This window comes from Hevea brasiliensis, unplaced genomic scaffold (genome assembly GCF_030052815.1).
Source record: "Hevea brasiliensis isolate MT/VB/25A 57/8 unplaced genomic scaffold, ASM3005281v1 Scaf1, whole genome shotgun sequence".
Classification (NCBI taxonomy): Eukaryota; Viridiplantae; Streptophyta; class Magnoliopsida; order Malpighiales; family Euphorbiaceae; genus Hevea; species Hevea brasiliensis.
The window spans coordinates 7,292,982-7,365,070 of NW_026614585.1; the positions used below are offsets into that span (position 1 = coordinate 7,292,982).

Here is a 72,089-nt window from a genome sequence, read left to right on the forward strand (position 1 = left end):
GCCTACTAGTACGTTTTTTTTTTTCTCAAAGATATCAGACTTCATTAGCCTCAAACGGGCAAAGAATGCAATACAAAGGTCATCTGGCAGTGATAATTACATCCAAAGGATAAATCATGTAAAAATTTGGAAGCAAGAACATGAGCCGCTTGGTTACCTGTTCTTTTAATTGCAGAAAACTAAACATTATCAAAATTACGAATAAGGTCTAAAACATCAAGAAGAATCCCTTAAATAGGAATGGGCAAGGTCTGATTATGGAGAGCATGGACAACAATAGCAGAGTCTCCTTCTATGATAATTTTCTGAAAACCCAATAAAACAGCAAGTCGAGCAACCTCTCTACAAGCAATGCTTTCTAATAAGAGAGGATCAATAGTAGAAGGCCACAGGCTACATCTCCAATCAATGATTCTTCTTGTCTGATCTTGAGCTATCACAACTATTGCTCCTTTGTTGTTCTGTTTATCCACTGTAGCATCAAAGTTAAATTTTACCGCATCTTCCATTGGAGGAATCCAATCCAAGGTCTACTGTTGTTGATGATAAGTGTTACTAAGACCATCTATTGTTGCTAAAATAAAGTTTTCTTGATATTTTAAGGCATTTGAAATGACATCTTGCCAAGTCTGTGTTTGCTGATGGAAGATGAGAGCATTCCTGCTCTTCCAAGTATGCCAAAGGATGAAAGCCATTGATTGAATAAGATATGAGCCATCAGGATGCTTCGCCAAATAAGAACAAACTTCAGTCCAACAATTCAAAAGGTTTGAGTTGGTCAACATTGATGAGCGAAGTCTTAGTGGCGAATTGATCCAAATAGCTGAAGCTTGGGGACAAGAGAAAAACAAATGGTACAAGGTTTCTCTCTCACCACAAAAATTGCATTCTGGATTCATATGAGGGATTCGCCTATGAAGGAGGTCATTACAAGGAAGTCGTTCCCTTAAAAGGCAACATAGAAACACTTTTAATTTGTTAGGCAATTGAATTTTCCAGAAGCTCTTCCAAAAGAAATTATTTCGAACCTAAGAACTAGGGCCAAGACCCCTAAAATTCAAGCAATTATCAGATAGCTTTAATTGCCTGGCTATCTTATATCCCGATCTAACAGAATAGAACCCATGGAAATCATAATGCCATATTCTTTGATCCTCCCTTTGAAACAAGCTGATAGGAACTCCCAAAATTTGCTTGATATTTTCTTCACAGAAATTTGCACAAAGAGTTTGAATGTCCCAACTCTTCAAAGATGGATGAATAAGTTGAGAAACCCAAATTACCTTTGGTTGGTGATTTTGAATAACCTGCAGGGGGTGGGAAACATGCTTGGAACCCAACAATGTTCTTTACAAAAAATTGACCTTCCATCCGCCACATTCCATCTAAGACCTTTACTGAGCACAGAGCTTCCTCAAATAATTCTTTGCCAGCCCCAAGAGGCCCAGCTACCTTGAGTAGCCTGCAAAAAAGAGCAATAAGGGAAATATTTCCCTTTCAAGAGGCAGGAAAGAAGGGCATTAATTTGGTTGAGAGAGTATCCTCCAACCCTACCTAGCCAATAAGGCCCTACTAAAACTCTCCACATCTCTAAAGCCCAACCCACCGCTGCCTTTAGCCTCACAAAGATGATCCCATCCAATCCAATGGAACTTCTTTTCCTCCTTTTGCTATTCCCAGTAAAAATTGGCTACTAAATTGTTCAACTTAGGACAAAGAGATGCTGGAAAGCGGAAACAAGACATGGCATACATAGGAATAGCTGAAGTCATAGCTTTAATGAGAACTTCTTTACCACCCCTAGATAAAAGCTTCTCTTTCCATCCCGCAGTTTTTTGAGCCACCCTGTCCTTAATAAACTCAAATGCTTGTTTTTTTTATCTAGGAATTTCTGTAGAGAGACCTAGAAATTTGTCCTGTACATCAACATTTGAGATTTGAAGAAATGAAGCAATGCTATTTAACACTTTGGGGCATGTTGGCACTAAAGACGATGGCGGACTTCCTTAAATTAATGCATTGACCACTAGCAACTAAATAATCTCCAAGGACATCCTTAATGATTGAAGCTTCCGCAATAGATGCCTTAGAAAACAAGATAGAATCATCAGCAAACAACAAGTGAGTAATGCTTAGGCTATGTCTTGATATTGATATCCCTTGTAAAGTAAAGCTCTTGATAGCATGAGAAAGACCTTCAGCACACAACAAAAAAAGGGAGGGAGAGAGTGGATCCCCTTGTCTAAGCCCTTGAGAAGGGGAGATAAAGCTCGTTCGATGACTATTAATTTGTAAGGAATAGGTGACAGTTGATACTCATTGCATAATCAAAGAGATCCATTTGTCATGGAATCCAAAACACTGCATCATGTGGCGAAGGAAAGGCCATTCTACACATTCATATGCCTTACTTATATCCAATTTGAGTGCCATGCCATAATTCTGACCCTTCCTTCTCATTTTCAAAGAATGAATGATTTCATGGCTAATTAATATGTTGTCTGAAATTAGCCTCCTTATAGTGAATGCACTCTGTTCTTCATCAATGATTCCATTCATAAATAGCGGTAGTCTATTTTTCAATACCTTAGTAATGATTTTATACAAAACATTGCATAACCCAATGGGCCAAAGATCTTTCATAGATTGGACATGCTTTACTTTGGAATAAGGGTGATAACCGTATGATTAACATTTCGTAGCATTCTTCCTTCATCAAAAAAACTCCACTGCTGTACAAATGTCCTCCCCTACCATATGCCAGTACTTCTGGTAAAAAAGAGCAGTGAAACTATCCTCTCCTGGAGCTTTAAAAGGATTCATGGAAAAAATTGCCTTTTGAATTTCCTCAGAGGTAACAGGCTTAATAAGCTGTAGATTCATCCCATCTGTCACTCTACATCCATAGCCACGGGTAACATTGCTAAAATTGTGAGGCCTATGAGAAGAGTAAATGTTAGTGAAGTAAGCCACGACTATGTTTTGAATTTGTTGCAAGTCACTTTGCCAAGCAGCATTAGTATCAACCAAACCTGCTATATGATTCTTCCTTTGCCGGTGGATAACTTTAGCATGAAAGAACGAGGCGTTTTTATCACCCACCTTAAGCCAGTTGATCCTAGCCTTTTGTTCCCAAAATTTCTCCTCCTGCTTAATTTCTGAAATCAACTCTCTCTATTTCTCTAACCTTCTCAGCACCCCATCCTTGAGTATCCAGTTTAGCTACATCTAAAACATCTTGCAAATGCTTAATTCAGGTGTTTGAATTCACATGATTGCACCAGTTCCAATTCACTAAAGCATGCCGAGCTATTTTAAGTTTGGTGAAAGCAGAAAACAGATTTGAACCCTTTACCTCAGTAGCTCAAGCCAAACTAATAACCCCTTCCACCTCAGAGTTCAAAACCCAGCGTGCATCAAAGTGAAACACTCTTTTAGCTTTTCTCATGGTCGGTTGAAGGGAAATAAGCATAGGCTGATGATCAGAACCCCTATCTTCTAAGTGATCAACAATCACATTCGGATAAATGGAAACCCAAGCATGAGTGGCTAGCATGCGGTCAATACATTCCCAGATATTTTGGGAGCCATTTCATCTATTGTTCCATGAAAAGATAGGTCCCCTAAATCCCAAATCAATAAGATTAGAATCATTGATGAAGTTACGAAAATTTTCCCTTTGAGAATTGGAGCCCAAATCACCACCCAATTTTTCTCTTGATATAAGAAAGAATTGAAGTCACCAAGACTAAGACAAGCATCATTTACATGTTGCAAATAATTAGAGAGAAGATATAGCTACGCTAATTGAACATCATCCACATAGCGAATGTCAACACAGATGGCATCCCAGCATTTTCTTGTATTATCATCGGAGATTGATATATGGATGAAGAAAGAAGAGAATTTCACTACAGACACATCCATTCCACTTTTCCAAGCAAAACAAACACCACCAGCAGTACCTTCAGGTTCCACAAAAAATATATCAAAAAAGCCATATTTCTGCATCTTCCTCCTAACCACTCTAGAATTATTTTTATTCTCAATGAGAATGACAAAATCAAGGGAATGGGATATGCAAATCCCTTTTAGAGAGTGGATTATCAAGGGGTTCCCCACACCCTAACAATTCTAGCTGAGGAGTTTCATTGATTGGGGTGGGGCCATTTTTGGCTGGCTTCCTCCACCACTTCACTCTGGGATTGATCAACATTGGCCTATTTACTAGTCTGAGCAGTGTGTTCTTTATTACCCTTCCTTTTCTCCCTCCTATTTTCTGTTTCTATTTGCTGATCAGTTTTCTTATTCCCCTCCAGCTCCAAGGCTTGGTCATGTTGTATTTTAGACCTTCGTTCCACATTATCATTTGCTAATTCTTGAATTATTACTGATGTTGTAGGGTGTCCTCTGGCCCTACTTTTTCGTTTCCATTTATAAGCGGTTCTCATCTGCCGACTATACTCACTCTGATTTTAAGAAAAAGTAGTATCATCTTAGTGTGTTTTGGTTTGCTAGCAAGTGAAGTAGCAATATGTATCATTTCATCAAACGAAATCATGTTTTTTGGTCCCAAATATTGCCCCCGTATGTCTAGCTTCAGTTTTATTTCCATGAAATTCACCTTTCTATTCTGCCAGTTGTTTAAATCTGTATGGTTATTTCGATGCTGGGCTTGTTTGCGTTGAATTTGAGCTGACAGAAAAGTATCCAGGTTATCATAGGAGTTTGAGTCCAGATTTAGTGGGTTAGTCTCGTCCGCGGGTTCCTTAGAAGTTGGGCATGGGCCTCCAGAGGCCTCATCAATCAAAGTTTTTGATGGAGAGGAAAGCTTGGAAGGTTTTGGGTTGGGCTTGGAAATATGATGGTTTAGGATAGATGTGGCAGGTTGTTTCCCCTTGGGAAGAGGTAAAGAGTAAGCAGCTACCAGCACATTGAAGGCTTGAAGCTGAAAGTGCTCAACCAATAGGGAAATAGGCTAAAGAAATCCTCTATGTTGACATGGGGTTTCCCAATTGATGTTAGGTATTCATGGAACAGGTGGGGTATGGTGTTTGCAGGGAATCGGTTGGCTAGGTTGAGAAGTGTTTATGGCTCAGACGGCACTTGGCTTGAGGATACAAGATGGAGGTTTGTTTCTGCCAAGGTACGATTTATGATTATCAAATCAGCTTTACTCGGAACCATGGTATTGGAACAGTGGTCTTGGCAGGAATGGTGGTTTTGTTGGGATTTCTCAGTGCTAGTGGCACAAGAAGAAGAATCTATGTTGCTTTCCTTTGTATCAAGTATTCCTTTTTGTTGTTGCATGTTAAGATTGAGGTCTGGTTTGGTCTGATGTGAAGTGGTGGCCAAAAAAGTGGTGGTAGCAGGTGTAGGTTCAGTATTTTGATTGTCGAATGAGATTCCAGAATTTGTTTTAAAGATGAGCAGGGATGGGGAGGATGTTTTACGACAAGGTGATGTTGGTCGGAGCCAGGGACCAAAACCCATTCTTTTTCTCCCTTCCGATGGTAGTTGTTGCTCTTCTCGGGTGCACATTCTACTCATATGGCCCACTAAACCACAATTGAAACACAAATCTGGCATACGTTCATATTTAAAATTGACCCAATGAATTGTTCCATCTATTTTCTTGCTATGAAAACCTGGGATAAAGGGTTTCTCAACATTGATAAGGACTCTGATCTTGAGCATATTTGGGAAACCCAATAGTCCTTGAGAAAAATCAACATCAATAAAGCCTCCCAGAAATTCTCCTATAATTTTGGCGCTCTGCAAAGTCATTTTGTTTGGTGGGAGTCCAAAGACTTGAACCCAAAAGGGAGTTTGTTGGAACGAAAGTTCTTCAAAAGCCAAGTCAGAAGGCCAATCCCTGACTACCAGAAGATTATTATGCACGATCCATGGCCTATTTTGCAACACATTAGACGTATCCATATTATGATTAAAAGCAAAAATAAAAGTTTTACTCCCCTTAGCAGAAGTTGTAAAAGCCTCTCGTGTCTGCCAAGCGTTAGAGAGGATTGCTTTCATGGCTGAGGCACTATAATTCTTTCCAGAGATTAGTTTACCCACCAATACTTTATGCTAAGTACTCTGTACTTGAGTGTCATCCGCCTCTAATTGCAGTACTGGTTCTTGGCATTTGAGATTTTGGGCTAGAGTGGTAATTTCTGATGTTTCCTTGTTGAAATCATTGTCCGCCATGGTAATTAGCTTCGAATAAATGAGAATACTGATGACAAAAAATGAGTGAAAGGCAGTTGTGGTAAGAAGATGGAAGGATTAATTAGTTGGCACCACTGTGGAAAGCATTTAGGTGAGCAGAAAGGGAAGAAGCGGAGGAAGAAGGTATGGAGGGCATAGAAGAGAAGAGAAGCTTATAGCCAGAAAGATCCCAGATGGATCAAAAGAGGGTCAGACACCCAAAAGAAAGAGTCGGAGTACTCTTGTTAGGTATGGAGAACCTACTAGTACGTATTTTCACTCAAAATTTTCAATTGTAGTATGCGTATGACAAAACAATAGGACAACAGATTAAAAAAAACAAAAATCTTGTGCAGATTTTTTTTATATATAATGACCTCCACTTATATCGAAAGTCTCATTAAAATGCACGTGCTAGTTGTTTAATTTATATTGTATTATTGTTAAATTAAATTATTTTTAATTATTTTTAATTATACTAATAAATTAATTCTATTGCCTGCACTTTCATGTTAAAATTTTGTTAATATTAAAATTTTCAATTAATTATATTAAATATAAATTAAATTTTATTAAAATTTTGAACATCAATTTTATTGAGTTAAAAACATCATGATAACATCATCCACAATATTATATCAATGGCTATTTTTATCCACAATGTTAAGTTAACATTAATATTTTTTTTTAATAAATCATATATACCTCCTAAGTTGATAAATATCATTCACAATATTATATTTTTTATCCATCATATGTTTTATATAATAATTAATAATTAAAACAAAATATTTTTGCATGATGAGATAAACTAATTATCTAATATTTTTGTAAATAATTTTTTTTTAATTTTAAATTTTTTTATAATTAATAATTAAAAAAAATAAAAAATTAATTAAAATAAAATTTTAAATATTTTATACTATTTAAATTTTAAATATTTTATATTTTAAATAAAATTAATTTAAACAGATGACATTTTATGTCGAGTGGCATATATGCCGACAGATATTAATGACAATTGTGCTAAGAAAATGAAAAATGACAAAATTTTAAGTTATTTTTTAAAACACATGATATAATTTTGTACACTTATTTATATATTTACCTTTAATATATATATATATTAATTTTTTTTATTAATATTGCCAAACAGTATCAACTTATATCAAGTTTAGTGGATATTTCGTTTTCATATACTGTATTAAAATCATCTTTTTTAGAATGATAAAAAATTAAGAAAGTGGTCTAGTTATATAAATATAACAATGCAATATTAAAACATTATAATAAATTATATAAATAAAAAATTATTATCATGTATGATTTATATAATGAAAAATAAATGAATATAAAATTTGTATAATAAAAATAATGACTGCTAGTCTGGTCTGATCTATTATTAATTATATCTAACCGTGAACCGGAGCAAGTAAGTTTTAAATCGAAATAAACTTCCAACTTAGGGAGCACCTAAATCTAACAAAAATAAATTCAAATTTATAATATTTATCCATCAATAGAATTTTATGTTATTTAGAATATTTTTCTAATTAAGATATGCTTTTTTTTAGCTAAATAATTATATTTTAATAAAATTAAAATTTTCACTTTATTTTTTATTTTATATTTTATAATGTAAATTAAATTAAATTTTTTATTATTATAATACTAAATTATTATGAATATTTTTAGTAATCCTGTTATTTTATTTTCACTTTTTTATATATATATTATAAACAGAGTAAATTGGTTTTCTATGTGGTAATTGCAATTATATGCGTCATATCATATCTGGTTAATTACTTTAACTCTCAGGCAACCAATTAAATTGCAATGTGTAATTTTGATATAATAAAGGTGTAAAGAATATTTTAACAATTTTTTTAAAAAAAGTTTATATAATTTTTTATAATGATTATACATTCAACCTATAATGAAAATAAATCTTTAAGTTCAATTTTATATATATATATATATATATATATATATATATATACACTATTAACAAAAGTTTAACACTTGCATTACCTTAATGGACACCTGACACAATTAAAAAATAATAATTTTTATTAAAATTTCTCTTTAATTTATTTTGTTCTAATTATAAATTTAATTATTAGTATTAAATAATGTTTGAATGATAATTTTATTATAAATTATAAAATTATTTAAATTTGAAATATATATATATATATATATATATTATTAATTATAGGTATTACATATAAGGTATGATTAATATGAATAAAAATTATATTTATTTCACGAAATCCCACTTTAATTTATTTTTTTAAATTATAAATTTATTTATTACTATTAGGTAATATTTAATTCAATAATTTATTTTAAAATATAAAATATAATTAACTTTTCTTGTGCTTCTCCTCAATTCTCCTCCTCTCTTCTCTCTCTTTTTTCCTTTTTGTTTTAAATCTCTTTTTTTTTTTACAATTACCGTTGAGTTTTTTTACTGGTGACTACCCTAGATTCATTTATTTTTCTTTTTTTTTTATTATTTCTTATTGTTTTAATGTATTCTGTGGGCAACAAAATTAATAAATTCCCAAAAGTACAGTATTACAGAAATTTTTTTAATTATTCAAAATAAAAAAGGATCAGTTACAATCCAAAATGCTATTCTACTTTATCCAGATTATCTCTAAACAAAATATTTTAACTATTTTTATTTTTATTTTTTTTTCTCTTACGAGAACATTATACCTATACTCAACTTATACTCATCTTATTATTTTTATTAATGAAATACTAAATTTTCTCTAAAAAATAAATATAAAATATAATTAATATGAATAAAACTTATATCTATTTCATATCTCAAAAGTTTTTGAAATTTGACATTTTATACAAATACATATAAAACATGTTTTAATATAAAATAAAATAAATATTAATAAAAAAATTGATACAAGAACTTCATTAAAAATAAAATATGAGTGCTTCATGATTCTCAACACTTGAATATATGTGAATTTTTAAATTTAAATTTTAAAAAAAAATAAGTCAAAATTTAACATTTTTATCCACCATTAGTTCACTTGACATAATTAAAAATAATAACTTATTCAAAAAATTTCATTTCAACTTATCTTTTTCTAATTATAAATTTATTTATTAATATTAGATAATACTTAACTTAATAATTTTATCTTAATTAAATTTAATAATTCATTTTACTTATATTTTTTAATTACAAATTTATTTATTATAATTAGACAATGCTTAACTTTATAATTTATTTTATTTGAGTTTAATATTTCATTTTAATTTTTTTATTATAAATTCAATTTTTTATCAAGCCTATTATTATAATTGAGAATTAAAAAATTAATAAGTTTTGAGCCCTTTTAAAATATTAAACTTATGTAACATCTTTAATTTTATTTCCATATGATTATTAAAAAATAATTTATTAAGTATGTTAGTTAATTGTAATTTTTTATTTTACAGATATTCAATCTTTAATTATATTTTTTAATACATTTACATTATTTTAAAGAGAGAAAAGGTATGTTAAAAAAATTTTTTACTAATTATATTTTGAGCCAATAATTACAATTTATTTTTTAAAAATCTTTATTTACATAATTTCTTCTATCTTTATTTTAATTCGATGATTATTTTAATTTAAATCGAATACTACTAAATCAATATATTTTGGTATATAAATTAATATAATAAGTAAATATTTTGCCAACATATAAATAAAATAAATAATTTAATAGATCTAAATTCACTTAATTAAGTTAAGAAAAACAAAATTTTTAATTGTTACTGCACAATACACAAATGGATGACTAATTTAATAAAAATTAAAAAAATTTAAAATTATAAAAAGCACTAAACTAGATAATTTTTTATAATTAGAAAATTTTATTTTAAAATTTGAAAATTTATCTTTCTAAACGTCTAGGAAATACATGCATTAACTTTATGTAACTAACTTAGGGGGGTGTTTGGTTTACTTGTTGGGTGCAACTGATAGCTGATAGACACCCAAACAGATAAATTATAGTGTTTGGCAAGCTTAAAAAAATAGAGCTGATAGCTGATGGGCAACTGATATGATAACCATCAGCTCTATTTTTAGAGCTGTTCTCATCAGCTGATAGCTGATTTGGTTTTATTTTTTATTTTGACCATATTATCCTTTTTTATTTAACTTGAAAATTAATATTATTAATATTTTTATTTTTTTATTTTTAATTTTAACATTTCAATTAACATATTTCAACTTTGTTAAAATATTTTTTATTAATAACATAAAATATAAAATATTTATTTATATCTAAAAACTTAAAATTAATTATAAATTTTTCTATTAACAATAATAATTATTTTATTATTTTATCTATATTTTTAAAATTATTTAATTATCTTAAAAAATAATTATTTTCTTATTTCAATAATAAAATAAATGATATAATATAAAAGATTAATAATTATATATTTATTTAAATAATATAATATATTAATTTAATAATTATATATTTAATTTAATAATAAAATAAATTATATGATATATACCCTTATTAGTCATTTCATATATCAATAGCAACAGTTAAATATAATTTTACCAAACACTTAGCATAAAACAGCTATCATCAGCTATCAGTTATCAGCTATCAGCTAATAGTAACAGCTATCAACTAATAGCTATCAGTTGTATTCAACAGTTAAACCAAACAGGCCCTTAATCTTATTTTACTCCTATTCTCCTTCTCTCCTCGTTTCTCCTCTCTCTTTCTTCTTTTCTCTTTTTTGAGCGGCTACCGATGAGTTTCCAACCCATGGCTACCCCTAGTTCATTTTCCTTTTTCTTTTACTGTTTTTTGTTAGTTTTTCCTAATAAACTCTCATATTTGTATCCATTTGGAATATATCCGAGTTTTTCTTAGATTTATATCCTTTAGGAACAATCAAAGGTTCTCCCCAATATCGAGGCCTTGTTTCTCCCTATTCATTGGGGTATTATTTTCTCCGATAAAAAACAATGTGGATCGTTAATTTTTTTTTTGTTGGAGACTCGGGTATGGGTAATGATATTATCTTAATGGAATCTGGTAGTGAGGCTACTCCTCTATTGACATTTGGTAGTTTTATATCTTTTTTCAACCACGTAGGTAATAAGTTCTCGAAATGGTAGTATTGTAGAAGATTTTTTTGGTCATCCAAAATAAAAAAGGACCAGTTACCACTTATAACACTCTTCTACTCTATCCAGATTATTTTTTAATAGAATATTTTAATTATCTATGTTTATATATTTTTTCTTATGAGAATATTATGTTGTATTCGTCAAATTTTATCTAAAAAAAAATCTTTATGGAACTAACTTGATTTATTATGTGAACTTATTCGTTTTGTTTTTAATATTTTTTACCCATTGGTTTTACTTTATCTTCAATTCAAAAGTCTCCTGTTTTAGTCTTTCCATCTATAATCAATCGTGATAAGCCACTAAGTATTACTTAATCCGTAAAGCCTTTAAATATAAAAAAATAAATTTTAACAAAAATTTATTATTTTGAGTCCACATTAATTTAAATAACAAATTTTTTATGTAATATTTTGATAAATTAGTTTGAAATTTTCTTATAACATTTCTATAAATTAATTTGAATCTTAAAATTTTTTTTATTGGCTCAATTAATTTGAAAATTTAATACTCATATTTTTAAAATTTTTTTAAGTAATAGAAAATATTTTAAAAAGATTTAATTGGTGAGTGAAGCACTACAAAATTTTTAAGTTTATTTTTACATCCATTTCTAGTCCCTAAGTCTATATGTTGTTTCACTATATATATGATACATATTCCACTAGCCCACTAAATACATACTTTTTTTTTTTTTTGTAAAGGCCTAATCATATTAAAAAGTCAAAACCTTTTCCCTCGTTCGTGATTTAATTCAATCGTCTCAATTTTGGCACAAAAAATTCAAATTTTCAAAGATTAAAAAAATTTTATGGTATGCCATATGACATTTTTTATTATTAAATAATGGAGCCCACATGCTACATCACTTAAGGCTAAATGGTTGAATAAATTCAAACTTTTATGTGTATTGTTCATTTTATCCAAACTTCTAATTTTTTACAATTTAATTATAACTTTCAAATTGAATAAATTTTATCCAAAACTCATAATCTAATTTGAGGATTGACTTTTGCCGCATGGGATGCCAAGTGGCTCAACAATTTACAATTCTCTCCCCTCGTTCTCTCTCTCTCTCTCTCACACACTAAATAAAAATTCTGGAGTTTGTTTGTGAGACCTGAATACTCATCTTTGGTAGCTTATTGGCAGATTGAGCTGTAGAAAGCTTGCAGTCCAATAAAACAAATAATGTTAAATATGCATTTTCCTTCTAGGATAAGGAACTTAGTTGAGGGTATCATTTGATAATGGCACTCGAACTCAAAAGTTAACATGGATAAAAAGTTTTGTGTCCTCTGTTTTGGAAGAGCAATAAAACTAAATTTCCTAAACTTTCGAAAATTGCTGGCCATGTAATTGAGTTCATGTAATTACTACTTAAAAGTACCAAGTGCTCGATTATTATTTAATAATCCTAGATTTTTTCCCATGGTCTTGACATCTTTTATGAGCAGCATTGACCACCATAGAAGTCGATTCATTTAGTAAAAACTCCAAACAAGCACAGTTGATGAGAAAACATGTTCAAATATTCTTATATCACTTGCAAAACACTACTCGTTTATCATAAAAGTTTTCCTAACAATCTGTTTACTTGTTTTTAAGAGAATTTTACTACTCCAGAATTTTTATTTTGTGCATAAGAGAGAGAGAGAGAACAAGGGGGGAGATAGAGAGAGAGAGAGGTACTTATCAAGCTACTTGGCATCCCAGGCGGCAAAAGTCAAAATTTCCAAATTAGATTATGGTTTTGGTTAAAATTTCTTTCATTTTGAAAGTTATGAATAAATTGTCCAAAATTAGAAGTTTTGGATAAAAAGAGTAATATATATAAATGTTTGAATTTATTATGTCATTTGACCTTTAATTATGTGGATTCCACTATTTAGTAATAAAAAATGCCACATAGCATGCCACATCTCAGCTTCCCTCAATTTCACAATTTGATAAAATTTTTTCAATCTTTAAAGGTCTATATTTTTATTCAAAAATTGAAACAATTGGATTAAATCTTAAAGAATAAAAAATGTTTGGCTTTCTAGTATGATTAGGCCTTTGATAACGGTGATTATTAGGTATTTACATTTAAACAAAGGTTTTTATTTGAATAACAACATTTAGAATTTGTCATTAAATAATTTGAGTTTGAATTAGAAGTGTTTAATTTAATTCTCAAATTTTTTTATAAATTTAATAATTTTGATAGTTTTATAATGTCATGACCCAAATTATGGGTCGGGCTGATACTAGGACTTAAGTCAGCATAAGGTCCCCAAAGCCCATAGTAAGCCTAACTGATTTTAGCTCAATCATAAAGCCTATATCTAGAGCTCATTTTCAAGAAATCAACAGGATAGAGTACGGCCATAAACTGGACTACTCAATGGGAAGTTTTAGCTCACCGGACCTATGATCACAAAATATATAAATTTGAGGAGCTCTCCTCACCCTTACAGTCCTTAACATAACAATTATATCAAATGGGAGCTCAGCTCCCTCATCCAAGCATAAATATAGGTTTACAATTTTAAAACAAATAATCATTTACAGTCCCACGCCAAATATAATATTTCTAGCACATGCAGAGTCTAGATTTTTAATCAATACTATGAAATACTGATTTTTGCTGCTAGTAGACCTGCGAGAAAGAAAGCAAGTTAATCACAAAGAAAGAGAACCTCCTATAACCTGGAAAAAAATATAGTAAATAGGAGTGAGCGTTCAACTCATAGAGTAAAATATTGATTTTAAATAAATTCTATAACTATCTGGGCTAATATATTCCTAAGGATGAAATACAACATATACCAATACATTTAACCAAGTTCAAACTATATTCGCACAAAAAATAATTTAGAGTACTTACACACTCGTGTGTCACATCAATCAAATATATATATAGGAGCTGATCCCCTATACAGCTCTCTTAATTCAACACCTGCCAACAAGATCAACTTAAGCCGTACTTTCTCTTAATAATCTAAATGCGGGGGTCAACAAGATCAACTCAAAGCCGTATTCATCCCAACTTATCACAAAAAGGAGTGGGCCCCAAGCGAAACTAGCTCAAGCCAATCTACCTGTCCTACCCATATCGAGTATCACACTTCACGCACGCCGACACATGCACACAACTCCAAATTACTCTAAGGCAGTACCCACATCAATTTCATCGAATAATAATAATAATGCAATATAATGCGTGCCTGTAATAGCTATATACATATAATTACAAATGAATGCATGAGCATGCCTTGTATGTATAATAATATTGAGATTATAAATAAAATCAATATCTACTCACAGTACATCAGGAATCCTTGTGGCGGTTGAGTGGAGGATGATGGCTGACCCTGATCACCTAAACAATTATATTATAAAGTTATCAAAATTAACTCAAAATAAGACTTTAAATAGTCAAAAGATATCATAATTTATGCCGAAAATCCAGCAGAGTTTTCCCTGTACCTAGGACCTACATAACCTACAAGACAACTCAAACAACACTTCTAAATCTAATGGACTCAGGCCGACATCATAACAACATTATAATGCCTCTCCTAGGCCCGCTAAACTAGTAAAAAATCATATAACTACACATAAAATAATTATTTAAAAATTCGGAGTGTTACATAAAAATTTTAGTCATATATTTTAATTTTATTAATTTTAGCCTATCAACTTTAAAATGGCAGTGTCAATTATAATAATTTCCGCATAGTTGAATTCTAACTTTACCAAATTTATCATGCCACCTTTTCTCTTAGTTTAAGTTTATATGTTCAATATTATTATACATGAAGATTACTAGTAAACATTAAGTCTAAATATATGAGATGCATATCACTTTTGGGCATTGTCTGATGTTTTGTTGGGAAAATTACTATTAGTCCCTGTATTTTAACAAAATTAATTGGTCCATATATTTTAAAAAATACACTATATAGTTACTATATTTTGTTTCTCTTAAACTACTTAGAACATCCGCAAAATTTCCTATTAGTTAAAAGTTTAATGTTAGTCAAACTACTATTTAGTGTCTTTATTTTAATGAAACTAATTATTTGGTCTCTATATTTCGAAAAACACATTAGTTAGTTCATGTAATTTAGTTCCGTTAATTATTTAGTCTCTCTTATTTTCTTTTATACCCAAATTTCTCTGACTCTCTTCTTCTTATTTCTCTTTTATCCTCCCTTATTTCTCACCACCCATACCTTCTCCCCCTCATTCTCTATCTATATTTTTATCTTTTGATAGAAATTGGTACAAGTGATATGCATAAAAAGGTTAATTGATTCCCTAAGATCTCTAAGTAATCAAGGTAATAATTTAGGAAAATTGCTTACCATAGAGAAAATTTGAAAACCATGCTCAGAAAATTGAATGAAAATACTTGAACAACTATTAAAAAAAAGTAAATTCAGATTTAATCTCGATACAACAAAATTTTCATTTTTATCTAGAATATGTTTTTCAAAATATATGAACTAACTAATTAGTTTCAATACAATAAAAGGACTAAATAGCAATATTTTTCAAAATATAAGGATCAACTAATTGATTTCACTAAATTAAAGAGATTAAATAGTAGTTTGACATGTATTAACTAACATAACATTTGACAGTAGGATTAAATAGTTTAATAGAAGCAAAACACAAGGATTAAATAGTGTATTTTTAAAAATACAGAGACCAAGTAATTAGTTTTGTTAAAATGTAAAGACTTAAAAGTAATTTTCCCTAGTTTTTTTTTTTTTTTTGATTTTTTATCTTTTGAAAATGTTTCAATAGTTATTATAAAAGAAAAGAAAAAGTTTCAATATTAATTTATGCGGAGAATTACAAGTGGGATCATTAGATATCTTCATAAATATATAAAATATCAGCATAATTATCTTCGTAATTAGTAGAATGCACGTGCGAGTTTACATTATTAATAATTTAATTTAATTTATATTTTAAATATAAAAATAATTATATTGATATATATATATATATATATAGTTATTATTTTGGTATTATGTTGAATATAAAAAGTTTGGATATTGTTAAATGAGTGATAATAATATTTAGATTATGATTAAATATTTACTACTTTTTTTCAGATTGAATTGCAAATTATATTATATTACTTGCATGTATAATTAAGGATTTCATTCATATATATATATCAAATGTGTTGTGAAATTTTATATGCAAGTATTATTTGCATTTCTAAAGTAATATTGTAGAAATATGTAACCATATAAATACAAAGTGAAAAGTCAATGTTTTTTATTGAATAATTTCCTCTTTTCCCTTCTGGTGCTTAGTCCTTCCCATTCTGGCTTAGAAAGCTGTAAGCAATCGCAGTTTCTACTGTGTATTAGGTTAATTGCTTACATATTCTTCTTTGAAATAATAATTTTAAGAGTATTGCTTAATTTGAGTTTAACTGGTTTGAATTCATTTGTAACATGATTTAGATTAATTGTTCAAATATTAATAAATTCATTAAGATAAAATTATTTTCAATTCTAATTATTTATGTTTTCTCGATTGAAAGAATAAGCTATTTAACTTTTAGAATCTTTTAAAAAAAAATCATACTTTTGTGCATGTTTATAATTCTGTCCAATTTTTTAAATTTTTTAAATTTTAATTTAATTTGAGTAATTAATTATACTTGTATTTAATTAAATGTAATTAAGTCATTGTATGTTGAATAAATTAATTTTTAATTGTCCATTTCCTTAATTATTTAAATTAAATTTAAAATTAACCATGCAATAATCAATGAAACTTAAACCAAAATAAAATTTATGACTCCAAACAGTAAATTTCCTTATGTCTTAACAAATATATATTAATTGGTTCAATCAAAACATAAAACAATAGAGAAAAACTCTATAATTCCTAAAAAAAAATATTTCTTAACTTAAAATTCTTGGTAGTGATTGTTCTGATTGATGCATCAGGTCATTTGTTAATTGTAGTAAAATAAAATACAATAAATTTTATTTGCATCTTTTTAGATTACATATTGAGGTGAACCCAGAAAAAGAAGAAACTATAGAATGTATATATCAAGTAGATTAACCCCCTCAAAAAACTATCAAGTAAAATCTCAAAATTGAGTATAAGAGACATGTCTCAAACAATAATGGTATATAGAAGATAGGGTGAAGGAGAGTACTTAACAAAAAATGATTCAACTCAGTTCAATTCATTAGAGAGTAATGCATCATTGTCCAAAAACAAAACTCATAGCTTCAGAAAATTTGTTGCAATAAGTGCAACATTAAAGAATACTACTGTAGTTGTTGCAATTGAAGCATCAACTGGGGTATCATAAGAAGTAGCTATAGGAGTTTTTGCTGGGATGATCTTCTCAAGTTTGAAGGTGCGGATGTTGGCACTGCAACCGTTGCGAAAAGATCTAATGGAAGAAGATCCTGATCGACCTGATAAACATCTACTTGACCATTAGTTTAAATTATGTTTCTTATGAGAAATTCTAACAAGTGATTAAACTTAACTTGAATTCAATGATGAACATTCAAATTAATTAGCAGAAGAAATCCTATTAGATAATAGTATAATTATTAAAATAAAAGAAAATCAATTAAAAAGAGTAAGATATGGAACTTACAACATTAAAATTAGGACCATGATTTGAGCCATATAGCTGAGGAAACAAAAATTTTTCATCTTCTATGTATTGAAATTGGATGTACTTCAAAACATATCCATCACAAGAAATGAAAAGTTGAGAAATTTTAATGTGACCCTTCTCATTTCAAACTTTGCCTTCTCTATCACACCCAGCGCCCCTTATTTTGGTTATCTTTATGTTTGTTGTTACTTCAAAATAAGGATAGATTGCCTTTAAATATTGCCTTTAAATAAGTAGAGTTGAGTCTATCTTTAATACCAATAAAGCATTTTAATTGCTCCCTTAAATACTTTGGGAATTAAAAAGGGAAGACAAAAAATGTTACAAGCATTAAATTATAACTAAAATAAAGAGAATTTACTTTAAATGCATTTTCGGATATTGCAATGGAGGGATATCAAAAGCTATAATAGAAATGGAGGAGTAATAATAACTAAATCATTATTTATCTGAAATGCATTTTCAAGAAATGAAGAAGTAATTTAAGCAGTTGTCAAGTAATAAAAAAATCAATTTTAATTAGAAATTCAGTTATTTTTCCTAATTAAAAGTTACAAACTAAGAGTGAAAAAATTGCTATTATTCTTTGCTTTTATATGAAAATTGCTTTTTTTGAAACTAGAGAAAAATAATAAAAGGACGACATTTTTTATTAAACATACCTAAATTGAATCTCGTTAATTTGAAGAAAAAAATATAAATAGTAAGCTTTTTGCTGTGTAAAAGGATTTACAGGGAGGCAGTTTGGGGATTAAACAGTGAAAAGTGATGAGGAAAGAAAAAATAATAGTTTAAATAGAATTTATTTATTTGGAAATTACAAAAGAATAATGAAAGGACGAAAATTTTTCTTTAAACATACCTAAATTAAAGAAAAAATTATAAATAGTAAGCTTTTTCATTGGCCGGAGTTTGGAGATTAAACAACGCAAAGTGACGAGGAAAGAAAAAAATAATAGATTAAATAGAATTTTCTTACTTAGAAATTAAAGGAAAATAATGGAAGAACAAAAATAAAATATATATATATATATAAATTGTGAGCTTTTTCATTGGCAGAAGTTTGGAGATTAAACAATGAAAAGTAATGAGGAAAGAAAACAAAAAATCAAATAGAATTTTTTTAAAATTAGAGGAAAATAATGAAAAAACAAAATAAGCAAAATTTTTCTTTAAACATACCTAAATTCAATCTCACTAAGCAAAATGACTGGCAGTTTTGTAAAAGGATGGAAAGAAATGAGATCACATAGACAATACAAAGTAAAAAGTAATGGATAAAAAAAATCTATAATAAATTTGAGGAGTTAATAAATAAGTCAAATTTAATTTATAAAACTTGCAAAATAGGAGTGAGAAAATTAATCTTATTCCTTACTTTTTTTATGAAAAAAAAAAAAGAAAAATATATTTAAAATTTATGAAAAATATCAAATATAAAAGAGAAAATAACTCTTGTTCTCTACTTTTATGTACTAGTCATAAATCCATCGATAATTTGTGAATTCGAAGGTTAATTTTTTTTTTTTTTTTTAGTAATATTTCCTTCTCCTTTTCTCTTCTTTCACTCTTTGCCTTTTTTCCTATTCTCCTCAAAGAAGAGGGATTGAAATTAATTTCAATAACATATTTTCAATAAATTTAGAAGTACTGAAAAAAGGAAAATACCATCAAAATATTATATTATTAAAATTTTTATTTTTTAAAATCTTAACAAAAATCATTAAATTACAAGTAAAAACACAAATAATTGTTACTTGTTTTCTTTTATATATATATTGAGTGACGGATCTAGAAAAAAAATTTTGTAGGGTCAATATATAAGTAAATTGTATAATATATTTGATGCATTAAAAAATAGTATATTTAATATTCATATAAAAATAGTTAAGTTTTAAATTTAAGAATATAAAATTCATAATTTGGGGTCTATTGAATTATATTTTCTATTAAAAAAGAGAGTTCAATATTTAAATTTATAAAAGATTAATTTAAATAAATATATAAATATATAGTAGCAATTTAAAAAAAAAAAAAGGGTTAATTAACTTTTTTTTCTTGAATTGCATCCACACACATATAATTTTGTATAACGAAAATAAAAAAAATAAAAACTGACATCAATTCGTATAGACTCCGATTGTCATAAAAAAATAAAAATAAAAATTAAGAGGAATTTGAGATTCCATCTTTGAAATTCATATCCAACTACACTTGTATTTGTGTAAGAGGAATATTATAGCAGGCAAGACCTACAAATAAAAAAGAAGTAGAATTAAAAAAAAAAAAATTAAAAGTATAGAGCTACAAAATGCATGGTAAGAAACCCAAAAAAGAAAGTGTAATAGCAAAAATAGAATTATATTTCTTACCGTAATATAACAAAATGTTTTAAATAATAATATTTTCTGTATTTTTTTAATTAGCATAATATTTATGCTATGCATGTATAATTTATAATTTTTATTTTTTAATTTAATTTTTAATTACATTCTAAATAAGATAATTTTTATTATTAAATTAATTTTCAACTAAATTTTTTTTATTTAATTTAATTTAATAAATTTTTACTCTTTATAATAATAAAATTTTAATTAATTAATTAAAATACTTATTTAATTATATATATATATATATATATATATATATATATATTAATAGTAGTTCCATGATTACTTTATTTAAAATGTAATAGAATTACTTTATTCAAAATTAATTTAAATTTTATGAAATTTTTATATTTTATTTGCATAATTTATGTAAATTAATATTTATTTTTTTATAGATTATAGAAAATATATTAAATTAATGAGAAAATAATTTTATTTTAAAAATACATAAATATAATATTTTTTTTATTAATAAAATAAAAAATATATTAAATTACTAATTATGAATTAAATTATTTAATTTAAATAATAATGAAAATATATAACATTATTATTATTTAAAAATAACATTTTATTATATTATTTTTAAAAATACTATATCTTTAAAATTTTTTAAAGTGTAATTTTTTTATTAATATGATATATTTTTTATAAAATAATTCTTTCACAAAAATAGTTATCGTTTCACATAAATTTATAATATAAAATAAATACATTTCATAAAAATTAAAATTTTAAAATATCATCATTTTCTATTAATATAATAAACATTAAAAATAAATACTATTTTTCAAAATATCGATCCTATAATTTTGATATTATAATTTTAATTTTTTTAATAATCTTTACTTATAGTTAAATTTTTAATGTAATCATATTTATAATTTATTTTTAAAATTCTACTCTATATAAAAATATAAGTGAAAGATAATTTATGCATAAAAATTTAGATATTTAATCAAAAGTTGAAAATAATAAAAAAAAGAGCAAATAAAAAAAATTTGAGAGCACTTAGGTAAAAATACTTGATGAGAGAGAAAAAAGTTATTGATATATATCAAATGTCTTATATGACATACTATATACAAAAAAATAAATAGAAATTATTTAAATAAAAATTTAATTTTATAACTAAATATTATTTAATTGAAAAACAATAACAAAAGCATTCAAATTCAATTTTTTTAATATTAAAATATTTCTTATTTACTCGATCGTTTTAATTCAATAGCCATAATTATAATAATAATAATAATAATTAATTTTAAAAAAGTGAAATAAAAGAATATTAAATTATTAAAATAAAAAATATAAATAAAGAAAATCTTTATATTTTATCTTTATAGCTTTTATATAGGCTACACTATTTGTCTTTTAAATTTTAACAAAGATTTCATAATAAAATTAATAAAAAAATATAACAATATAATAAAAGTACTTATTAAAGAAATGAAATAATTTATGGTTGATTAAATTATATAATAGTTGATTATGAGATTACAAATTAATTGCTAATTTTCTTTAAATTAATGACCATCAATGACCTATTATTATTATTATTATTATTATTATTATTATGAAGGGTAACATGCGGTAAATAATGTTTTTATATAAATAAATTATAAAAAAATAATATAAAAAATTTCTAAATATTGCATTTAATCACAAAAGGACTTAATTTTTCAAAATCAAATTTTAAAGAAAATAATAATTTAAATTATAAATGTTAGGGTAGTATTGTAAATATTAATGATAATTAAAAAAGAAATAAAAAATTAATTAAATAATAACTAGTATAAAAGAGAGTTATTTATAGAAGATAACACGTGTTAAATTTTTCAATAAAAGTACCACATGGCATATAATTAATAAATTAATCTAATTAACTTTTAGGTAATGTTTGGTATAAATGAATTCTATAAAATTTTGTGGAAGTGTTTGGTTTAAATGAAAATTCATTTCGAATTTTTAATGATCAATTTCATGAAATTTATTATAACTAAACTAAATTCTATCAAAATTAATAGAATTTGTAAATGAATTTCAAACTTAAAATTATATATATTTCAAGTGACAAAATTATTCTCTTATTATATATCATTTTATTTTATTTTATTTATTTTAAACATAAAATTTATTTCATTTGAAATGAATTTCATATTAAATATAAAATATACCAAACAAATTGTAAATGAATTCTGACATTGAATTCATTTGCAAATCAATGAATTTTACCATGGAATTTAAACAAACAGAAAATTAGTTTTTTCTATTTGTAATTAAATTGAACTTTCTAAGCATTTGTAATAATAATAATAATAATAATAATAATAATAATAATAATAATAATAATAATAATAATAATAATAATAATAACTACTTATTATAATATTAAAGTGTAATAATTAAATAATTTATAACTTATATATACATAATTAGGAAATTAATAACTTAATTATAATTTAAAAAAATTATATAATTTATTAAAAAATAAAGGGAATTTAATAAAATTACTTAGCGCATATGTGTATATATATATAATTTAAATTTTTTTTTAAATAATAATAAAATAATTTAACATGAATAATATTAACTAGAGTAATAATATTATTTATTTATTAATTATACTAAAAAATATAAAAAAAAATAAAAATTGAACATTAATATAATTTTCTTGTTTACCATAACTATGAAAATAGTTTTTTTTTTTATTTTTTTCATAATTCCTTATATGTAGCGCATTTGATATATAATTTAAAATATGTTTTTATTAAATGCGTATCAAAATAAGATAAATAAAAATAAAATAATATTAAAGTAAATTAAAATTTATTAAATATATAAAAAGAAGAGAGAGAGCAAAGTATTTAACTTAATGTGACTTTTTTATAATATAATTTTAAATTATTTTATTAATTTTAAGATATATAATTCTTAAATTTTTATAATTAAATGAATTAATTAAAAATTTAAGAATTATTAAATAATAAAAATATACAATTATTAAAATATATTTAATATTTTTAAATAATTAGCCATCAAATTGTGGTAATAACGGTAAGAGTAACGATATTTAATGGTAATAATAATGGTAATAATTACTTATATTAATTACTATAATTATTAAATACAATAATTTCTATATTGTAAGTGTCACGTGACAACATAAAATTTTAGAATGCCATATGGCAAGTAGCAATGATAAATTTTCTTACTTTTTAATGTCACGTGGCAACAGTAATTAAAAAAACATTTCTGTTATATATAACACTAGCATAATACCCATGCTATGCATGGGTAATTGATAATTTTTATCTTTTTAATTTAATTTTTAATTACATTTTAAATAAAATAAATTATTATTATTAAATTAATTTTAAATTAAAATATTTTCTTTTATTTAAATTAATTTAAATAAATTTTTACTAATTATAATAATAAAATTTTAATTAATTTATGATATAACTAATTAAAATACCTATTTAATTTTTTTTACACATATATTAATAGTAGTTTCCATGATTACCTTGTTTAAAATGTAATAAAAATTCTATATTCAAAAAATAATTTAAATTTTATGAAATTTTTATATTTTATCTCATAATTTATGTAAATTAATATTTATTTTTTATAAATTACAGAAAATACATTAAATTAATGAGAAAATAAAATTATTTTAAAATATATAAATATAATATTTTTTTTGTTATCAATATAATAAAAAAATTAAATTACTAATAATGAATTGAATTATTTTATTTTGATAATAATATAAATGTATAACATTATTATTAATTAAAAATAACATTCTCTTATATTATTTTTTAAAAATATTATATCTAAGTGTAAATTCTTTTTTATTAATTTGATATATTTTTTATAAAATAATTCTTTGACAAAAATATTATCACTTTACATAAATTTGTAATATAAAATAAATGTATTTTATAAAAATTAAAATTTTAAAATATCGTCATTTTTTATTTACATAATAAATATTAAAAATACATACTATTTCTTAAAAAATACATTCCGTAATTGTAATATTGTAACTTTAATTGTTTTTAATTATTTTTATTTGTAGCTAAATTTTTGATACAATCGTATTTGTAATTTATCTTTAAAATTCTACTTATATATAAAAATATAATTAAGATATAATTTATACATAAAAATATAGATATTTAATTAAAATTTAAAAATAATTCTGTTGAAATTAATGATAATAAAATATGAATAATTAAAATATTAGTTATTATTGCATTCGATATATAATTATAATGAAATAAAATATTCAAAAGTTTAAGAAATATTAAATAAGAAATTTATAAAAAATTAATAATTAAATAAATATTAATTTGATATATTTAAATAAATAAATTTTAAGAATGATAACTAATAACTTTTGAAAGAATAATAAAAAAAATAGTACAAGTCAAAAAAAGATTTAAGAGTATTTAGATGAAATGAAAATATTTGGTGAGAGGAGAATGGTTGATGTGTATTAAATATCTCATATGATATACTATATGTAGACAAATAAATAAAAATTATTTAAATAAAAAATTAATTTATAATTAAATATTATTTAATTGAAAAATCGTAACAAACATTTAAATTCAATTTTTATAATAGTAAAATATTTTCTATTTACTCGACCGTTTCAATTAAATCGTCATAAATTGGCTATAATAATAATAATAATAATAATAATAATAATAATAATAATAATAAGCATTAATTAATCTTAGGAAGCTAAAATAAAAAAAAATATTAAATTATTAAAGTAAAAAATAATACATGTTAATTACAAATAAGTTAAATCTCTATATTTTATTTTATAACTTTTTATGTAAACTGCACTTTTTGTTTTTTAAATTTTTTAATAAAGATTTCATAATTAAAATAATAGAAAATATAATAATATAATAAAAATATTTATTAAAGATATAAAATAATTTAAGATTGATTAAATTATATGATAGTTAATTATGAGATTACAAATTAATAGTTAATTTTCTTTAAACTAATAGCCATCAATGACCTTTTATTATTATTATTATTATTATTATTATTATTATTATTATTATTATTATTATTATTATCTTTTAAATTATTTTTTATTTAAACTATTGTTATTGTTGTTGTTGTTGTTATAGAGGGTAACATGTGGTAAATAATTTTTTTTGCATAAATAAATTTATAAAAAAATAATATAAATAATTTATAATATTACATTTAATTATAAAAGGTCTTAATTTTTTAAAAATTAAAATTTAAAGAAAATGATAATTTAAATTTTAAATATTAAGGTATTATTATAAATAATAATAAAAATTAAAAGAGAAAAAAAATTAAATAATAATTAGAATTTATAAAATAATATAAATGATTTTTAAATATTATATTTAATTACAAAATGCCTTAGTTTTTAGAAATTAAATTTTAAAAAAAATAATAATTTAAATCATAAATGTTAAGGTAGTATTATAAATAACAATAATAATTAAAAGAGAAATAAAAAATTAAATTATAATCAGTATAAAGGAGAATATTTATGATTGATTATGAGATCACAAATTAATTATTAATTTTTTTCAAACTAATGGCCATCAATCAACAATTATTATTATTATTATTATTATGAAGAGTAACATGTGGCAAATAATATTTTTGTATAAATAAATTTATAAAAAAAATATAAATAATTTTTAAATATTATATTTAATCATAAAATATTTTATTTTTTTAATTAAATTTTAAAAAAAATAATAATTTAAATCATAAATGTTAATTTACTATTATAAATAATAATGACAATTAAAAGAGAAATTAAAAAAATTAAATAATAATTAGTATTTATAATAATGATAGAAATAATTTTTTAATTTTGCATTTACTTACTAAAGGTCTTAATTTTTAAAAATTAAATTTTAAAAAAATAATAATTTAAATTATAAATGTTAAGGTAGTATTGTAAATAATAATAATAATTAAAAAATAAATAAAAAAATAATAATTAGTATAAAAGAGAGTATTTCTAGAAGGTAACATGTGGTAAATTTTTCAAAAAAAAATATCACGTGTCATTTTCTTAAGAATATCTCTTTACTTTATATATATTAACATAATGTCTATACTATGCATGAATAATTTATAATTTTTATTTTTTATTTTGATTTTTAATTATATTTTAAATAAGATAAATTATTATTATTAAATTAATTTTAAATTAAAATTTATTTCTTATTTAATTTAATTTGAATAAATTTTTAATTAATTTACGATATAATTAATTAAAATATTTATTTAACTCTTTTTATACAAGTATTAATAGTAGTTTTCATGATTATTTTGTTTAAAATATGATCAAAATACTTTATTTAAAAAATAATTTAAATTTTATGAAATTTTTATATTTTAACCCATAATTTATGTAAATTAATATTTATTTTTTATAATTATAGAAAATATATTAAATTAATAATAAAATAATGTTATTTTAAAATTATATTTATATAATATTCTTTGTTATTAATATAATAAAAAAATTAAATTACTAATAATGAATTGAACTATTTAATTTTAATAATAATAAAAATATATAACATTATTAATAATTAAAAATAACATTCTATTACATTATTTTTAAAAAATACTATATTTAAGCATAAAATATTTTTTAATAATTTGATATATTTTTTTATAAAATAATTATTTGACAAAAATAGTTATCACTTTACATAAATTTGTAATATAAAATAAATTCATTTTCATAATAATTAAAATTTTAAAATATCCTCATTTTCCATTAATATAATAAATATTAAAAATGCATATTATTTTTAAATTAAAATTTCTTTTCTATTTAATTTAATTTAAATAAAATTTTATTTATTATAATAATAAATTTTTAATTAATTTAAGATATAATTAATAAAAATATTTATTTAATTCTTTTTATACATATATTAATAGTAGTTTCCATGATTATTTTGTTCAAAATGTAATCAAAATATTTTATTCAAAAAATAATTTAAATTTTATGAAATTTTTATATTTTATCTCATAATTTTTTAAATTTTATGAAATTTTTATATTTTATCTCATAATTTATGTAAATCAATATTTATTTTTAATAAATTATAAAAAAATATATTAAATTAATGATAAAATAATATTATTTTAAAAATATCTAAATATAATATTCTTTGTTATTAATATAATAAAAAATTAAATTACTAATAATGAACTGAATTATTTAATTTTAATAATAATGAAAATATATAATATTATTATTAATTAAAATAAAATTCTATTATATTATTTTTTAAAAATACTATATCTAAGTACAAATTATTATTTATTAATCTGATGTATTTTTTATGAAATAATTTTTTTGAAAAAAATAGTTATCACTTTACATAAATTTACAATATAAAATAAATATATTTTTCATAACAGTTAAAATTTTAAAATATTTTCATTTTCTATTAATATAATAAATATTAAAAATACATATTATTTTTCAAAATACAGATTCCATAATTTTAATATTGTTACTTTACTTATTTTTAATCATCTTTATTTATAGCTAAATTTTTGATGCAATTATATTTATAATTTATCTTTGAAATTCTACTTCTATATAAAAATATAATTGAGAGATAATTTATGCATAAAAATATAGATATTTAACTAAAATTTAAAAATAATTATGTTAAAAATTAATGATAATAAATATCGATAATCAAAATATTAGTTATCATTGCATTCGATATATAATTATAATGAAATAAAATATTCAAAAGTTTAACAAATATTAAATAAGATATTTATAAAAAAAATTAATAATTAAATAAATATTAATTAAATATATTTAAATAAATAAATCTTAAAGGAATTAAATTAAATAAATTATTTGTGGAGAAAATAATTTATATGAGAATGAGGTTTTAAAGGAAATGAGTTTATTTTTGAGTCAAATACTATATTGGTGCATACATATTATGTGAGATATGTTGGTGTAGAAATTAGAATTTTATAGATTTATTAAACTATTTATGAGAATTATATGTAATAAAAAAAAAGAAAGATGAGATATTCTATTAAATTTTTGTAAATGAGTATAAAAAAAATTGATATGAAAAGTTACAGATATTTTGGGAAATTTATATATATATATATATATATATAAAATTGGGAATGGCATCAGAGCATTCACTATTTTGTAATGACCCTAACTAATAAGCTTCGGTCAGTTTTGGCCCTCGTGCACAAGGTTGGCAGCGTCGGATCCAATCGTCATCTATTTCCAGTGATGAGCCCAGTTGAATTCCCTCATTCAAATTGAATCAAGATTAGGGATTTAACGTTTTAGATCTCCTTCGAAGTTAATAGCAAAGGTACAGTCACAACGCTTCCTCTTGAAATTGATGCATTGCTGTATCATTGTGATTAGTTTTAAATGAGTTGAGATCTGATCTGTTCTTTAGCTGTTGAAATTTTTTGGATGTGATGAATTGTCATTTGGCTGCGCTTTAATTTCAATTCTAATTAAATTTTACAAAAAATGGAAGATGTGACTTCAATTTGCCTAATTCAGCTACAGAGATAACTAGTGTGTAAGTAGATCTTGGATGGTTTTGGTCTGTTACTATTTATTTTATCTGTGATTATTAATAATCGGTTTTTATTGCTTTGATTTTTGTTACTGGGGTCCGAAGAGGCATCCAAAGAAGTGGCTAGTACTTTGCAAAGTTGTGGGTTTGGTTTATATTGGGTTTTAGATACTAAGGACTGAAGATTAACCTTTTTGTAAGCTTGAATTGAAACGAATTGATGTCATAGATTATCGTACTTTTTTTTTTAATTGGTTGACATCAATATTTCCTTGTCATATGTTGTTCCTAAATTCTTCTTTCTCATTCCTTTTGCCTCTTGATTTTATTGTTTATTAGATTGTTATAATTTGTTTGGATTGTAGGGAAGAATTTGGATGACAAGAGCATCAAGGATCCGGTCTTTAGTTTGGAAAGTTAGCGATAAGCATCCAGGTTTACCTTTGTCTATATAATAATTATTGTCGGTTGCTATCATTAACGTAATAATGATTGCCTTTGCTTTGCATTTCTTGATCGGTGTTTTTTTATCAGGTTATAATGCAAGTGATTCAGACTCAGATGAATTTGAAGGATGATTCTTGATAACACAAAATTGGTTTCATGACCAAAACAATTGCGATGTGAGATGGCATCCATCTTTTCTCTGTTTCCTTGTACTTATTTTACTTCTTTTTTATTATTAATAATTAGCATTCTGTTGGTTAATTATTTAGTGTAGCACCATATTTCTAAGCTAATGATATGAAAGATCTTTGGTGTGATCCATGCAATCAACTGTTTTACTTACATGATTTCTAGAGCATGGTGATATATATATATATATATATATATATATATCTATTTGTTGTAAGATAGTCTTACCTACTAGATGGAGCTAAAAATTAATAAAAGTAAAAAATTTCCAAAGGACCTCATGCATACTATAATGAACTACGGATTGAACAAATCTGCAGTTTGCAGATTACAAACTGCATATTCTGCAATCTGCAGTTTGCTGCATATTTTGCAATCTGCAATCTGCAATCTGCATCTGCATATTCTGTAGATTCTACAATCTGCAATCTGCATCTGCAGACAGATTCTGCAATCTGCATATGTAGATTCTGTAATCTGCATTGCACTACCACATAACTATATTACATGACCTGATTAATAAATCAGTGCATTTAAAACAACATAAATGTATACAGGCATTTTGGAACTGATATAAGTTATACACTAAAATATATTTACAACTTCAAGAATTACTTAAGAAATCATATTTGCCCATCAAGAAAAGATCTAGATCCTTTGTTCCATTTTTTTTTAATAGAAGATCTTTAATTCAGCTAGGACTATCTAGCATAACTAAATAGTGAATATCTTGTTTAGTAGCAAACATGTGTATACATTATTTAAAAAGTAAACTTCGGTTGCCGAAGTTTCCACCTTTGGCTGCTGTAGTGCTCTCTGGACAAAATAGATTTAAACACTTAAAAACTATCATTTGAGGAGTGAACTTTGGCTGCCAAAGTGGCCACTTTCGGCTGCCTAAGTGCTCTCTGGACAAAAGGCACAAAAAGGTCACTTAGGCTTTAAAAACTCATAAATTTTTTATCCGATCTCGGATTTTCGATCTGTTTGAACCATTAAAAAGCTAATTTGATAAAATCTTCAATGAAAATACTTTTAAAAACAAATTTTCATTTCTCAAAAGTAAAAAATTACACTTTAGTCCTCCTTGGTCAAGAAAAAGTTAAAGATAGAGATACTAAGAAGTTTAGAAATTCACAAATTCTTAACTTGTTAACCTGAACTCTGATTTTTGATCCATTTAAACCACTGGAAAGCTAATTTGATAAATTTTTCAATGAAAACACTTTCAAAAACAAATTTGTATTTTTTAAAAATAAAAATTTCATTTTAGTCCCCCTTGGTTAAGAAAAGTTAAACATAGAGACACTAAGAAATTTAGAGTAATCTAGACTTGAGCCAACATAACTAATTAAATGAGATTCATAAGATATATATAAAAAATAAATAAAGATTATATTATAGGATCCCATAAATGTTTACTTTCTTATCTTGCTCTTCCTTAACCTTGATTTGAAGCAATTTGACAATTTTGAATCTAGGGCCTACAAACTCAACACAAATATTTTCAAGGTAGAATAGTAGCACACTAATTATTTATTATTATCAAAATATGGATTAAGACCCCTAGGTCCAATAATTTGTTCTGAACAAAATTAATGGCATTATTAAGCTATACTCTCTTCCTTTAAACTTGTTTAGTATTCATGGAAACTATTGACACAATAAGTCTATATTTGCTGGTTTGATATGTAGAAATCAAGAGTTCCTTTCGAGCTGATCGTATGTGGATGTATAATAGACTTGTGCCAAGTCGGAAAGGGGTCACTACTGAGTTCATTAATGGTGTGCGTGGATTTATAGAGTTTGCACTAATGCAACATAACTTTGTTTCTAATGGGAGTATATGGTGCCCATGTTCAAGATGTGAAAATAGTGGGTTTCTAGCGACAAATATTATTACTGCGCATTTATATAAGTTTGGGTTCATGCCTAACTATTATCATTGGGTTTCACATGGGAAGCTTTTTATACCAATTTCGAGGCTAGAACCTGGTGTGCATGCAAGCATTGAAACAGTAGTTGATAGTGCACCAGTAAATCCATACTGCACTATGGTATTTGAAGTTGTTGGTCCTTGTTTCAACTTTGATTGTGATGGATTTGATATGAATGATGAAGAAGAACCTCCAAATCGAAATGCTCAAGACTTTTTGGACATGTTAAGAGCTACAGAAGAGCCATTGTTCTCTGGATGTATGACTCATACTCCACTATCAGTGGTGTGTAGGCTACTAAACATTAAGTCTGAGTTTAACATGAGCGAGAACTGCTATAACCGAATTTTGCTTCTTCTAAAAGAGCTCTTAACTGAAGATGCTAAGTTACCCAATGACTATTATAGGACCAAACAGATAGTTGCAAAGCTTGGGTTAATAGATGTGTGCAATACAGGTTATATCCTATATTACAAGCATAACAAAGACAGAAGGGATTGTCCAAAATGTGGTCACCCACGTTACAAGCCTAGTAGAATTAGTGATGGAAAGCAAAAAGACATTCCATATAAAGTACTACGTTACTTTCCTCTAACTCCAAGACTACAAAGGTTATATATGTCAACAAAGACAGTTGAACATATGAGATGGCATTGGAAAACTCATCGAGCACCTGGGGTGATGAGTCATCCAAGTGATGGAGATGCATAGAAAAAGTTTGACCAATGCCATCTTAGCTTTGCATTCGAGCCTCGAAATGTTAGGCTTGGTCTTTCAGCTGATGGGTTCTCTCCTTATGGACAAATGGCCCATCTTTATTCATGTTGGCCAGTAATTATCACATCATACAATCTTCCACCTGGAATGTGCATGAGCAGCCCTTACTTGTTCTTAAGTCTTGTCATTCCTGGTCCAAAAAGCCCTGGGAAGAACATAGACTTATACTTGCAACCTCTCATTGATGAGTTGAAACAATTATGGGATGTTAGTGTGGAGACTTATGACTCTCATAGTAAACAGAATTTTCAAATGTGAGTAGCACTTATGTGGACTATTAATGACTACCTGGCTTATGGAATGTTGTCTGGATGGAGCATGCATGGTGTATTGTCATGCCCTTGTTGTATGGGAAAAAGCAAGGCATTTTACATGAAAGATGGGAAAAAGACTTCATTCTTTGATTGTCATCGTTAATTTTTGCCCATAGATCATTCATTTCGAAGGGATAGAAAATCATTTTTCAAAGGAAGGGTTGAGCGCTTTATTCCTCCTCCTAGGCTATCTAGTGAAGAGGTTTGGAGGGAAGTATGTGACCTGCCAAAATTTTTTGATGATCTTGCATTTGATAAGTTGTTGGGATTTGGTGTTCAACATAATTGAACAAAACAAAGCATCTTTTGGGAATTGTCGTATTGGTGCATAAATCTTATTCGGCATAATCTTGATGTGATGCATATTAAGAAAAATGTCTTTGATAATATATTCAACATAGTAATGGATGTCAAGGGTAAAACAAAGGACAATTTAAAAGCTCGAAGGGATGTGCAGACTTATTGCAATCATCTAGATATTGAAGGAGCACCATGGGAAAATTATAAAGCCCAAAGCAGCCTACACATTATCAAAGGATCAAAGAAAATTGATATGTGAATGGGTAAAAAAATTAAGGCTTCCAGATGGTTATGCCTCCAATTTGTCTAAATGTGTTGACATAAGAGATTGCAAATTGTCAAGGATGAAGAACCATGATTGTCATGTGTTTTTGGAAAGGTTGCTACCAACTACATTTCGAGATTTGTTACCTGAGCCACTTTGGTATGCCTTAACTGAGATTAGTTTATTTTTTAAGAGTTTATGCTCAACAGTGTTACAAGTAGAAGACATATAGAAGCTTGAACAAAGCATTATGTTGACAATATGCAAGTTGAAGAAAATATTTCCTCCTACTTTCTTTGATTCCATGAAACATTGGCTGATACATTTACCATATGAAGCAAAAGCTGGAGGTCTAATTCAGTTTCGGTGGATGTATCCTTTTGAGCGGTTAGTTGCTAAAATATCCTATTTGACAAAATAATTAATTTACTTGTATAAGATTTGAACTAAAACTATCTTAATATAGGATGCTACACGATCTCAAGAAGAAGGTGAAAAATAAAGCTCGTGTGGAGGGATCAATATGTAAAGCCTATCTCATTCAAGAAACATCAACATTCACTTCCTATTATTTTCAGCCTCATGTTCAAGCTATGCTAAACAAAGTTAGTTGGAATGATGATGGAGATGAAGTTGATGCCCTTGATGGTTGCCTGTCCATGTTTGTGCACCCAGGATGTCCGACTGGGAAGATGATAGAAAGATATTTGTCTGATGATTAGTGGTATGCGGCACGCCTATATGTGTTGTTAAATAGTGAAGCGGTTCAACCATTTGTACAGTAAATTATTAATTTTGGCAAATTTATCGAGATATATAGTATGAGTGGCAAAAATTTAATTATAATTTATATTGCTTTGTAATATCTTTGAAGATGAGTTGAGAAGAAATTCATAGCCTTGAACAGATTGATAAAGAGATAAATAGTAGATTTGCTAAGTGGTTCGAAGCTTATGTCAGTATCTTATAACTCTATTAGAAAAAAAAGGAGAAAAACAATTTCTATTTTACTAAGCATATGTTTGGTTGATTTGGTGTATTGATAGGTTTTTGATCCAGTAAACACCATAGTTGATGAGCGGTTAAAAAATTTAGCTTATGATCCATATAAATGGGTGCAAACATGGCCTCAGTATTTTACTAATGGCTACAGGTTCGACACGCTCACTCATGGCTTGAATAAATCAACTATAAACAGTGGTGTGTGCATCAAAGGAAAAAGTTGGAGTGAATATGAAAGTGACTACTATGGAATGCTAGTTGATGTTATACAACTAGAGTATCCTAATCCAACAAACAAAAGAACTACTTTGGTGTTGTTCAAGTGTGATTGGTTCAATCCAACTTTGGATCGAGGGTGGAAGCTTCATAATCGATATGGTCTAATTGATATCAATCATAAGAAACGGTTTTTGAGCTATGCCTATGAACCTTTTGTTTTGGCTGCACAATCATAACAGGTGTACTTTTTAGAATATCCTAGTAAGAAGAAAGAAAGGGTTGATTGGTGGGCTGTGTGTAAGGTCAAAGCTAGAAGTAGAATTGATTCTCCAAATGTGCCTACCAAGAGGATGATTGTTATACTGCATCAGTCCCAATTGTCACTGATGGTCTTGAGTCTCTAATTCATGAAAATGGTGAAGTTAAAGAACATGAGATTGAGGAAGAAATTCCTGAAAATGAAGGAGCAGATGAAATTGATAGACATGAAAATGAAGAAGAATTAGATGAATCTGACTTTGATTCTTCTGGAGATGAAGAAGATCAACAAAGTGATGTTAATATTGAGTACAATGATAGTGAAGACAATGAGGGTGAAGAATAATAAGATATTTTATAATATATCTTTGTGCTTGTCACTATGTAGTTGCTTTTACAATTTACATTGAGAATATAAAATCTATCTTATTTCAACTTTTATTCTATTTAATCTAACTTATGATTTTATGTGGTTTTTTTTACTTCTATGTGCAGTAAACATGTGTATTGCTACAAATTAGTAATAAAAATGAATTTGGAATCCTTATATGTTAATTGCTAAAATTATAAATGAAGCAGCGTCATTTAAAGTGAAAATAAGCATAAATGGTTACTATAATTCGTGTTTATCTAAGTTCTTTATGATTACTATTCTTACTAGATTTTCAGGTTAACTAATTATGCCAAGAGGTAAAGGTCGTAAATGTTTTGCCACTAATCGAGGAGGCATAAATGCAACATGCAGAAGAGACTCCCCACAACCATAATCCACTTCTCAGGCGGTTGTTCCTCAACTATTAGCCCTTTCACCTCAAGATGGTAGTTCTAATCAACCATTAGCCCATTCATCTCAAGATGGTAGTTCTAATCAACCATTAGCCCCTTCATCTCATGAGAGTGGAGCTGAACAGCCTGCACCTGCTTCTCAAGATATTGGTACTCAATAACAAACACCTACATCTCATGAGATTATTCAGTCACAACCAAGATGATGCATTGTTCGTGGCATAAGACCATTGACTATAAATGGTGATACGTAAGTAGTACATATTGGTTCCTCAAAATTAAGTAATGTATACATAAATCATGAGATTATTCAACACATGAAAGTGCTTTTTATTCATTTTGTAGGTTTCACCCACATGATGCTGTTTGGGATGTCACAGAAGCATTTAAAAAGAACTTCCATGGCTCATGGCCATGTTGGTGCAAGGTTCTAGCTCATAGTCGGGACCAATGGTTCAATCCTTTTGAGGTTTAAATACTTAATTGCAATATATGACTAACTAATCTTCTTTACTAAAAGTTTATGTTTTAATTTCATACATAAATTAAACTGACATGTTTTTTTTGTGCTTGTTGTAGAGAAATTATTCCATTAAAGATGAGCATAAAGATATGATTCGGGATACATTTAAGCGTGTGGAGAGTGGAAGGTTGAGTGACACTTTAGGAAAGGCCAAAAAAGCATTTTAAAAAATGAAGAAATACCAAAGTGGATTAGTCAAAATCATTAGGATGATTTAATGAAGCATTGGAATACAGACAATTTTAAGAAAATATCATCCATCAACTCAAAGAATAGAAAGTCGAGCAATAATGGAGAAGGTCCATCCTTACATATTGGAAGATCAGTTGCATTTGATGAATATAGAAGAAGATATGTAGGTGTTTATAAGTTTTAAACATGCTTAGCATAATTTAGTTTTGCTTAAATTAACATTGATTATTTGTTTCATGATTGTAGGGAGAAACGACTAATCAAGTACTTAGGGAAGATGAATTATACTTGAAGATTCATAGGATAAAAGATGATAAGTGGATTTGTGGGAGGTCAGAAAGAGTGTGGGTAAGTTTTTATCCCCTTATTTCGTAGTTTTCTCACTTTAGCTTTTGTTCCTTGTCTTAGTAGATAGGTTTGTTATTATTTTACATACCTTTTTACAATTATGTCTTGTTCTTTTTTTTTTTTTTTTATCTACTTTGGTAGAACCTTAGAGTATTGTGTTTAGTGATTTTCAAGCAATCACCAGCTAAATTTAATAATATACTATTCTGTTGAGCTTTTTTCCACAAGTACTAACATATCCTTTGATATGCTGTGATAATTCCTTGCATTTGATATGCTGCATATAATCTTTGTTGAATTTTTAAATTTTAGCTATGCATTTTGTGATTTTCTAGTAATTCCTTGCATATGATATGTTGTATATGATACTTCCTTGCATAGGATATGTTGCATCTGATAATTCCTTGCATTTTGAGATAAACAAGACCTATGTGTTGGATTTTAACCGTCTATATTCTGCATATGATCTTTGTTGAACTTTTCAATCTTAATTGGGCAATTTCCATGGAAAAATGCTACCAATAATTCATTAGTTAACTCTTGTTGACACATTACACTTAAATCCATTGCTATGTAATTGGAAATATTAAGTTGAACTCAACATTTCATTAGTTAACCTTGTGTTATCAATGCAAAATCTCTATACCTCTACCCTCATAAAAACATAAATAAGATCTCTTGTTGATAAATATTGTGATGTCTGATAATAACTAATTTTTTTTTTTCTTTTCAGAATACATTCACAAGAAATACTAAGCAAAAGGTAAGTGAAACATCAACCACAAGAAATGAAGATGGTTTCGAAGTACAGGAAAGAGATGTGGGATTAAACAGGGCAACAGAGGAAAATGAGGCACAAGAATGCAATGAAGACAATAATATCTTGACTTTGCTACAAAATATCCCAAAGGAGCAAGTGTTGAATACTTGGATTGACACAATTGGTGGAGCAAAGAAAGGAAGAGTGTATGGCCTTGGCTCAAAAACTTCAGTTGTAGGAGAATAAACCCATGTTAGTTTTGTCCACTCTAATGCTCCAACTCCTCCAACTATCCCTCCCCAACAAGTTATTGAAACACCTGAGTTTGAGTAAGCAGTTAATCACGTGGTGGATCAGCGGGTGGATGATCAGGTAGATCAGCAGGTGGATAATTGGGTGAATTAGCAGATGGAGCTTATGCAAGCACGTTTTCGTGAGGAAGTAGAAGTAGTAGTCCATGCTGTCATGAGGAGCATGTTTGGTTTCTTTCCGCAGCCACCAGGAAATGGCCCTAGTTCTTCCTCACAACCGCCCCCACATATTTAGAGTTTATGCTATGGTTTTTGAAGTGTAAAACATGTTTTGGCTTTATGTTATCATTAGCTTTCATCTTTTGAATACAATATTACTTTTTGCAATGGTTGTGTATGGTTATTTTGTTGAGATTTAAATGGTTGATTATATATATATATATATATATATATATATATATATATATATATGAGTACTTTATTAGAATTTAAACGGTTTCAATTATTGATTTTATCGTATTTCAAATTATATGGGAAATTCAAATGACTACTTTCTTATATGCTGATTGTGCCTAGCCAAATTTACCTAGGGCCATCCTTAGCTAAAATTAGCTAGGGATGTTTTAGCTAATTAAAAAAAAAAAAAAAAAAACTGAATTCTCCTTGTAAATTTAGCTAGGAGTTTAGCAAGGGACATCCCTATCTAAAATTAGCTTGGGACGTTCCTAGCAACTCTCAAAATTAAAAATTAGAATCCTACAGATTTAGCTATATCCCTAGCTAAAATTAGCTAGGGAAATTACCTAGTTAATTTCAAAAAGAACTCAATTGGAATTACCTAGCTAATTTTAAAAAGAACTCAATTGCTTTAGCAAGGTAGTTAGGATTATAGCTACGAAAATCCCTAGCTAAAATTAGCTAAGGAATACATACGTAGCTTAATTCCTAGCTAAATGTAGTTGGGGATGGCACCTTTCCGTAGCTAGAATTTAGAGTCCAATAATGCAGCTACGGACTTTAGCTAGGGACAATTGCTTAGCTAAATTGTTTTTAGCTAGGGATTTTTGCAAATTAGCTAGGGATTTGTCTCTAGCTAAATGACAATTTTCTTCTAGTGTTAATTTTTATAACAATAAAATATTTTTCATTTATTTAGTAGTTTCAATTCAATGGCTATAAGTTAATAATAATAATAATAATAATAATAATAATAATAATAATAATAATAGTGAAATAAAAAGAATATTAAATTATTAACATAAAAATTAATACATATTAATCATAAATAAGTCAAATTTTTATATTTTATTTTTATAACTTTTGATTTAGACTACACTTTTTGTCTTTCAAATTTTTTAATAAAAATTTATAATAAAAATAATAGAAAATATAACAATATGATAAAAACATTTATTAAAGATATAAAATAATTTAAGATTGATTAATTAATATGATAGTTGATTATGAGATCACATATTAATGGCTAATTTTCTTTAAGTTAATGGCCATCACTAATCTTTTATTATTATTGTTGTTGTTGTTAAATTATTTTTTTATTTTAAACTATTATTATTATTATTATTATTATTATTATTATTATTATTATTATGGAAGATGATATGTGGTAAATAATATTTTTGCATAAATGGATTTATAAAAATAATAATATAAATAATTTTTAAATATTACATTTAATCATAAAATATTTTAATTTTTTAAAAATTAAATTTCAAGAAAAATAATAATTTAAATCATAAATATTGAGATATATTGTAAATAATATTGATAATTAAAAGAGAAATAAAAAAATTAAATAATTATTATTATTAAAGAAAATTATTAATGGAAAGTGCTACGTGGCATTCCTTGGGAACAACACTATGCTCTTTATATACACACACACATTAGTATAATGCCCATGCTATACACGGGTAATTTATAATTTATAATTTTTTAATTTAATTCTTGATTAATTATTATTATTAAATTAATTTTAAATTAAAATTTCTCTTTTATTTAATTTAATTTAAATAAAATTTTACATATAATAATAAATTTTTAATTAATTTATGATGTAATTAATGAAAATACATATTTAATTCTTTTTATACATATACTAATAGTAGTTTCCATGATTATTTTTATAATAAAAATACTTTATTCAAAAAATAATTTAAATTTCATAAAATTTTTATATTTTATCTCATAATTTATTTAAATCAATATTTATCTTTTAAAAATTACAGGAAATACATTAAATTAATGAGAAAATAATATTATTTTAAATATATATAAATATAATATTTTTTCTTATTAATATAATAAAAAAATAAATTACTAATAATGAATTGAATTATTTAATTTTAATAATAATAAAAATATATAACATTATTATTAATTAAAAATAACATTCTATTATATTATTTTTTAAAAATATTACATCTAAGTGTAATTTTTTTTATTAATTGGTTGTATTTTTTATAAAATAATTTTTTGATAAAACAATTATCAATTTACATAAATTTACAATATAAGATAAATATATTTCATAAAAATTAAAATTTTAAAATATCATTATTTTCTAATGTCATAATAAATATTAAAAATGCATACTATTTTTCGAAGACAGATTTCATAATTTTAATACTGTAACTTTAATTTTTTTTAATTATCTTTATTTATAGCTAAATTTTCGGTACAATTATATTTGTAATTTATCTTTAAAATTCTACTTCTAAATAAAAATATAATTGAGAGATAATTTATGTATAAAAATATAGATATTTAATTAAAATTTAAAAATAATTCAATAGAAAAATAATGATAATAAAATATGAATAATTAAAATATTAGTTATTATTGCATTTAATATATAATTACAATGAAATAAAATATTTATAAGTTTAAGAAATATTAAATAAGAAATTTATAAAAAATTAATAATTAAATAAATATTAATTAAATATACTTAAATAAATAAATTTTGAGAATGATAACTAATAACTTTTGATAGAAATAATAAAAAAATAGTGCAAATTAAAAAAAAAATTTTTGAGAGCATTTAGGTGAAATGAAAATACTTAATAAGAAGAGAGTGCTTGATATGTATCGAAGTGTTTCATATGACATACTATATATAGACAAACAAATGAAAACTATTTAAATAAAATATTAATTTATAATTAAATATTATTTAATTGAAAAATGATAACAAAACCTTTAAATTTAATTTTTATAATAGTAAAATATTCCTAGTTACTTAGCTGATTCAATTAAATAGTCATAAGTTAATTATAATAATAATTATAATAAGTATTAATTAATATTAGGAAACATTCTATTATATTATTTATTAAAAATGCTACATCTAAGTGTAAAATTTTTTTATTAATTTAATATATTTTTTATAAAATAATTTTTTGATAAAAATAATTATCACTTAAAATAAATTTATAATACAATATCAATATATTTCATAAAATTAAAATTTTAAAATATCATTATTTTCTATTGATATAATAAATATTAAAAATACATACTATTTTACAAAAGACAGATTTCATAATTTTAATATTGTAATTTTAATTATTTTTAATTATTTTTATTTGTAGTTAAATTTTCGGCGTAATCATATTTATAATTTATCTTTGAAATTCTACTTCTATATAAAAATATAGTTAAGAGATAATTTATACATAAAAATATAGATATTTAATTAAAATTTAAAAATAATTTTGTTAAAAATTAATAATAATAAAATATAAATAATCAAAATATTAGCTATTATTACGTTTGATATATAATTATAATAAAATAAAACATTCAAAAGTTTAAAAAATATTAAATAAAAAATTTATAAAAAATTAATAATTAAATAAATATTAATTAAATATATTTAAATAAATAAATTTTAAAAATGATAAATAACAACTTATGATAGAAATAATAAAAAAAATAGTGCAAATAAAAAAAAAATTGAGAGTATTTAAGTGAAATGAAAATACTTAATGAGAGAAGAGTACTTGATATGTATCAAATATCTCATATTACATACTATATATAAACAAACAAATGAAAACTATTTAAATAAAATATTAATTTATAATTAAATATTATTTAATTGAAAAATAGTAACAAAAGATTTCAAATTCAATTTTTATAATAGTAAAATATTTTCGATTTACTTGACTGTTTCAATTAAATCATCACAAGTTAGCAATAATGATAATTATAATAAGCATTAATTAATCTTAAGAAAATGAAATAAAAATAATATTAAATTATTAACATACAAAATAATACATAGTAATTATAAGTAAGTCAAACATTTATATTTTATTTTTATAATTTTTTTATATAAACTATACTTTTTATCTCTCAAATTTTTTTACAGAGATTTTATAATAAAAATAATAAAAAATATATAATATAATAAAAATATTTATTAAAGATATGAAATAATTTAAGGTTGATTAAATTATATAATAGTTGATTATGAGATTACAAATTAATGATCAATTTTCTTTAAACTAATAGCCATCAATGACCTTTTATTATTATTATTATTATTATTATTATTATTATTATTATTATTATTATTATTATTACTACTACGAAACTTTTTTGCATAAATGAATTTGCAAAAAAAATAATATAAATAAATTTAAATATTACATTTAATCAAAAAAGTCTTAATTTTTAAAAATTATATTTAAAAAAATAATAATTTAAATAATAAATATTGAGATAGTATTGTAAATAATAAAGATAATTAAAAGAAAAATAAAAAATTAAATAATAATAAGTATTTATAAAATAATATAAATAATTTTTAAATATTACATTTAATTACAAAATGTCTTAATTTTTAAAAATTAAAATTTAAAGAAAATAATAATTGAAATCATAAATATTAAAATAGTATTTTAAATAACAATGATAATTAAAAGAAAATAAAAAATTAAATAATAATTAGTATAAAGAAAAATATTTATGATTGATTATGAGATTACAATTTAATAGTTAATTTTCTTTAAACTAATGGACACTAATGACCTGTTGTTGTTATTATTATTATTATTATTATTATTATTATTATTATTATTATTATTATTATTATTATTGTAGAGGGTAACATATGACAAATAATATTTTTACATAAATAAATTTAAAAAAAAATTAATATAAATAATTTGTAAATATTACATTTAATTATAAAATGTTGTAATTTTTAAAAATTAAATTTTAAAGAAAATAATAATTTAAATCATAAATGTTAAGTAGTATTATAAATAATAATGATAATCAAAAGAGAAATAAAAAAATTAAATAATAATTAGTACTTATAAAATAATATAAATATTTTTAAATATTACATTTAATTACAAAAATTGTTAATTTTTAAAAATTAAATTAAAAAAAATAATTTCAATCATAAATGTTAAGATAGTATTATAAATAATAATGATAATTAAAAGAGAAATAAAAAAATTAAATAATAATTAATATAAAAGAGAGTATTTATGAAAAGTGATATATGAGAAAATTTTTAAAGAAAGTGTCACGTGTCAGTTCGTTGGAATACCTTTCTATTTTATATATATATATATATATATATATATATATATATATATATATATATATATATATGTTTTTTTTTTTTTCAGTAACAATTTTGTTTTATTTATTTTTTATTTATTTTTAAGGAATCTGGCATTAAAAAGGTGCTATCAGACTAAACTTGCAAGTGCTGCCTTAGCCTCAAATGGGATAGAATGACATCGCATCTTATCTTTTTGCCCTCTGTTTGCAGGCAAATAGCGTTTGGCATTATTCAACTGGCAACCAATTGACTCTTAGATCACCATTTAGTCACGATAAATACTTGTAGAAACTAAAGAAACTTGAAGACTTTATTCTCAATCCTTCAGTTCATAATGAACTACAAGAGGCCTCCAATTTAGATTAAAGATTCAAGGCTTGAATGAAGGAGGCTTCCTAATCTTAGTAGCCTGCTCAAAGCCATAAGCAATCTCTATTAGTTTGGGCTCTGTACCTTTCAATCCTCCAAAGCAGATGCCGAAAGGCACCCCCTCAGTGTCATACCCAGCGGGGACACTGATTCCTGGATATCCTCCAATTGCAAGTAGAGTTGAGATATATGAGCTCCTTCTTAAATCATATGGAGTCACTAGTGCATCTAGTTTATGCTTCCTCACCAATTCCTCCAATCCATTTCTTGAAAGTTTGTTCAGATTTGCCACTGCTAGCTTCAGTAGCTTGCCAGCTCCCTTCAAAGATTCAGCAGCTTCAAACAAGTCTTGACCATATTCCTTGGTCTTTTCCTGCACAGCCATTGAAAAAAAAAAAAAAAATCAACCACATTGTGTAATCTATCAAGGACTGCATATTGAAATGAAATGAAATCACCCACTTACCAAGTTGGAGAATTTCTTATTGAAGGCAATGAGGTCTGCTAAGGTTCGCACTGGGGATTTCACCAATTGTTTTAGGTATCCATTTATTGCTGGCTTGAACTCAGCCACCAGCGCAAATTGTTCACCACTTCCAGTGAAATTTATGATCTCATCAATGTTGGAAATTTCCAAATGATCAATCAGAATTGTTCCCTTTTGCCTTTTTTTTTTGGCACCGAAATGTTTCATCGAGTTATGCTTATGAAAAATTAAACCAATTCTCTGGCAGATTATTAAACTAGTACTGTGAAAGTTTCATTCTATTACCTTAGTTTGTCGAAGTGGTGCTCGAAAGCTCGAGTTAGAACAGATCCCTCGTCATTATAGAACTTGAAGAAAGGATTCCTAACTATCCCTAATCGCTTCTCTTGAAGGCCATCAGGCTTAAGGAATTGCTTGTAGCCACCCTGTGGAATGAACTTGACTGCAGCTCTAGTCGCATCATCATAGTGATCAAAGCCTACAATGGCATCAAGGACATAAACAGCATCTCTCACTGTCCGGCACATTGGCCTGCTTCATCCAACATGTGACAATTCCTTTGTCATATAACAATCACAGCATACAATCCACAAATCAAATCACTTGTGTGCATATTCATGTCAAGAGAGACTAAATATACGACCATTGTCTAAGAACAAGTTCGAATTTCTTTTATAGAGAGAAGTAGAATCAGTAAGAACTTACGGAAAACTAGACAAAATGAATGCAGAAAAGTTCAACGAAGATAAACTAAAAGAGGTTTCCGCTATAGATGGATAGTCTGTGTGCTGCAGAGTACATGAATGCAAAGTTCAGCAGAGGAATTATTGTTTCAAAGAAATTCTTTTCTGAAGCAATTCTTATGAACACATAAAAATTGAGTTAGAAACTGGAAAAATCTTGGAAAATAAGCGGCATTGAAGAGCGTTACACTGTTTGTTATTTGATAGAGAGAAATTTAACATCAATATTACCTACCCAACTGTATCCTGTCGAGGGGAGATTGGGACAACTCCAGATCTACTAGTGAGACCAACAGTTGGTTTAATACCCACAATCGAGTTAACACTGGATGGACATAAGATGGAGCCATCAGTCTCAGTCCCCAGGGACACTGCTACCATATTTGCTGCTACTGATATTCCTGATCCGCTACTTGACCCACAAGGCCCTGCTGACAGAACATAAGGATTCTGCAACCAAACTCAAACATAATCCCTTTATTTATCTAATACGAAATTGAAATCACTTGGCTAATTAATAGGAATACAAGGACCTTCTCGTGGGACTTACCATTCCTTGATGTTTTCTTCCACAGAAGCCGCTAGGTAAAAAATTCGATCTAAAAGCAGCCCATTCGGTCATGCTAGCCTTCCCGAATATGATGGCTCCAGCTTTCCTTAACCTCACCACGACACCTGCATCTCGGGGAACGACTGAGCCAAGCAGCGCAAAAGAGCCAGCAGTGGTGTTGAGCTTATCCTTGGTAGCAATGTTATCTTTGAGCAGGATAGGAATGCCATGTAAACTATGCAAAGATCCTGGAGCCTTAGCCTTGCGCTCTTTATCGGCCTTATCAGCCAGGTAGAGAGAATCAGGGTTCACTTCTATGACCCCTCGAAGGAGAGGATTGAGCCTGCGGATTTCTTTGAGGTAGAACTGAACGAGTTGTCTGGAGGTTAGATGTTTCCGCTGAAATGCCAGTTGAAGATCATCAATGGTTGCTTCTTTAATTGAGAAAGCGATAGTTATCTTGGTGAAGAACCCACATAATAATATGGATACAAGAATTGAAAGAAGTATTGAATTGGTAGACATAGCTCGGCTCTGCTTAAATGAAGAGTTGAATCATTTAGCTTAATTATTCGCTCTGGATTTGGTACGGAGTGAATGAGAAATGATGTTGCTTTATAAAAGGATAAGACATCCAGAATTTATATTATACATAAAATTTCTTTTGTCGGGAGCATTTGTCCAACAATTCTTGAGATAATCATTTTCTTGTGCAATTTTAGAGCGCGCACTCGCTCTCTCTCATAAGATATAGGATTCATTACTCTTTAATTCAGAGAATAATAATAATAATTATGTGTTTATGAGGAGCACTCTATGTGCATGCTATTTTGAAAAATATTGTTACTTAGTCACTTTATTTTAGTGAAATTAATTAATTAATATCTGTATTTTGAAAACATAATATTTTAAAAAACACATTCTTAGATGAAAATAAAATTTTGCTATGTGGAGATTAAATATGAATTTACATTTTTTTAAAATTGTTCAAGCATTTTCATCCAATTTTCTAGGGTTCATTTTTGTGTTTTCTCTATTAAAAACAATTCTTCTATATTAACGTCTTGATTACTCAGAAATCTAAAGAAATTAATTAACTTTTTATGCATACAGTTTGTATCAATTTTTAATAAAATATGAAAAATAAAGAGAGAATGTTGGTAAAAAGTGTGGGTGCAAAGGGAAAGAATTATCTGTAAAGAGGTGTAAGGGAAATGGTCCAGATACCTTGGGTATATAAAAAAAAAAAATAACAAGAGGGACTAAATAGTTAATGAATCCAAATTATAAAGACTAAACTAATTAGTTTTACTAAAATAGATGGACTAAATTATAATTTGACTTGAATTAAAATATTTGACTAACAAAAAATTTGACGGAGGGACTAAATAATTTAACGAAAATAAAATAGATGTCTAAATATATTTTTCAAAATATAAGGACTAAATAATTAGTTTTATTAAAATGTAGAAACTAAATAATAATTTTTTTTCTAAAAATTCTATCCTTCTAATATTTAAATATTAATTGATACTGGGTTGGGTGCTGTTTGAGCCTTGAATTAAATTGAGATTGGTTTAGGTCGAATTTGAAATACTCTCGAGTTAATGATTTAAGGGTCTAAACAGAAATAAGATGGGATATAGATGAGTCAATTTTGCTCTCCTTTGTGTGTGTAATTGTTTTGGGTGAATTTTTATTTAATCTTTATATTTTAACAAAATTAATTATTTAGTTTCTGTATTTTAAAAAATACACCGTTTAATTCCTATGTTCTATTTTCGTTAAACTGTTTAGTCCTATTGTCAATTTTTTCGTTAATTTATACTGATTATACTATTATATAATCCCTCTATTTTAGTGAAACTAATTAATTATTTTGTATATTTTGAAAAAAATATATTAGTTAATCACTATAATTTGATTTCGTTAACTATTTAGTCCCATAATTATTTTTTATATCTAAATTACCCTAATCCTCTCTCCTTATTTCTTTCTTGTTTTCCCTTATTTCTCTATCTCATATTTATTCTCCTCTACACTCACATCCTTCTCTCCCTATTCTCTCTTTGCTTTCATTTTTTGATAAGAATGGTACAAAGTGTTTACATGCAAAAAGTTAATCAGTTTTATTAAATTTTAAAGTAATCAAGAAAAATTATTTATTAATAGAGAAAACACAAAAATATATCCAAGGAATTGAAAATTCAATATATATATATATATATATTCAGATTTAATCCTTGCATAGCAAAATTTTCATTTTATCAAAGAATATATTTTTCAAAATGTTGTGTTTTTCAAAATATAGGAATCAACTAATTACTTTCACTAAAATAAAGGAACAAAATAGCGGTATTTTTCAAAATACATGGATAAAACTAATTAGTTTCTTTAAGCTAAAGAGATTAAATAGTAGTTTGACTAGAATGGAATAATGAAAATTTTGACTAAGGAACTAAATAGTTTAATAAAAGTAAAATATATAGACTAAATAGTATATTTTTCAAAATACAATGACTCAATAATTAATTTCACTAAAATATAAGAACTAAATAACATTGTACCCAATTATTTTTAGTCAAAATTGAAACCATTAAAACCATAATCCAAATTGAAATTGAACTAAGCTAAAACTGACTTGAAATAAAAAAACAGCTGAATCTATAGCCAATTGATCTAATTTTAATCTATCTCCTAGTTAGTTATTTGCTTTCGATTTGGTGTGAAGGGAATGAGAAATGATGCTGCTTTATAAAAAGATGAAAATCCAGAATTTATATTAAATATAAAATTTCTTTTTTCTGGAGCATTTGTCCAACAACTCTTGAGATAATCATTTTCTTTCCTTTTTTTTTTTACCTAGGACATTAATATATGCATTTTGCATAGTCATTTAGGTTAGATTTTATGGCCATTTCATTTATTTGTTAATCACTTTTAGCTAATTTTATTAGTTATTTAAATAATTTTCCATAATTATCAATTTTTTGAGTTAATTTGTAATTTGCTTTGTTTTGTAGGTAAAATGGTGTTTTTGAGAGACTAAAAAGTAATTGTACCAGTAAGGAGTGATTTCCATAGCTAAAAATGTCAAAATAAAGCTTTAAGGTTGAAGAATGCAAAATTGCCAAAGTCTGTATAACCTGCTGCACAAGTTGTGTAGTTTCTACACAGGAAGAAGAAGCAATTTTTAAACCTACCGAAACCTGTATGACTTGTTGCATAACTTGTGCAGATTCACTCCTTGCTTATGCAGCTTCATAGAGACCTGTATGACTTGCTGCATAGCTTATGCAGTCTCATGCCCTGCATGTGCAGCTTAACGGAAGGCAGCAGTCAAAGTGGCCGAAACCTGCATAACTTATGCAATCTCACGCCTCAGTTATGCAGCATTAAGGAAGGAGCACCCAAACCTGCCGAAACTTGCACAACCAGCTGCATAGCTTATGCAGTCTGCTTATGCACTTTCATGGAGGACTTCAAAGCATGAAAAATCTGCACAACCAGCCAGCATAACTTGTGCAAAATCACGGGAAGTACCTGGAACCACCAATTCTGCTCAGAATTTGCATAGGAAGCTTGCACAACTTGTGCAATTGTTCATAATGAGCTGGCAGAAGAATTTTTTCATGTGAAATCCTTTCTCAAACAAGCCATTTTAGGGTTATTTGTCAGAAGAATATAAATAGTATCCTTATCTCATTTTGGAAAGGTAGGAGAAAGAGAAGAAAGTGAAGAGAGGTAGAGAAAACATCAGAAAATAGAGCAAGGGGCGTCACTTCCCATTTTTGGATTATATTTGGATTCTTCTTCTTTTATTCACCATTTTCTACCTTTCTTGTATTGGGTTTCTGTAACGCCCTAGGCAAATCCCACATCGACAAAACACGGGAGAGATGCTGGGTTTAGAAGTTGGCGGTTCGTAACCCCTAGTGACGCGTTTTAAAACCGTGAGGGCTTCGGCCCAGAGCGGACAATATCACTAGTGGGCCGAGCCATTACATTTGTGGTATCAGAGCCGCTCCGCATGCAACCTTGAGCAATGGTGGGGCAAACCTCAGTAAGGACGCTGAGTCCCATAAGGGGGGTGGATTATAACACCCTAGGCAAATCCCACATCGGCAAAACACGGGAGAGATGCTGGGTTTAGAAGTTGGCGGTTCGTAACCCCTAGTAAAGCGTTTTAAAACCGTGAGGGCTTCGGCCCAGAGCGGACAATATCACTAGTGGGCCAGGCCATTACATTTGTGGTATCAGAGCCGCTCCACGTGTAACCTTGAGCGATGGTGGGGCAAACCTCAGCGAGGACGCTGAGTCCCATAAGGGGGGTGGATTGTATCACCCTAGGCAAATTCCACATCGGCAAAAGACGAGAGAGATGCTGGGTTTAGAAGTTGGCGGTTTGTAACCCCTAGTGACGTGTTTTAAAACCGTGAGGGCTTTGGCCCAGAGCGGATAATATCACTAGTGGGCCGAGCCATTACAGTTTCTTAGTTCTTAGTATATTTTCAAGTTCTATTTCCATATTTACTCAGAATCTCTTTTAATAATTATGGATAGTGAGTAGTTTTTCATAGATTCTGGAGTTGGGATGTAATATTTAAGATATTTTGTGGATTTTAATTGGGTAATCCATATTTTGTGATTTTTATGAGGTTTTATCTATTTCTTGTGTGCCTAATTACATGCTTAGTGTAGGATCCCATTAAGTATTGTTCTTAATCCATAGTTAAAGCACTGAAAGGAGAAAATCCTGTGATAGATAATCAAGAAATTGGACTCAATTAATTTAGATCTAGAAATAGACTAAGGATTAAGAGGATTTACAGATTAATTAAGGAACCCAATGGGTTTTGATTAATTTTAACTCCACGAAAGTAGGATTAAGTTAATTAAGGCACTCTTTGTCTCACTCGAAAGGGTATTCAAAGGATTTAAGAATTAATCTCCTTAAAAGCCATAATTTCCATAAGATTGGATAATCAATTTAAAAATCCCAAATAGCTTGAATATGAATCCCCAAACTCCGGAATCGCCCTTTTTAATATTCTTAATTGTTACTTGAATTTAATTGCTTGCCATATTTCAATTTGCTCATTTTATTTGCTGCTGCTTGAGTTGAATCATTTATGTTGATAATTGGATTGTTGATTTTACATAAATAGATTTTACACCCTTAATTCTATCAATCATTCACTTGATTTACAAAATTAGCTTAAATTAGTCAATTTTTATATAAAAAATTCAATCATTAATACAACTCTTCGAGGGAACGATATCTTTTATATACTACTTGTACGACCTGTGCACTTGTAGTTGGGCCACATCAAGTTTTTAGCGCCATTGCCGAGGAGTTGTTTGTTTGAGATTGAATTCTTGATCATTTTAGTTGTTTCTAGTTAAACTTTTTTATTATCTTTTCATTTTGAGTTTGTTTATTCTTTTTAGGTACTCTTGATCTTTTATGAGAAGAGTTAGAAGCACAAGTGATACATCCTTATTGTTTAATCCTGAAGTTGAGAAGTTTTGTAGAGCTAATAAGAAAGAAACCAAAAAAAGGAAAGAAGCCTTGAGAGCAACTGAAATTAAAGTAGAAATGGCTAATGAGAGAATTAGAATTATTGGTGGCAATGGTGGAAACAATCAAAATAATGAAAATGAAGCTCATGGTGAAGAAGTTGTAAATGCTAATGTGCCTAGGGGAAGTATGATGGATCATGCATTCCCTCGTTTTGATGATTTGAGAGAGAGTATAATAAGACCAAGAATTGATGCAAATAGCTATAAGATGGATTTTAGGGTATTTCAAATGATTCAAAATTCCCAATTTGGGGGACATCCTTCAGAAAATCCACACACATATCTTAAGAAGTTTTCTATGATTTGTGATATGCAAAAACAACCTGGAGTATCTGATGATGCAGCAAGATTGAAGCTATTCCCATTCTCTTTAAAGGATAGAGCATTAGATTGGCTTGATTCTCTACCTCACAATTCTATTACAAATTGGGAGCAACTCACTGATGCATTTCTTGCACAATATTTTCCACCTAGAAAAACTCAAGAATTGAGGAATCAAATGACAGCTTTCAGACCAAGAGAAGATGAAACTCTCTATGAATCATGGATGAGATGGAAGGAGTTAGAGAGACAATGGCCACATCATGCCATTCCAAAATGGATGATAAACCAAAATTTTTACACCAATGTTACTCTTGCAATTAGAGGGATTATTGATGCTCAAACAGGAGGAGAATTTATTATGAAGCAAAAAGATGAAGCTTGTGAGCTATTGGAAAAAATTGCAAAGAATACTCATCTTTGGAGTATTCCAAGAGGACCAGCACCAACTCAAAAGAGGCAAGTGCTGGAATGTATGAACTTGATCCATTCAACATGATTAATGCAAAGTTTGATACACTTACAAATGTTTTGACAAAGAAAATAGAAGATTTAAGTATGTTGGTTAGTTCATCATCATCATTTGGAAGTTCTCAACAGATTGCCTGTGCAGAAGGAACAATGAGTTGTGGAGTATAATATAGAGAGCAGGCTGCATATGTTGGTAATTATGAAAACAAACAGATAGAGAATCCTTACTCTTAAACATATAATCCAGCTTGGAGGAATCATCCCAACTTTTCATGGGGAAATCAGCAAAACCAAGTCCCAAATCAGAATTTTCAACCACAACAGCAACAAGGAATTCCATATCAGCAAAATAGGCAACCATTGCCTAATTTTCAGTAGAGAAACATGAATCCTCCACTAAAATAGCAAGAGCAAGGTTCTACCACAAAAGCTTTGTTACAACAGCTTCTTGCCAACCAAACTAAGCATGATGAAGAGATGAAAGAAATGAAAGCAAGACTAGAATAGATGCAAACACATAACAGAATATTGGAAAACCAGATTGCAGAACAAGCATCTTCCTTAGGTATCAAGTCTTTTGAAAAACTTCCAAGCAGCTGGAAAACCCAAGAGAGCAGTGTCAAGCTATCACTTTAAAGAGTAGGAAGGTTGTAAACAATGAGAAGAGTGAAAAAAGTGAGAAGAGAGGAAATGAGAAAGAAATTGATGAGACTGAAAAACAAGAAAGTGAGAAAGAAAGTTCGAAAAAAGGTAAAGAGAAACTTGAAGAGAAAGAAGAGAAGTATATACCTCTAGAGCCTTATAAGGCACAACTTCCCTTTCCACAAAATTTTCAAAAAGCCAAGCTTGATAAGCAATTTGGGAAGTTCTTATAGGTTTTGAAGAAGCTATACATAAATGTGCCTTTTATTGATGCTCTTTCCCAAATGTCCTCTTATGCAAAATTCTTTAAATAATTTCTCTCAAACAAGAGGAGACTTGAAGACCATAAAACTGTAGCTTTGATAGAAGAATGTAGTGCCATACTTCAAAGGAAACTTCCTCCTAAGCTTAAAGACCCTGGAAGTTTTTCAATTCCATGCCATATTGGAGAATCATGTTCTACAAAAGCTTTATGTGATTTAGGGGTTAGTGTTAGTCTTATGCCCCTTTCCATCTATAAAAAGCTTAATATGGGAGATCTTAAACCACTCCACATTTCTCTTCAGTTAGCTGATAGATTAATTAATTATCTAGAAGGGATTTTAGAGAATGTGCCTCTGAAGGTTGAAAAGTTCTATATACCTGTTGACTTTGTCATTTTGGACATGGAAGAGGATTCTAATATCCCAATTATTTTGGGAAGGCCCTTTCTAGCTATAGCAGGAGCATTGATTGATGTTAAGGGAGAAAAATTGACTCTTAGAGTTAGTGAAGATCAGCTGGTTTTCAATATTAATAATTCAAAATAGAAACATCATTCTGAAGCTGATTCTTGTTTGAGAATTGATATCATTGATGAGCTTGTTGAAGAACATTTTAGAAAGAGATATTCGGAAGATCCACTTGAAAATTGCTTGGTTCATTGAGGAAGCATAGATCATGATAATCCTAGTGTGGCTGCATTTGCCCAACACTTGGAGAGTAGTCCACCATTTACTTCTGCATTAGTTTTTCAATTCACACACGAGGAAAAAGTTGAATCTAGGCAACCATCATTCAAGGAAGAATATGCACCTAAGGTAAAACTTAAGCAACTTCCTTCTCAGTTCAGGTATGAATTTCTTGGCCCCAATGACACTTATTTAGTAATTGTAAATGCAAATTTGAGCACTTTAGAGGTTGATAAGTTGTTAAGAGTGTTGAGGCAATATAGGAAGGTTTTAGGATATACAATAGATGGCATCAAGGGAATTAGCCCTCACTTTTGCATGCATAGAATTATTTTGGAAGAATATTGCAAACCATATATTGAACATCAGAGGAGGTTGAATCCTAATATGAAAGAAGTTGTTAAAAAAAAATTTTTGAAATTTCTTAATGCAGGGATAATATATCCTATCTCAGACAGTACATGGGTGAGTCCAGTGCATGTTGTTCCTAAAAAAGGTGGAATAACAGTGGTTAAAAATAAAAATAATAAATTAATTCCCCCCAGAGCAGTGACGAGTTGATGAATGTGCATAGATTACAGAAAATTAAATAATGCCACTAGAAAAGATCTTTTTTCACTTCCCTTCATTGATCAAATGTTACAAAGACTGGCTAGGCATTCTTATTTTTGCTATTTAGATGGGTATTCGGGATTTTTCCAAATCCCTATCCATCCAAATGATAAAGAGAAAACCACTTTTACTTATCCATATAGAACCTTTGCCTATGGGAGGATGCCATTTGGGTTATGTAATGCACCATCCACTTTTCAAAGGTGCATGATGGCAATCTTCTCGGATTTTATTAAAAATATAATGGAGGTTTTTATAGATGACTTTTCTATTTATGGATCTTCATTTAACATATGTTTGGCTAATCTTTCTAAAGTCTTGCAGCGATGTGCAGACACTGACCTTGTGTTAAATTGGGAAAAGTGTCATTTTATGGTTCAAGAAGGGATAGTGCTTGGATATTTGGTGTCTAACAGGGGAATATAGGTTGATAAAGCCAAGGTTAAAGTGATAGAAAAGATGCCCCCTCCCACCAATGTCAAAGGAATTCGAAGTTTTTTAGGGCATGTTGGATTCTATAGACGCTTTATTAAGGATTTTTCTAAAATAGCTAAACCTTTGTCTAATCTATTAAGTCATGAAACACCATTTGTATTTGACCAAGTGTGCTTGGATGCCTTTTGCAGGTTGAAGCAAGCTCTTATTACTGCACCAATCATGCAACCGCCTGATTGGAGTATCCCTTTTGAAATTATGTGTGATGCTAGCAACTATGCAATTGGAGCTGTTCTTGGTCAAAGGAAAGGTAAAGAGGGCTTATGCTATTTACTATGCTAGTAGAACACTGGATGAGGCTCAAATCAATTACGCAACAACTGAAAAGGAATTCTTAGCAATTGTCTTTATATTGAAAAAGTTCAAACCTTACATTATTGATTCAAAGGTGCTTGTGTTTTCAGATAATGCTACCATTAGGTATTTGCTCAGTAAAAAGGATGCTAAACCTAGGCTCATTAGGTGGATTTTGATGCTACAAGAGTTTGATTTGGAAATTAGAGGTAAGAAGGGAGCTGAAAATGTAGTTGTAGATAATCTTAGTAGGTTGAAATTGGATGATGAAGAAATGGATGCAGTCCCTATTGATGAATTCTTCTAGGATGAACAACTTTTCTATCTTGTTGCTAAATTGCCTTGGTATGCAGACTTGGTGAATTATCTATCTTATGGAGTTTTACCTCTAAAAATGACATGACAACAAAAGAAAAAGTTTTTGCATGAGGCAAGATTTTATACATGGGATGATCCTTCGCTCTTTAGGAGATGTTGCGATAGTTTGATAAGAAGATGTATTCCTGATGAGGAGATAGAGAGTGTTATGCATCATTGTCATGCTTCTGATTATGGAGGACACTTTGGAATGTCTAAAACAGATAGTAAAATTTTACAAGCTGGTTTCTTTTGGCCAAATCTTTTTAAGGATGTGGGGAAATTTGTGTTAGGATGTGATAAATGTCAAAGAAGTGAAAATCTGTCAAAAAGAGATGAAATGCCCCAACTGGTATTCTTGAGGTGGAATTATTTGATGTATGAGGAATAGATTTTATGGGCCCATTTCCTCCCTCATATGGCAATAAATACATTCTAGTTGGAGTTGACTATGTGTCAAGGTGGGTAGAAGCTGTTGCAACTCCAATTAATGATGTTAAGGTGGTAGTGAAATTCTTGGAGAAATTTGTCTGGAGTAGATTTGGAGCTCCAAGGGCTGTAATAAGTGATGGGGGGTTCACATTTTTGTAATAAGCAATTTGAGAGCTTAATGAGAAAGTATGGTATAGTACACAAGATAGCTATCTCATACCACCCTCAAACTTTAGGACAAGTTGAAATTTCTAACAGGGAACTCAAACATATCTTGGAGAAAATAGTGAACAATTATAGGAAAGATTGTTCTATCAAATTAAATGATGCTTTATGGGCATATAAGACTGCTTACAAAACCCCTATAAGAACTACTCCTTTTAGGTTACTGTATGGTAAGTCTTGTCATTTACCTGTGGAGCTAGAGCATGGAGCATATTGGGCCATTCAGACCTTAAATTTTGATCTCAAACAAGCTGGTGAGAAAAGGCTATTGCAACTTAATGAACTTGAAGAATTGAGGATGGATGCCTATGAAAATGCCGGCATTTATAGAGAAAGAACCAAAGCTTGGCATGATAAGCATCTCAGGAAAAAGGAATTTAAAGAAGGTGATTCAGTTTTATTATTCAACTCATGATTGAAATTGTTTTCTGGGAAACTTAAATCAAGATGAACTGGACCATATAGAGTTTCTAAAGTTTTCTCTTATGGAGCAATTGAAATTTGGAGTGAAAAATTTGAGAATTTTAAGGTCAATGGGCATAGATTGAAGCATTACATCACTGGAGAACCAATAGAGAGAGTAAGCTGTTACAAGCTCTCTAATCCCACACATTCTTTTTAGTGAAATTTATCAAGAATCCAGCTAAGGACTATAAATTAGCGCTCTTGGGAGGCACCCCAAGTTCCTTTATGTTGCTTTTGTTTATTTACTTTTAATTGCATTACTTCTGTTTTTGTCTTAAATCTCCCCAAATTCAATTTTTGACATTGTTGAATTTTATCTTTTGTAGATGTATTTCAAAGGAATGAAGGTTGTTGCATTGCCAGGGAGTTACTCTTAATTTGATATTTTATCTATTAACTCTTCCAAGATTAATTTATTTTTATTACTTTCTATGCAGGATCCCTTTTTGGCTTATGCAAAAAAGTTCTCCAGTAAAAGTTCTGCAGTATATGCTATTTACTAATTCTTCTTTATTGAGGTTGGGTGTATTATCTTTTATATATCTGTGTCTATCATGATAATGTTATGATGAGTGGGTCATTTTTGTGGTTTTGAACTTAATTGGGTTGTGTGATTCAATTTGGACTTGCTGTATTTAATTGGCATAATTTGGAGTACCTATTTTCTTTTGTAAATAAATGCAACTTTGTGTAGATTCTTGTTGAGCTTTAATGTGCTAAAATGTTAATTTGCATGGTTTGAGTTGAAATGTCACTGTTCACAAATATCTCTTGTGCAAAACTTGCTATCACAAACTTGTATGGTGCAATTGAGATAGATTTTGCATATGTCGATGTGTTTTTTATGACAATTTTTCATGATTTATACTTCACAAGGTTGAATTTCTTCATTCCCATGTATTTTCCAAATTTACAATGCACTTTTATTATAATTTGAATCTTGTTGAATTGTGCATAAGTAACTGCATAACTTGTGCAGTTTTCGGGGCTCACTTTGCCTTAAATTTTCATTTCTGTCGAGATCTGCATAAGTGCATGTATAACTTATGCAATCATGCATAACTCAATTTCCTGGAATTTCTGTTTCTGCTGAAATCTGCATAACTTATGCAGTCCTGCACAACTAAATTTCCTTAGTTTCTCATTTCTGCCAAAATTTGCAAAACTAAGTGTATAACTTATGCACACTTGCACAACTAATTTTTCTGGCACTTCCACTTTTCCCGAAATCTGCGTAAGAGCCTGCATAACTTATGCACATCCATTTTCACCTTATGCAAAAACCCGCATGTCTTGTGCAAGTCAAAAAATCTTCACACAACCCAACTTCCCACCTTCCACTTCCCGTAATTACTGTTCACGATAACCATTCTCCCCATTTTTCTTGGCATCATTTCTTCCCTTCCCTATCTTTTTGCCGACCAAAATCCTAAATTTCTCCTCTATTTCTTTTCTTCTCTTCTTTCCTTTCTCCATTCCTATTGTCATCGACTGCCCCCATGGAAACCCCACCCCTTTCCCCTCAAGGTTCTCCCCTCTAAGCCACTCTCCTTGCCATTCAAGCCCCAAATCCCGATTCCCCTCCACCACAAACCTCTCCTCCTCCCACTTAACCATCCACCTATAAAAGGAAAATTTGGTCTAAGAAAACCTGCCCCATTACATCTGCACCCCCTCCCACAAAGCGAAAAGAATCGCCCGCCACTCCTACTTCTGAGCCTCTAACCAAAAACCCTAGGACTTCGACTTCCAAACAAAAAGGGTCTAGTGCTTCTGCCTCTCACTCGCAAGCCAAGTCTCCCTTCTCTAGCAAGAAGCAAGCTTCAGCAGCAGTAACACAGGTATCTAAATTGCCTGGGCCTCTTCTTGATGCAATCCATAAGGCAACTTTTAAACGTTTAAAGGACAGAAAAGTGCAACCCACTAGGTATATTTCTGAAGATGCTCTCAAATCTGTTGGTTTATTTGAAAGTGCTGTTGCTTATCTTGATGGTCTAGGTTAGATGGGTTTTGTGCATAAACAGGAGTTAGTTTATCCAATCCTAGTTTTGGAATTTATATCCTCATTACCTTAAAACTGCATGAGATGGATTACAAGCCAACTATGAAATTTAGGTGCTTAGGGCAGGATAGAGAGTTATCATTGGACCAATTTCATACTATCTTTGGGTTTGCTATTGATGGAGTATTTAAGGTCCCATATACAGGCATAGAGGTTATAGATAAAGGAGTTTGGAATGCTTTTTAGTTTTGGAGAGATATTACAAACCAATCTTAGGGCTTTTATGCTGACAGATCCAAAGCATCCCAAATAATAGACCCAACACTTAGATTAATCCATAGGCTTATTACTACTGCCATCTTGGGCCGAGGGACTAGCTCTAGTGCTTTAGGAAAATCTGACCTCTTTATGCTTTGGTGTGCTTTTCACAAAGTCAAACTAGCTCCTGGTTACTTCTTTTGTGAACATGTGTTACACACTGCTACCAAATCTATAGGTGATATTGTCATAGGTGGGCTCATAACTGTTATAGCCAAACACTTTGGCTTTGATCCAAAAGAGCACCCCTTACCTGCGCTTACTGACACTTTGTATTTTGATGCTCCTCACTTATTCAAGACTAGCTTCAATTTGCCACCATCTGACATTGCACAGCCAGCAACAGACACAGGACTATCTATAGCTACACAATCAGTTCCATTAGAATCAACACAACCAGGACCATCAACACAGCCAGGATCATTAATATAGCCTTCTGCTGATCTTGCATAACTTGCACAACCTGCACAGTCTACACAAAATATCTCAGCAGCATCTGCACAGCCAACACCCTCTGCAGTTGGACCCTCTTCCTCCGCAGCACCCCCTTCCTTCAACACTAAAGCCTTATTCACTTATCTTGAAAGGCTTAGTGATGATATATATTTTGTGGATAAGAAGCTTGACTCTGATCTTGATACCCTTAAGGATCGTTGTTTCGCTATTTTGCAATTACCGCAAGTGTACGTATCGCTAACAAGTAATAAAGTGATAAGTAGAGTATCATTTCCATGAGAAATTTTGTTTAGCAAGTACCAATCTACACAGAAATCTTGACTGTCTAGGCTATCGAATACTTAGGGAATGAAGTTTGTTAACTTTAAACACTAAAATGGTAAACGTAAAATGAAATGATTTATTTGAAGCAATTCTGGAATTAAGATTTCACACTTGAATCATACTAGGGGTGTTATCTCATTTATTTACTGAATTGAGGATCGTTTTCCTTGATGGAAATCAGTCCTAAGCTATCTTAGATCCTCTCTCAAGGTATCTAGGGTGTATTCTAATTAACTCGAACCCTACTTTCGTAGTGATCAAATCAATTAAAATCCTTTAAGACCTTTGACCAATTTTTAGGTTCCACAAAGGTATCAGCCTATGTCTAGGTCAGAATTCCTAGGTTTAAGAACTCGATTTTCTAATGTTAATCTTCACCTTTCAGTCTTTCAATTAACATCTATAATTATAACTAAGTGGGTACCAACACATAGCATGCATTAAGATCACAAGAAATTAAATCAAGAGACGAATCTCAAATCCAATAAATAAAACTCAGTGTTCATCCATAACAATAATTACAAGAGCTACTCTCCCAAATCCAGAATAAGAAAACTACTCACTCATGATGAGTTCAGCAAATGTCATGATAAAAAGTAAAAACAATAAAAAGAGAGTTATGCAAAAGAAATAAAATAATAAAATTTTGTCTAAGGAGATAAAACGAAGGAACCAAAGAGAGTTTCAGCTTCGATCTTGTGGAGCTTCAGCTGAAAGACTTCTTTTGGTACTGATGTAGAGCACGACAATAGCAACCAACCTTGACATTCACGACGTGATGTGACCCTTTTCCTTGTGTTTTCTTCTCTATTTATATTGGTTGCTCTAGGGTTAGGTCATTTTGAGTCCAAAAGGCTTTAGAAGTCTCATTCGAATCAGAAAACAGGAGGGGAATCCAAGTTAGAAAATAGGCTGTAACATAGTACACGGCCCGTGTGTCACTACACAGGTCCAGCAAAGTAGGGCCGTGTAACTTGCTGGAGAAGAATCACGTGGTCTTGTTTTGGCACAGAAAGTTACACGGGTCTGTGCCAACTACACGGGTCTGATTACACGGGCCGTGTACTTTTATTCCCATAAGGTTCTTCAAGCTTGCGTCCCTGCAGATTACATGGGTCCCTGCAGATTACACGGGTCTACTTACACGACCCGTGTACTTATGTTTCTCATCGATTCTCTTGGCTTTCTTCTGGTAGGGAGTTACACGGGTTTGGTGCTTGGTTTACACGACCCGTGTACTTTGTATTAGCAGTAATTCTTTGTCTTTTTACCTCTCCAAGCTTTCCTTTGCACATCCATCCTTTGGGGCTTTACCAAAACACCTGAAATAATGCAGAAAACATGGAATTAAGGGCTTGCCAATAGAATTTATGAAAACTAATGAAATCAACTATTATGCTTGAAAATAATTGTCTAAATGCTATGATTTAGAATACAAATGTGCTTAAAAACATCTATACAATTCAAGTGTATCAAATACCCCTAAACTCAAACTTTTGCTTGTCCTCAAGCAAAACAAAACTCTGTTTTAAAGCATATTTCAGGGGATACTTAGGAATACAACCATCAATTTAATAAGCATAGAATTGAACTTCAACCTTCATACCAATTTCCCTCTTTCAAGGCATAAGGGTTCTAACAGCTGCCTGTTTGGAACTTCACCTCATTTTATGGTGTTTCGACCAATTATTCCTCTATACAAGACCATTAATAAGCCACAAACAACCTGTTTTATTGGGATAGAATTAAGAAACACTAACTCCCCCAATTCTACCTCTTTCGTAAGTAATTGAGATGAAGTGTTTCAATTCTAACTCCATAAGCATATCTCAATTTTCTATCTCCACTAATGTAGCATGCGCTTTTCAAAAGATCAAAAGGTCTTTAAAAGGGTTGTGATGGGGCTAAGGGGGTAATGACTTGGCTGCCAATAAAAGGATTTTAGGGAATGCAAATATGAGGATAGCCTGTATGCATAAAATCTAAGTATATTGAGTTTGTTTTTACATATTTTGTGTGGAAAGGAAGGGTTTTTGGCTTTTTATACTGTCAAGCATGCTTCCATGACACTTATCTTGGGATTTCTTTTCTTTTTTTTTTTTTCTTTTTGTTTTGTCCTCTCCCCCAAACTCATTGCTTGTGCTGGGTTGGAAAGGCAAAAATTTTTTTTTTCTTTGGTTTCAATTGCACACTCGCATTCTTTCTTGAGTTCCACATCCTCTCTTCATTTTCTTTATGCATTTTGCTTCCTCAAAAGGGTATGGTAGGTGTTTAGGTTATGGGCTAGGTAAATAATATGGGTAAGCAATAAATTCTAAGGGATAAATATAGGCTTCAAATTGGCTACAAGGGATATATTTTAATTAGGGGTGGCTAAGGCTTAGTGAGGTTATATCAAAGAATGCCTTAATCATCTCTTCATCAAGCATATGCTAGGATTTCACCTCGATAGGTCCAAGAGACATGTTCTAGAGCTAGTGAGGCAATTTTTGAGTTTGCTTGTGTTTCAACATTTGTTCTCCTAATTTTACAAGTTTAATGTGATAAATTAATAGTTATGAAGAGGTTTAGCTAGTCTAGTTCCATAAAAGAGATTAGCTTCTTCACAAACAACATGTTAGAATCCCTTTTTGCCCATCTAGATACATTCATTCCTCTATCCCATGGAGTCCAATTATTAGCTTACAAAAATTTTGGTTATAATGCTAAGTTTCACAATTTACAATCCAAAAATTTTCATGTAGTTGAATTTTATACACAAGAATAATGTAACTGAATTTAAATAATGCAATGATTTGAATGTAATGATATGCAAGTGCAAATGTATCCCCCCCAAACTCAAATCAGACATTGTCCTCGATATAAATATAATATGCAAGATTGGATGATGCATACAAAAATTTTAAGGAAGCATAATATTTATTAAGCATGGAAAATTTTTGAACATAAAGCAAATAAAAGAGACCTATGGTTTTAAGTTAGGACTAGGGCATGTAAGATTTTATAATGAAGATCATATCCTATAGTCCTATCTCTAAAAGGCCTCTGATGATGATGATGGTGATCCTTGCTCCTCTTCCTCCTCATCCTCCTCATTTAGTTTGTCCATTAGAATGTCCAGCTTGTTATGTGCTTCCTAGAGGCTGTCCTCAATAGCTCGCATCCTGCCGTATATTGTGTTCTCCATGCGCTGCAGGTATGCAAGGACCGAGTCTGTCGATGGTGGTGTGTATGGAGGCACTCGGACAGGGGACTCTTCAAACATCCGCTCTTGCCTTTCTTCTTGGGGTTGTAAAGTCTCACCGGGTCCCTCCCTTGCATCGTCTCTCGGAGGGATGGTGTTTCCTTCGGCATCCACCAAGTAGTATTTGTTGCCCACCTTCTTATATATCCCCATGGATATGTAAATTGTCTAATCAATTCTCGATGTTCCAGTAACAAAGCGCAGTCTTTGATGTCCTAGAACAAAGCGCAGTCTTTGATGGGCAATGGTGGTGACAAGGCCTCCAAGCACTATGTGCCCGGTAGGCTGATGGCAAAGGCATCAGAGATGGTTGCACAGGAAAAAGCTAGTGCTGCACCGCTGCCCGGTGACCATGCACCATAGGAAAAATAACTCACTGACGTTGACAATGCCGAGGCTGTCACCACGGCCCATTATGGTGTGAGCGGCAAACCGATGCATGTATCGCAATGCCAGACTAGTGATGCCCGTTGATTTGGATTTGCTGGAGTTGTAGGGCTCTGTGTTTGGTGCAATGGAATCCCAAAAGTTGATGTTATTGTACAGCATGCGATTCCTTGGGATTTCTTAGTGGCTAGAATTGTCAAAGCCGAAGATGGCATTGAACTAGTCCATATTCATTACCCGGTCTACACCAAGTAGGCGAAACTTGATTCTGCTCCTGTCTTCCCTGTCAGTGGGCCATAAGTTGGCCTTGAAGCTGCCCAAAAATTCCAGTGTTGTGTCTTTGTAGGCTGGAAATTAGAGTTGGGCGAACTTTGTCCACCCAATACTATCAAGTAGCCCATTGATTTCTTCTTGCAACCCGATTTGCACTAAAAGAGGAAAATCTATGTATTTGGTGGAGGATATTTTTTCGTGAATGAAGTCGGGTGCACATTGCTTTATGGGCATCATCTCGAAATCCCCAAGGAATAGATATTTCGGGTTGTTGAGCGGGTTGTGGCTGTGGTTGTGGTGGGGGTGGGGCTTGTTGAGATGGTTTTTGAGTGGCTTCCCTCGTTCTTGGGTGTTGGGTTGGAGGCTGGGGTGGAGAAGGTGAGGATTCTCCCCTTTATCGTGAAGAAGAGCCGATTCTTCTTACAGATCTCTTTGCAGGAGCCATGGGTGTGTTTTTGGGGAGGAGAAGAGTATGATTTTGATGAAAGGAGATGAGATTTGAGAGGTTTTTATAGGCTAGGAAGGGAGTAGATGAAGGGTTTTGTGTTTTTGAAGGGTTTTAATGCTAGGGGTGTATTTAAAGAGCCGTTAGGACTCTTCGTTTCGCGCGTTTCACACCCTAAGAGTTGCGTCTGCAATGAGATACATGAGTCGTGTATCACTACATGGGTCCCGACATGTAGGGCTGTGTAAATTTCTGCCTGGAATTTTCAAAATCTATCATAGTACACGGCCTGTGTAAATTAGCTATGGGACCCGTGTAACTTCCTGTCTCTCAGATTTCTTTACTGGATATGTTACACGGCCCATGTAAAATTCAAGGAGCCCCGTGTAACCTTCTATATCTCAGTTATTCTGCTAGAGATATTACACAGTCCATGTAATTTGGTATATGAACCCGTGTAATTTTTTGCCTCCCGAAGGGTTGAGATTGCATGAAATTTATAGACTTCCAGAAAGTTACACGGGGTGTGTACTATCAATACACGACCCGTGTAAGTTTCTGGTTTCTCAAATCTTTGGCAAATGAAAAGTTTATAATTCTAACACATGAAATGGATGCAAAGATTAGCAGTAGATTTACTTCCCTAGTTTTGTTCAATTTTCCCTTTTGTGGTTTTGACTTGGTGATTCCCTTCCTCTTTTGATTTCTATTCCCCTTTTCAAGAATCCTACAAAATGAAATGCTAATGAGTAAGAAACAAAAATTTAATATTGGATAAAAAGAAAAGAAGAAAAGTTCAGAAAGGTTTTGGGTTGCCTCCCAAATAGCGCTTGTTTATAGTCTTTAGCTGGACTTTGCTTGTTTATGGTCTGTCAGTAGGAGGACTGAGAGTGCAATTTACTCCCGTTTCTATGGGTTTTCCCTGAAAGTAAGGCTTCAGCCTCTACCCATTGACCTTGAATGCACCTGAGGTTTCGCTCCATACCTCTATTATTCTATGCGGGAAGACTTGGGTGACCTTGAAAGGTCTGGACCATCTTGATTTCAGCTTCCCTGGAAAGAGTTTCAATCTAGAGTTGAATAAAAGGACAAGATCTCCTTCTTTTATCTCTTTCCTTGCTATGCGCCTGTCATGCCATCTTTTGGTTTTATCCTTAAAGATTTTGGCATTTTCGTATGCATCTTATCGGATTTCTTCCAGCTCATTTAGTTGTAAGAGCCTTTTTTCACCGGTAGCCTTGAGGTCAAAGTTTAGTACCTGAATTGCCCAGTAGGCTTTATGCTCAATTTCAGCAGGGAGATGGCATGATTTTCTATAAACCAGTCGGAAGGGTGTTGTGCTAATTAGGGTTTTATATGCAGTGCGGTATGCCCTAGTGCATAATCTAGCTTCATGCACTAGTCCTTTCTAGATCTTTTTATAGTTTTCTCCAGAATCTGCTTTAGTTCCCTGTTTGATATTTCTACTTGACTACTGGTTTGAGGTATGATAAGATGTGGCCACCTTATGAGTCACTCCATACCTTTTTAGTAGTGTTTCGAATTGTTGGTTGCAGAAGTGGCTTCCTCCATCACTGATTATCGCTCGTGGTGTGCCAAATCTTATGAAGATGTTCTTCTTAAGGAACTTGGTGACCACTCTTGCATCGTTGGTTGGCGTTGCAATAGCTTTTACCCATTTTGACACATAATCAACTCCAATCAGGATATACTTGTTTCCATGGGAAGAGGGAAATGGTCCCATGAAGTCTATTCCCCATACATCAAACAATTCTATCTCAAGTATACCATGCAATGGCATTTCATTCCTTCTTGAACTGTTACCTATTCTTTGGCATTGATCACAAGCTAGCACAAAGGATCTTACATCCTTAAATAAATGTGGCCAGTAAAGCCCTGCTTGTAAAATCTTGGCTGCGGTCTTTGAAGTGCCTAAATGTCCTCCATATAGTGATGAATGGCAGTGATAAATGATACTTTCCATATCTTCCTCTGGTATGCACCTTCTTAAGTAATATCTCACATCATGTAGGAATTTTTTTCTTTGCTGATAAGTCATGTTTTGAGGTAGTACCCTGCATACAAGAAAATTAACAAAGTCAGCGTACCATGGAGCTTTGGAGAATGCAAGTAATTGCTCATAAGGAAATGAATCGTCAATTGACAAATCTTCGAAATCTTCCATGTACTCCAGTTTTAGTCTAGAAAGATGGTCAGCTACTACATTTTCAGATCCCTTTTTGTCCTTTATTTCGAGGTAAAATTCTTGCAGGAGTAGAATCCATCGAATTAGTCTTGGTTTTGCTTCCTTTTTGTTCATAAGGTACCGGATTGCAGCATGATCTGTGAATACAATGACTTTTGACCCGATGAGATAAGATCTGAATTTGTCCATTGCAAATACCACTGCTAGGAATTCCTTTTCTGTGGTAGCATAATTGATTTGTGCATCATCGAGTGTCTTGCTAGCATAATAAATAGCATTGAGCTTTTTATCTTTTCTTTGCTCGAGCACTGCTCCAATTGCAAAGTCGCTCGTGTCGCACATAACCTCGAATGGTAGCTCCCAATTCAGTGGCTGCATTATTGGTGTCGATATTAGAGCCTCTTTGATTCTGTTAAAGGAGACAAGGCAATTTTCATCAAAATCAAAGGGAACATCTTGGTTTAACAAGTTAGTAAGTGGCTTAGCTATTTTGGAAAAGTCCTTGATAAATATTCTGTAAAATCCTGCATGTCCCAAAAAGCTTCGCACTCCCTTGACTGACGTTGGTGGTGGCATGTTTTCAATGATCTCAATTTTCGCATTATCTACTTCAATTCCTCTTTCTGATATCAAATGTCCTAGAACTATACCTTCCCTTACCATAAAGTGGCATTTTTCCCAATTTAGGACCAGGTTGATTCTTCATATCTTTGTAACACCTTAGATAAATTAGCTAGGCAATCATCAAAAGTAGTTCCATAGACAGAAAAATCATCCATAAAAACTTCCATAATATCTTCAATATAATCAGAAAAGATAGCCATCATGCATCTTTGAAAGGTAGCAGGATCATTACAAAGACCAAAAGACATTCTCCTATATGCAAATGTTCCATAGGGACAAGTGAATATTTTCTTTTCTTGGTCTTTTAGTTGAATAGGAATTTGAAAGAATCCCGAATACCCATCCAGGTAACAGAAATAAGAGTGTTTCGCTAATCTTTCTAGCATTTGGTCAATGAAGGGGAGGGGGAAATGGTCTTTTCTAGTGGCACCATTTAATTTTCTATAATCTATGCACATTCGCCAACCAGTGACTACTCTAGTAGGGATTAGTTCATTGCTTGCATTACGAATAACAGTTGTCCCACCTTTCTTAGGAACTACATGTACTGGACTAACCCATTTACTATCAGAAATTGGGTATATGATACCTGCATCTAGAAGTTTTAAAATTTCTTTCTTGACTACCTCTTTCATGTTTGGGTAAAGTCTTCTTTGGTTTTCGATTGTGGGTTTACTGTTTTCTTCCACGGGTATCCTATGCATGCAAATCGAAGGGTTGATTCCCTTCAGGTCTTCTATTTTATACCCTAATGCTTTGCTATAGATCCTAAGTTCTCTTAACAATTTTTCCTCTTCTAACTTAGACAGGTTAGCATTTATTATAACAGGATATTTAGAATTTGAGTCCAGAAATGCATACCTTAGCGAAGACAATAGAGGTTTAAGCTCTACCTGTTCGGCATTTTTCTAGAGCTTACCTTCGGTTTGTTCCTCTTTCAAATCCTCCATCTCGGAAGCCTTAGCTAAAGGTAGGGGTGGAGGAGCTGCCAACTATTGTGCACATGCTGCTATTTCAGTATTTTCATCATCCACTGTGTGGCTGCGCACAATACATGCTTCAAGAGGATCTTTAGGATGTGTCTTATAAAATTCCTCTTTAACTTGTTCGTCAATTATGTCAACCTTGAAGTATTCATCAGGTTCAAATTTGTGTTTCATTGTGTCAAACAAGTTGAACTCCACTTCTTCTTCTCCTACCTTGAGGGTTAATCGTTCATTTTTTACGTCTATGATGGCTCCGGCGGTTGCCAAGAATGGTCTTCCCAAGATGATGAGAATTTGGACATCTTCTTCCATTTCAAGGACAACAAAGTCCACTAGAATGAAGAATTTACCCACTTTGATAGGGATGTTCTCAAGTATCCCTACAGGATATTTAATGGATCGATCAGCCAATTGCAATGAGATTGTAGTGGGTTTTAGTTCCCCGATCTCCAACTTTTTGCATATTGATAGAAGCATTAGGCTGACGCTTGCTCCAAGATCGCAGAGGGATTTGTCTATTTTCTTGTTACCAATGATACATGGTATGGAGAAGCTTCCTGGACCTTCAACTTTGGAGGTAGTTTGTTTTGCAGAATGGCACTGCATTCCTCTGTTAGAGCTACTGTTCCATAGTCCTCTAGCTTCTTTTTCTTTGACAGAATTTCCTTAAGAAATTTGGCATAAGATGGCATCTGAGAAAGTGCTTTAGTGAAGGGGATGTTAACGTAAAGTTTCTGTAAAACTTCCAAAAACTTCCCAAACTACTTGTCTAATTTGGCTTTGTGAAATCTCTGAGGAAAAGATAGGGGAGGCTGGTATGGTTCTGGTAATTTCTTTGTCTTCCTTGCTTCCTCTTCTTGGTCTTTCTTAGCTTCTTCCTCCTTTTTCTCTGCTTGGTCTTTAGATTTTTCTATGGTTTCTTCTATCGATTCTACCTCTGGTTGTACTAGAGTTTTCCCACTCCTCAGTGCAACTGCCTTACAATGCTCCCTTGGGTTCATTTCTGATTGACTAGGCAATTTGCCAGTAGCCTTACTTGAAGAACTTGCCTGCTGAGCAATTTGATTCTCTAGCATCTTGTTATGGGTAGCAAGTTGGTCCATTCTAGAAGTCAGCTATTTAATCAATTCAGTTTGTTGTTGTTGAGCTGCTAGGAATCCTTCCATCATGGTTTCCATGGTCATTTTTGGTTCTGGTTGTTGAGGTTGGAGAGGTAGCGATGGCTGTGCAAGGTTCTGGCCTCTGTTCTGAAATCCAGGGGGTGCTGGACGTTTGTACCCTTGTTGCTTGTTTATTGGCTGGTTCTACTGATTGGACCATGAGAAGTTTGGGTGGTTTCTCCATCCAGGGTTGTAAGTATTTGAATACGGATTGTTTGGCTGCCTCTGGTTGAAGTTTCCTCCATTATTCACATAGTTCATCTGTTTTGTAAGTTCGTTGAAATTGCTGTATTTTGAATTCATGTATCCTCCTTTGTAGCTGCCCTCATGTTGACTATTTGTACCAACTGTGTTGGCTTGCATTTGTTCGAGTTTCTTTGTGAGCTAATCAAACTGGGCATTTATCATGCTCAAGGCATCTACTTCTAGGACTCCTGCAGTTTTTCTTGCATTTTCTCTTTCATTTGACCACTCATAGTTATGGTATGTAACCCTTTCTAGGAGTTCAAGTGCTTGTGGCACTGTTTTCTCCATTAGATCACCTTCTGCAGCTGAATCAACTGTGCTCCTTGAAAAGGGTAGTAATCCATTATAGAAATTTTGCACCAATAACCAATCTTCTATGCCATGGTGTGGACATTCCCTCTGTAGGTCTTTATATCTTTCCCATGCGTCATAGAGTGATTCTCTCTCCTTTTGTCTGAAGGTGTTGAGCTCAAGTCTCAGCTTTACAATCTTTGCAGGTGGAAAATACCTTGCTAGAAAAGCTTGTGAGGGGTTTTCCCAGGTAGTGAATGTTCCAGCCAGTTGAGAAAGTAACCACTTCCTTGCCCTGTCTCGAAGGGAGAATGGGAATGCTCTGAGTCTTATTGCTTGATTAGACACTCCATTCATCTTGAATGTATCACATAGGGCAAGAAAACACTGGAGGTGGTAGTGTGGGTCCTCTGTTGGTGAACCTGCAAATTGGGTTTGTTGAATCATTTGAAGCCATGCTGGTTTTAATTCGAAGTTATTGGCTTCTACTGTGGGTCTAGTGACACTAGGCTGAAATACTTGGACAGATGGAGCTCCGTAATCTCTCAAGAGTCTTGGTCTGTCATTATTATCGGCCATGGTTGGGATTTCGGGATCTCCTTGACCGTGCTCTTGATGTTTCCTTTCCTTTCTGATGGCTTTCAGAGTTCTGTCTATTTCTGGATCACAGTCCAAAATTTCTTCTGGCTTTGTTCTGGTCATATACCAGATCGGGTACCTGAGAGAAAAGAAAAGAAATATAACTAGTAAAATAAAATTAAATGATAAATATAATTGCCTAAATCAGCTAAATTGCCTATCGCTTGATATTACTAGAACCAAATTTCCCCAGCAACGGCCCCAAAAACTTGTTTTGCTATTTTGCAATTACTGCAAGTGCACGTATCGCTAACAAGTAATAAAGTGATAAGTAGAGTATCGTTTCCACGAGGAATTTTGTTTAGCAAGTACCAATCTACATAGAAATCTTGACTGTCTAGGCTATCAAATACTTAGGGAATGAAGTTTGTTAACTTTAAACACTAAATGGTAAACTTAAAATGAAATGATTTATTTGAAGTAATTCTAGAATTAAGATTTCACACTTTAAGACCTTTGACCAATTTTTAGGTCCCACAAAGGTATCAGCCTATGTCTAGGTCAGAATTCCTAGGTTTAAGATCTCGATTTTCTAATGTTAATCTTCACCTTTCTGTCCTTCAATTAACATCTATAATCATAACTAAGTGGGTACCAACACATAGCATGCATTAAGATCATAAGAAATTAAATCAAGAGACGAATCTCAAATCCAATAAATAAAACTCAGTGTTCATCCATAATAATAATTATAAGAGCTACTCTCCCAAATCCAGAATAAGAAAACTACTCACTCATGGTGAGTTCAGCCAATGTCATGATAAAAAGTAAAAACAATAAAAAGAGAGATATGCAAAAGAAATAAAATAATAAAATTCTATTTAAGGAGATGAAACGAAGGAACCAAAGAGAGTTTCAGCTTCGATCTTGTGGAGCTTTAGCTGAAAGACTTCTTTTGGTACTGATGTAGAGCACGACAATAGCAACCTTCAGCAGCATTCCCGACGACAGTGGTCGACCCCTTTTCCTGGTGTTTTCTTCTCTATTTATATTGGTTGCTCTAGGGTTAGGTTATTTTGAGTCCAAAAGGCGTTAGGATTCTCGTTCGAATTAGAAAACATGAGGGGAATTCGAGTCAGAAAATAAGCTGCAGCATAGTATACGGCCCTTGTGTCACTACACGGGTCCCGCAAAGTAGGGCCATGTAACTTGCTGGAGGAGAATCGCGTGGTCTTGTTTTGGCAAAGAAAGTTACACGGGTCTGTGCTAACTACACGGGCCTGATTACATGGGCCATGTACTTTTGTTTCCATAAGGTTCTTCAAGCTTGCGCTCGGCAGAGACTTACACGGGTCCCTGCACATTACATGGGTCTATTGACACGACCCGTGTACTTGTGTTTCTCATCGATTCTCTTGGCTTTCTTATGGTAGGGAGTTACACGGGTCTGGTGCTTGGTTTATACGACCCGTGTACTTTGTATCAGTAGCAATTCTTTATCTTTTTACCTCTCTAAGCTTTTCTTTGCACATCCATCCTTTGGGGCTTCACCAAAACACCTGAAATAATGCAGAAAACATGGAATTAAAGGCTTGGCAATATAATTTATGAAAACTAATGAAATCAACTATTATGCATGAAAATACTTGTCTAAATGCTATGATTTAGAATACAAATGTGCTTAAAAATATCTATATAATTCAAGTATATCAACCGTCATGATCATCTTTTCGACCTCGTTATGGAGACTAGGGATAAGCAGAAAGAGTTGAAAGAGATGATGAAACAGCTTATGACTTTTCTAGGTATGCCACCTCCACCTCCATCACCCCCTTCAAAGCCACCCCTTCAACAGCAGCCACCTCCATCCAGTCCACTAGCAGCTCCCTTAGATAAGGGCAAAGCCATAAAAATAGATTAATTTTTTATTTTGCTCTTGTTCACCTTCTAGTAGTTTTATTTTTAGATCTGCAGGAATAATTTTAGTTTGTTTTGAATTTTGTTTCCTTGAAATACAATTAGATGGATATCACCTTGGTTTTTCACTATTTCTATCTGCCTTTGCTGTTAATTTGTGCATACTTGTGTCCATAGCTTCCTAAACTGTAGTTATTTTCAATTATTTCCCTATTATATAATTTTGTTGTAGCTTTTCACTATATTGCACAGGCTGTACAATTGCTTATGCAGCTAATTTTCAACATATATTTCTCCTGCACAACTTGTGTAGTTCCTTATGCAACTCATGTTATCCTACACAGCTTGTGCAATATTCTTATGCAACTATTCTGTAAAGCATTTATCTTGCATAGCTTGTGTAA

The 72,089-nt window shown here is 29.6% G+C and overlaps 3 protein-coding genes and 2 non-coding genes across 11 annotated transcripts; 3 read left to right on the forward strand and 2 right to left on the reverse strand.

Annotated features, from left to right (window-relative positions):
- The first annotated feature begins 28,646 nt into the window (after window positions 1-28,646).
- LOC110644074 (uncharacterized) lies at window positions 28,647-38,016 on the forward strand. Of its 6 annotated transcripts, none has more exons than XR_009146438.1 (8): window positions 28,647-28,845; window positions 29,427-29,496; window positions 29,596-29,684; window positions 35,431-35,805; window positions 35,901-36,024; window positions 36,135-36,433; window positions 36,517-36,618; window positions 37,352-38,016. XR_009146438.1 is itself a non-coding variant. In XM_058141382.1 (3 exons), the coding sequence occupies exons 1-3, from the start codon at window positions 36,296-36,298 to the stop codon at window positions 37,622-37,624; spliced, it is 513 nt and encodes a 170-aa protein (XP_057997365.1). In that variant the 5' UTR covers window positions 36,031-36,295; the 3' UTR covers window positions 37,625-38,016. The 6 variants fall into 6 exon arrangements, 1 of the variants encoding a protein (XP_057997365.1); XR_009146439.1 differs by having other exon boundaries at window positions 35,439-35,805; XR_009146441.1 differs by having other exon boundaries at window positions 35,515-35,805.
- Window positions 29,920-35,424, forward strand: LOC131176329 (uncharacterized). Its single transcript, XM_058141381.1, has 2 exons — window positions 29,920-33,677; window positions 33,757-35,424. Exon 1 carries the CDS (start codon window positions 31,422-31,424, stop codon window positions 32,343-32,345), a length of 924 nt encoding a protein of 307 aa, XP_057997364.1. The 5' UTR covers window positions 29,920-31,421; the 3' UTR covers window positions 32,346-33,677; window positions 33,757-35,424.
- A 5,507-nt stretch (window positions 38,017-43,523) lies between the features above and the next one.
- On the reverse strand, window positions 43,524-46,042 carry LOC110646512 (probable amidase At4g34880). 2 transcript variants are annotated; one of them, XM_021799971.2, is made up of 5 exons: window positions 45,381-46,042; window positions 45,066-45,280; window positions 44,373-44,618; window positions 44,067-44,265; window positions 43,524-43,973 (listed from the first exon to the last, which is right to left on the reverse strand). In XM_021799971.2, exons 1-5 carry the CDS (start codon window positions 45,903-45,905, stop codon window positions 43,602-43,604), a joined length of 1,557 nt encoding a protein of 518 aa, XP_021655663.2. In that variant the 5' UTR covers window positions 45,906-46,042; the 3' UTR covers window positions 43,524-43,601. The 2 variants fall into 2 exon arrangements, with proteins under 2 accessions (XP_021655663.2, XP_057997405.1); XM_058141422.1 differs by having other exon boundaries at window positions 44,373-44,621; window positions 45,381-45,998.
- Window positions 46,043-51,447: 5,405 nt separating this feature from the next.
- LOC131176379 (small nucleolar RNA R71) lies at window positions 51,448-51,554 on the reverse strand. The gene has a single exon (XR_009146471.1). It is a non-coding gene; the product is annotated as a small nucleolar RNA R71 (small nucleolar RNA).
- Window positions 51,555-69,274: 17,720 nt separating this feature from the next.
- Window positions 69,275-69,381, forward strand: LOC131176387 (small nucleolar RNA R71). The gene has a single exon (XR_009146479.1). It is a non-coding gene; the product is annotated as a small nucleolar RNA R71 (small nucleolar RNA).
- Window positions 69,382-72,089: the final 2,708 nt, after the last annotated feature.

Coding starts and splice junctions, on each gene's coding strand:
- LOC131176329 (XM_058141381.1), top strand. CDS start 31,422: ATGTGGATGTATAATAGACTTGTGCCAAGTCGGAAAGGGGTCACTACT.
- LOC110644074 (XM_058141382.1), top strand. CDS start 36,296: ATGAAGCATTGGAATACAGACAATTTTAAGAAAATATCATCCATCAAC. Junction 36,434..36,516: donor ATGAATATAGAAGAAGATAT/GTAGGTGTTTAT, acceptor TCATGATTGTAG/GGAGAAACGACTAATCAAGT. Junction 36,619..37,351: donor GGAGGTCAGAAAGAGTGTGG/GTAAGTTTTTAT, acceptor TTTTCTTTTCAG/AATACATTCACAAGAAATAC.
- LOC110646512 (XM_058141422.1), bottom strand. CDS start 45,905: ATGTCTACCAATTCAATACTTCTTTCAATTCTTGTATCCATATTATTA. Junction 45,281..45,380: donor GAAGAAAACATCAAGGAATG/GTAAGTCCCACG, acceptor GTTTGGTTGCAG/AATCCTTATGTTCTGTCAGC. Junction 44,266..44,372: donor CACCACTTCGACAAACTAAG/GTAATAGAATGA, acceptor CAAAAAAAAAAG/GCAAAAGGGAACAATTCTGA.